The sequence below is a fragment of the Gymnoscopelus braueri genome (genome assembly GCF_963280865.1).
Source record: "Gymnoscopelus braueri genome assembly, chromosome: 22".
NCBI lineage: Eukaryota > Metazoa > Chordata > Actinopteri > Myctophiformes > Myctophidae > Gymnoscopelus > Gymnoscopelus braueri.
In genome coordinates, this window is record NC_137624.1 from 21,571,640 (window position 1) to 21,633,123 (window position 61,484).

At 41.3% G+C, this 61,484-nt stretch overlaps 5 protein-coding genes across 10 annotated transcripts in view; 2 read left to right on the forward strand and 3 right to left on the reverse strand.

Moving 5' to 3' along the window:
- rai14 (retinoic acid induced 14) overlaps positions 1 to 7,074 on the reverse strand; it is a 62,906-nt gene extending 55,832 nt beyond the window's left edge. For 4 of the 6 annotated variants that reach the window (XM_080418749.1, XM_080418747.1, XM_080418748.1 and 1 more), the window contains exons 1-2: positions 5,990 to 6,377; positions 2,972 to 3,051 (exon numbers count right to left, since the gene is read on the reverse strand). In XM_080418749.1, coding sequence (XP_080274875.1) covers positions 2,972 to 3,007 — 36 coding nt within the window. In that variant the 5' untranslated portion in view covers positions 3,008 to 3,051; positions 5,990 to 6,377. Of the gene's footprint in view, positions 1 to 2,971; positions 3,052 to 4,347; positions 4,369 to 5,989; positions 6,378 to 6,801 lie in introns of those variants that run through there. The other 2 variants (XM_080418745.1, XM_080418746.1) reach the window with 2 other exon arrangements.
- A 12,768-nt stretch (positions 7,075 to 19,842) lies between these two features.
- LOC308078891 (glucose-6-phosphatase catalytic subunit 1-like) lies at positions 19,843 to 20,949 on the forward strand (the record flags this gene model as incomplete). The annotated part of the gene is made up of 1 exon (XM_080420234.1): positions 19,843 to 20,949. One exon carries the CDS (start codon positions 19,843 to 19,845, stop codon positions 20,947 to 20,949), a length of 1,107 nt encoding a protein of 368 aa, XP_080276360.1.
- A 6,667-nt stretch (positions 20,950 to 27,616) lies between these two features.
- Positions 27,617 to 28,675, reverse strand: LOC308078211 (globoside alpha-1,3-N-acetylgalactosaminyltransferase 1-like; the record flags this gene model as incomplete). Its single annotated transcript, XM_080419335.1, has 1 exon — positions 27,617 to 28,675. The coding sequence occupies one exon, from the start codon at positions 28,673 to 28,675 to the stop codon at positions 27,617 to 27,619; it is 1,059 nt and encodes a 352-aa protein (XP_080275461.1).
- Positions 28,676 to 32,885: 4,210 nt separating this feature from the next.
- scarb2c (scavenger receptor class B, member 2c) lies at positions 32,886 to 45,287 on the reverse strand. The gene is made up of 12 exons (XM_080418614.1): positions 45,071 to 45,287; positions 44,128 to 44,285; positions 40,221 to 40,365; positions 39,650 to 39,844; positions 39,175 to 39,266; positions 38,351 to 38,470; positions 36,614 to 36,792; positions 35,796 to 35,914; positions 34,467 to 34,540; positions 34,265 to 34,316; positions 33,585 to 33,737; positions 32,886 to 33,023 (listed from the first exon to the last, which is right to left on the reverse strand). Exons 1-12 carry the CDS (start codon positions 45,191 to 45,193, stop codon positions 32,970 to 32,972), a joined length of 1,464 nt encoding a protein of 487 aa, XP_080274740.1. The 5' UTR covers positions 45,194 to 45,287; the 3' UTR covers positions 32,886 to 32,969.
- Positions 45,288 to 51,695: 6,408 nt separating this feature from the next.
- Positions 51,696 to 60,286, forward strand: LOC308078212 (AP-4 complex accessory subunit RUSC2; the record flags this gene model as incomplete). The annotated part of the gene is made up of 9 exons (XM_080419336.1): positions 51,696 to 53,027; positions 53,673 to 53,961; positions 54,481 to 55,455; positions 56,967 to 57,043; positions 57,279 to 57,453; positions 57,622 to 57,727; positions 58,384 to 58,430; positions 58,547 to 59,231; positions 60,175 to 60,286. 9 exons carry the CDS (start codon positions 51,696 to 51,698, stop codon positions 60,284 to 60,286), a joined length of 3,798 nt encoding a protein of 1,265 aa, XP_080275462.1.
- Between the last annotated feature and the right edge of the window lie 1,198 nt (positions 60,287 to 61,484).

The window sequence follows — 61,484 nt, forward strand, 5'->3', positions numbered from 1 at the left end:
GTCGTGGGAAAGTTAAATGTCAAATGGATGTGAAACTAGGACAATTAGCTGACCCCAAGTTCATTATCGGGTGAGTACAAGCAAGCGTTACAACTTTTAATGTAGTCAGCACGAGTCACGACTGCTTTGCTTCCTTTTTGTTGTTGTTGTTGTTGTCGAGAGAGAGAGAGTTGAGAGAGAGAGAGGAGTGGAGAAGCCAAACAGGTAACTTTAGTTTAGCTGTGTGCATTATTGTTTAGCCTACATCATAACGTTGACCATGTGGTCCTTAAAACTACCCGGTAATAGCCTATAATAGTTGGTCAAATAGACGGTAACAGGGTAGGTGGGCACCAAGGAAGAGTGGGCACCTTGGTGATAAATTGGCTATTTTTTCCAAAATGTAAAAAAAAGAGGAAATGTTTGGAAAGGTTAATTAAAAGGTTAATTAAAGGTTAATTAAAGGTATATTAAAATATGATTAGAACATGCTTAAACATTCGACAAATTAAAGGTCAAATGTTTCTACAATTGCTACCAAACCTGTATATCTAGTCATTTTGGGGCATAAACAATGAGTTGAAGGATAAAATTAAGTCAGATAATGATGTGCCGTGCATGTTCACATGGATTTTCTTTTGGACAAAAGCGCCAATTTTACATGGAGGTGCCCAGATGTCCACAGTGCCTTCCTATCCTGTATCCAAATAGACTATTAGCCCTCCCCATTCTCTGCCTATGGTTTCTGGTAATATTATTGACCACTTATTTTGTATGTCTGTGGCAAAAATCTAATTTTGAGAAAATGTCCACCAGAAGCTGGCATGGTGCTGACCCCTACTATCAGTCTTATCTGATTATTCTGCCTAAAATTTAGGTAATTCAGTTGGGATAACAATTGTTATACCCATTATCACTTTTATGAAAAGGACATTGTATGACCAAAGATGCATATACAAAGTACTGTGAGTGCATAGTTGAGTATTAATAGTGCATCAGCCTACTGCTGATTTTATAATCTCAGAAAACAGTAAGCCTCAACATTCCCTGCAACAGCACAATTCCACACTGGTTTCTGACTGAACCTAAAATCAATACATATTATGCCATGACACACATACAGTGAAGGAGGGCATGGCGTTATTGACTTATATAATCAGCAAGAGAATTCTGATTTAAAAAGCAGCAATGTATCCATCGCCATTTTTTGTAAATAAGCACAAGAGAGTTTTCAACTGCAATCCCAGTGTCTGGGTTTGTAGTTTCGTATTTGATCATTTACATTACATTGTACATCTGAAATAAACATTGTACATTTGTGTCTGATATGTAAAACCATAATCTATGGTAGGCCTATATTTCCTCACAGATAGATAGCACATAGATCACGGATCAAGGATGTATGGTATGGTAAATCCAACTGAATATCCATTAAGTAAACCCTATATACTTAGTTGACTGGGGTCACCAGGGCTCTACAGTAGATCCACTAGCAATTCCCTCTACGCCAAGTCTCTTCACAGAAAATAGCGGATCCACAAGCTCACAATGTGTCACACAGAGCTTGTCGATCGGCTATTTTCGCCGACTGTTCACCCCTGAATAGGGATGCTAGGCTTCAAAGCGATTGAAAAGGGGAACATATCAAAGAGATCAAAGGTATGACAATGGATGTGGGAGTGAGGCATCTGATGCTACAATATGTATGATTACTAATGGATGCAGTCTTGTTCCTTAGCAACATTCACAGCCATTCTCCACTGCTTTTTCTTTCATCCCACCCACCACTGGCTCTCTTGTATAATGAATGCTTTTTCTGAGTCTGAAATAATATGTGGATTACAACATCACCACGAATTTGCACTGTCAAAAACATGGCGACTCGTTAAAACTAAAGCTTTTATCTTGGTGTTGGGTGGACAATGTTAGTAAAGGTGCGAGACTGAGGGCAGGTTTATTCAGACACAGAAAAGCAACTACGATCTTGCAGCCTACTCCTCCACCTACCAATTTTCTTTCATTCTTGTTCTCTCCCACACACACACACACAGGCCTGTGGCTGTGATATCTAACAAACATGAAGCTTAGACGGTTTAAAACTAACACAATAATAACAGTGAATATCCCAAAACCCCTATGAACAACTTCTGTACCGTTTCCTGGATAGGCCTACCAGATCAAAAATGTAAGGAGGGATGTGCCCAAACACAGTCTTCCTCTCGGTGGCACCATCTATGTCAACAGAGCATAACACTTAACCACAGCTCATCATCCTACCCCACCTAAGCTTGGAGTCTCTTTGAAACTCATGTCTATGCTAACCAAAATATCTCATTTAGCAAGCCCTCTCCACTCCACCTCTCTGGCACACCCTCCATCCTCAAAATGTATACTTTTTTAGCCAACACACCACCAGACTCTTCCTGTCTGGCACTCGCCTCTGTGTCATTATGGTCACCGTGACAACAGATGAGTCACGGTGCTGTGTGCAGGCGCCTCACTTCCTGTGAGGGAATCTTACAACAGTGACTGAACGATCGACTGTCCTAACATGGAAAAATCTCTCCCAAAAGACTGATTCATACTGAACAGGATCAAATCCCTGTCTGGAATAGTTCAGCCAGACTGCTAGAAGGAATTTGTGGCTTTTACATACTGATTCAAAGAGTTCACGCTGATCTGTGTAGAGAGACACCTCCTAAATGACTCAACATGTATAGTGTGTGTGTGTGTGTGTGTGTGTGTGTGTGTGTGTGTGTGTGTGTGTGTGTGTGTGTGTGTGTGTGTGTGTGTGTGTGTGTGTGTGTGTGTGTGTGTGTGTGTGTGTGATTGACAGTACAGTACACAGTATGTGTTTAGGTTCCAGACATCCATATGCATGGACACAAATGTGTGCATGACTGCACGTACACACAGACAGTACACGTGACACACAATCACACACGGCCATAAACATACTGCACTACATTAGACCACAGTATAGTTTACTCACATCGGTTTTCCTAAACTTGGCTTTGAGGCTCTTCATGTTCAGTCTGGTCCATACAGTTTGTCTCACTCTCTCAGAAAGGCCTGGGAGGGAAAATAAAATGCTGGTTAAAGCCCCACACTGCAGTCAAGTCAGCATCACATCCAAACTTACGGTAACCACTTAAGCCTGATATACTTCATCGTACAACAAATAGCGAAAACAGCCACTCTATAAGCTCACAACGCGTCTCTTTGTGACGCACTGTGAGCTTGTACAGTAGCTCTGCTTTTTTTCTGGGAGGAAAAAAATACTTTTAAATTCACCTTACATGCTCAAAATAGGGATGCCAGGTCTAATAAACTTGTTTGTATGGCAGTGTCAATCACAGTAAGTAACTGATATTCAACTGAAAAATGTGCCGCATTGCATTTGATACATGTATACAAAGTGTACATTTTGCTTGACTTTCCAGAAAAGACTGAAAACCTCATTCAGAGTTGTCTCGCCATGAGTTACAATTCCTCAAAGGCAGTCTCATGTGTGCAGCAGGGCATCAAAGTGGGAATCCAATCCACACGTTTCAGAATGGAGTTATTGTTATTTGTTTTCAGTGACTGGCTCTTAAGTGTTAAGACAAATGAATCTGTTGTGAATTCCTGTCCAAATAGACTGTTTATCCATATCATCATTACAACCATATTGTTTGTAATGGGTTGTAATAATGCATGAATACATGCATTTGCACTTTTGAAGTCACAATTAGAATTGAACTGAGGAATGAGTTCTGTGGCTGAAAAGTGTATAGAGACATGGAAAAGCCTGCATTAAGGGTGTGAAATGGTCTCCTACATTCAACTTAAGTGGTTCTCTCAAGGGCTGATGTTTCATACCAGTAAGTAAAGCCATGTTTAAGGTACAATGCAGGCACGGCACAGGTGTTAATTTAACTGAGAGTGATAAAATGGTCCATTTTACTGTGTGTGGGAGGTCTCTTTTTTCCTTTTACCAGTTTGATCCTAGAGAGACTGTCGATGAATTGATTTCATTTGATCCTGCAGCATGCGAGTAATCTGGCCCACGTTCACCATTGTGATAACTGCTTTAGGGAATGTGGGCAACATCTGGATTAATATATTACTTTGATATTCCAATAGAATCACAAGGCACAGGTGTGCACCATGTAGCTTTTGACAGGTTATAATAATTCCATGTCAGCAAAAGACTGCCAGCACTCACAGAAGTGTCCTTCGGGTACTTTGATTTACTTTTATTCAGGCACGGTCAAACCACGAACGCGTTTCGGCCAAAGGCAGCCTTCCTCAGCGAGATTGATCACTCTGAGGAAGGCTTTGGCCGTGCCTGATTGGAATAAAAGTAACAGCTCACTTCAGGAATACCTGGGTACTACTCAGTCTCAGCATTCACTTCCGTGAGTGCTGGTGGGCTTTTGCTGGTCTTGAACTCTTCTGAGCCGTACACCTGGTAAATAAATAGCTGATTACTTGTTGTGCTCGCATTTTTTCTTCTATAATAATTCCATGCCATTGTGATTGTCTAATATTGCTGCCACCTGGACAAATAAGACATAATCCTTGTGAATTAAATCATGTCTACTCACTATGCTAAGAAGTGTGTCAACAGGAGTAGTACGGTAGTCATTTTTAGGCCATTGCTCTACACAGTCAGAATTCTACCGACTTTCATGACACTATATTTCTTAAATAACTCCTATACTTGGTTGACTGCAACCCCACTCTCAAAGGGCTGTAACTAAACCCCACAGCGTGTATTCTCCAAAATAGATCAGTCAGCTTCTCCTGGTATGGTTTTGTAGCCTGACACAAGTCTGTAAAAGCCCAGTTTACTGCAGCAGTGATTCTCAACCTTTCTCATGTCAGAGACCCCCAGTAATATAATATTCATTAGGCCACAGATAACCATTTGATAGATGTGTTATCCCTGGGATGGTGGGACCCCATCCTCAACCCAGATTCAGCACAAACATGGGGTCAAATTCGTTCTACTGCCACCAAAATGTGTAACTCCTAATTACCCTCCTTCAAAACCGCCATAAAAGAGCACCTGTCTGCAATTTGTAAATGGTCCTTGAAAAGCCCTCTAAGCTTAGCACCATTGATTATGTCTTGTTTATCATTGTATATTATTGTAGGTCTTTAAATGTCTTAATGAATTGAATACACAGGACCACAATGGACACAAGCCCCAAGGGCTTTTTGTGTTATCCTTTTAAAAATCATTGTAAACCATACCTCTGTACAATTTGCAAACTGTTAATAAATAACCAATCCTTCACTGTACAATCCTCACTTTTATCTAACTCTGAGCATGTACAAATGGAACTAAATGGACCCATATTAATAATAAGGGTCCATTATTGGATACATTTGTGCACTCTCGGAGAACAGATCAGTATAGGTCCATTAGGTTCCTAAAATCCTTTCGCAGGGGATCCTGCAGAACCCCCTTGAAGACCCCTGGGGGTCCCTGGACGGACCCCACGTAGAGAACCGACCAGCTTGTACAGAACGGGCTATAGTAAAACGTTACCAACACTGAACCCCACTTTCTATCAGAGAGCAGCATTCTTGAGTAACAGAAAACGCCTGTAAATGTGAACAATAAAACAGGGTTTTAAGTAGCCTGAATAGCGAGGCATATTATATTATTATCCCAGAGGGAGCAGCGTTTTGCCAGAAACACACAGTTCTATCAGGCAGCATTTGGAAACAAACTGGTGCGGTTTGACACAAAGTAGCAAATGCGCGCGACATGATGTATCCATGATGTATCATCATCATCCGATGCAGGAGCAGGCGAAAATAGCCGATCTACAAGCTCACATAATGAGACGCGCTGTGAGCTTGTAGATCGAGCACAATCTGTGGTTAAATGAAATCAGGACTCACTGTATCAAACCAACTAAGAGTAGGCTAGCTATGCCAGTTTCCCACACAATGTGAACACACTGGTCTACATGAACTTTCTCGTGTGAATTCACCATTGGAACACTTTACTTACCCTATAAAAGTTGCAGATCGCTGGAAGACTCGACAAGAGAGAGAGAGATAGAGCGACCAGAGAGAGAGGGTAAAAAAAGATTGATTCGGAACCGATCTTCCTTAAACACCATTAAGCCGGTAAAACAACTGACATTAGCCTGACTGGGCAGTCCTCCCGTGTGGAGTGAGTGGAGGAGTGGAGTCGAACAGGGAAAAACAACAGGCATAAAGGAGAACAAAACAGTGCTCCTTGGCTGTACACACACTGGTCTGAGGCGGCCTGAATACATTAAAAAGTTTGAGCTATTCAAGAAGAAGAAGAAGAGCCCTGTTTAGCTCAGGACGGGACGAGGAGCTCCTCTCTCAACGATTGTTGTTACCCATGGTGGGTTGTTACCCGGTTTAGGACGGATGACGTCACTCTTCAAATGCTCCCGTGACCGATCGAGACACAGCTTACACACACACACACACACACACACACACACACACACACACACACACACACACACACACACACACACACACACACACACACAATGTGTGCCCCATTCATGTTTAGATTAAAGGGGTATTCCCCTAAAGTGGTTCTCAAACTTACATTTTATTTCAAGGACCCTCATAACTCAGAGAGTGTGCAAATGGAACCAAAAATGGAGCCTTTACAGGTCCATTTGGTTCCATTTGTACACTCAGAGAGAGTTACAGACCTGTGAGGGTTCTCTCAAGGAAGGAACCCAGTCCCAGAGGGTTCCTGGTCGGACCGCTCTTTGAGAACCACTGCCCTAAAGTGTCTTTAGCATGAGTTCGTTTAATAGAATATAGACATACCTCTTTCTTGTTGCCTTCAGAAGAGAAGAGAAGAGAAGAGAAGAGAAGAGAAGAGAAGAGAAGAGAGTCCAGTGAATTTCTGCCCATCCAAAGCAAGGAAACTAAATAGCCTAGTAGTCAGTTGTCTCCAAGATTTAGTGTTCAAGGCAAGTTATGTTGAAACTGCATGTGTCACAACAGCACATCATAGTGAAGCATAGTGTTGCAGGTAAGAACATGTCTGGGCTGCAGACAGTCCGCTCAGGGTGTAATGCTGATTCACATCTATCATACTGTATCTATCCATTTATCTAGTATATCCATCTATCCATATATTTACATCCATCAGAAAAAAGGTGCCGTATACCATGTGGTCACTGGTCAGGTGCAGGTTATACTGGACCATATCCTCTACCTGGTGTGCATAAACACAAGGATCCAAAGAGCCATAACCATCGGGATAGGGAATGAATGGATTTCTGTACAATATTATAAGAAACAATACATTATTTTTAAACAAAGAGTATAAGCGAGCTTACATTATTAATGCATCCACTCAGGTACAGTGCATGGTACACAGTGTAGGAATCACACGCCGAGATCATAACTTCAGCATGGTACAGGACGTAATATTCCATAAATCATATAAATATAATTTATGAATTATTACAATATATATATTGATATATATTGAAACTTACGTCACTGTAACAGTAACGTGAGTTCTTGTCAGACTTGCAATAAATATCCCAATAGTATTACTGTAAACAGAGAAAAATGAATGACACACGCCTTCTTAATAAAAATAGTCTCAGAAATTTATTAATGAAAATAAATGCACAAAAATGATCAGAAATGCCACTGCATTTCGTTGTACGTCATAACTAGGTGATCTTTCATTCAACGTTTAATGACAGGCTGGTGCTGTCCTCAAAGGTCATGACTTAGACCTATGTAGGTTTCCATCGTAGGCCATATTTTGAGGGAGGCCGGCCTGTAACGCCATGCTCTCCATCAATATATGCTAACTACTAGGGAACCAGTTAAATAACTTAGAACCAAAAGGAATGTATTAGTTCCCCCACTCAAATGAGGGCTTAAATGTTAGTAGATAAAGTAAAACATAGGATATCGTGTGTGGAAAGAAATGAACAGATACTTAAATGACCCAACGCTATCTGGACATGAGAAAAGGGGAAAAGAATGGATCATGGAGCCTTAGGGAGGAAGAGACCGAACCATACATACAGCATATCGTTAGATGTTGCCACAATTCACATGTTCAAGACTCATACGACCTGGTTGGGAGGCTTTTCACGACAGTCCTTTTTTTCAAAGTCCCGAGAGCGGTCAGAGTTCTTCCAGGGTACGGTGGGAGAGATAGAGTGCAAGGGGGCTGCGCCCCTCACCCCTTCTCCCACCCCCCCTTTGGTCCTTTGGGATCAGAGAAGAGAAGAGCTGGTGGTCTGGTGTTCTGGTGCAGGAAGAGGGAGAGAACGGGGGTCTCTCTGTCTTTATAGAAAGGGGGCCGGTCGACCGACGGTGAGGGAGGCGGCCTCCAGTTCTTAGTGTAGATCTCATATTGACACACATCATCCAGTGAATGATATTGACTTATTGTTCGTCCCTTGATGACGCATCGTCACTGAGTCTCTTTGGGCTTCTCATTGTACGTGAAATCAAAAATGCAATTCAGGCATATCTCCGCATCATATACATTTAGGTTAGGTTTGTTAGTAAATGACTCAAAACAGTGTGGGCTCTACTACCCATCCATAGGCGACACACACAACACATTCAATAGTTCCTTTCTTCACCCGACTGGGGCCAGGCCCGCAGGCATTCGATCCAAGGACATAATATTTGCAATACAATGTCTTTGTCCCATTGTCCCAGTGGGAATGAGAGGGAGAGAGAGCGGGGATGTGTGTGTGTGTGTGTGTGTGTGTGTGTGTGTGTGTGTGTGTGTGTGTGAGAGTGTGTGATGTCATCTCTCTCTTTCCTGAGTCCATTTCCTGCATGTCATAAATAACTTTGGGCTCCCCCCCTTCACTTCCAGAGTGGAGGGAAGCTGGAGACAGAGAGAGAGTGGCTTGGTGTGTAATCGGAGCTCAGGCTGGCAAACTGCATTCCTTCTTCATCCTTATCTTTATGGCCCTGCAAGGGCCTCGCCTCAGAGTCCCAGGGGTCGCTGAGGTGACACGGTGGTCAGACGTCCACAGTTACTCTGGCCCTGTGAGCTTGTGGGGAGAAAACCTAATTTGTCTTTAATATCCAAAAATGCACGTATCCGCATAAGTCCAATTTTGGGGGACGGCCTTGCGTTCATATCACTACAGACCCCCCTGTTCATGGTTGATGGATCCTTGATGTCATCAAGGGTTCATCAGTCTATGAAGAAAAAGAAAACAGCAGGGCAAAAACCCAAAAATTGGACACGGCCCAGAGACTTTCCGGCCTCTGTGATCGGTAATCATCTTAACATGTCATTATGGCAACACTACTAAAGCCACACATTCGAGACATACACACCAAGGTTGAAAAGCGCAGAGGTGAAAAGAAAGAGGATGTTTAGACCATAGTATAGGGGTCTCTATACCCATTTCTGGTATACCTTTTTACTTTCTCTATTCAGAGTACAGGCTGCTTTGAGTGGTGAGCAGCTGGTTTAAGGGCCATGATAATAGGGGACACACACAAGGGGTAGCATGCAGTCAGAGTGGCTCTTTGTGAAAGTGAGCCTACTTCTATGAGTTTTTTCCTGAAGGAAAACAAAACAAAAAAAAAAAAAACAAACACAAACAAAACGGCTCTTATCCCATTCCTAATATTGTGTGGGAGAGAGTTTTTGGTTTTTAATACCCTATTGGTATTTGTCTTGGATCTATGTAGAAAAACAGACAAGCAACAAAATAAAACAAAACAAAAGAAACCTTGAAAGTATTATTGAACTCATCAAATGAGTCCTAACACTTGACTTGTCATGCAAGGATGGTCTTCTCTGAATGTCTAAATGATGTTGTTAGTTTCCGATCCGATTAGTGTTCAGCAACCTTTAGTAGCTGTGACTTATATAGCACATTTTCACTTGTTTAGGGAGAGGTCGGAGATTTTGTTTCAGTGTGTTAACTGCAACCCTACCACAGTAAAGAACTACAAACATGGCGACCTCTACTTAGTTACCTAAAGTCAATATGTCTATTTGGGCACCATGCTGTCATGGCTTTTGAGCCTTGGTCCATTGTCAACTAGGTTTAGTTAGACCATAACTTACACGTGTTCTTGGGGTCACCCTGGGGTTACCTCAAGCTATCATTAGATAGGCTGACATGAGCACCTGGTGCCAGCATTCAGCACTGCTGTCCCTGAATTGTGTCAACAGACTTGGTCAACAGTTGGCAATCTTAGGGTGATATCATTGTTTATGACTGACCCCCCTTATGAGGAGTTGAGTAGTCAACAAGGCTTGTCGCAGTGATTGATCAGCGCCGCATTATAATGTCACACCTGAAATTGCCAAGTTTTGTATCACATAAGGGTTGGGGTCTGTGAAGTGGCTTAGCATAGCGAGCCACGAGGTAGACTATATGGGCGGGAAATCGAGTTCCAGCGGTCAGGGTGTCTGTGTAGACATGGTGGGCCCATTGAGGGCCCCAAGTGTAGTTAGTAAAAGCAAATGGCACGGGCTTCAGGAGCCACGTGTCAAATGTGCCTAATCTATCCGAGCTGCAACCATTCATTAAGCTTTTGACCCATAAGGAGAAGAGCTTTATTGACAGGAGCCACAAAAGAAATTATAGTAGCACTAATGCCTGGGTCCAATTTTAATTGGACATAGTAACACTTTGATTACACCTGGTACCTTTAGCATAGGTCGTCAGTATCATTGACAGCGCCTAGTCCTAGGAAAAACAGTTTGTAACAGTGTAAATAGTAGATTATAGGTACGTTTTTAGTTACCATTGATTATGAAAATAAATTCAATCCATTATAAAACTACATAGCCGAGAGTTTCTTACAACCGTCAAACTTAATGTGTCGTTTTAAAGGAGAAAGAAAAACTTTTCAACACCGCATGGGCCTGAAGTTGAATCAAGCAGTTAACTATTAACGCCTATGGGTTTTGGGTGACTACTATATTGGTTTGTATGGGGCGGTTTCATACACGTTCGAAGTGTGCTTTCTCATACCACGCGTGCAAACCATATGCCCGCCCTACAATTACAAGATATAGCAGACCACATAAGTTATTGATTTTTAGGCAGTGCCCAAAAATATATCACACAATTCCAACACTTATAAGTTCCGTCCGGGGACCTATAGACTTGCATAAACCAAAAGGTAATAGGAATTGTTTAAACGACCCCGATGATCATGGTTAGTTCAGCCGCAGTGGTTTACATGAGTTTAAAGAATACGCCTATCATTAAATGACCCAGAGGTGTGTCTTGGTTAGATAGCCATCATGGGGCGGTAGGCTTACGTCACTCCTGTGTGAAAATATAGTACAAGCGTCAACCTCATGTCTGTTGCTATGACTACTAGTCATGCGTCATGGGCAGGACTGGTTTCTGGGAGGGTGCATTGCGCGCCTCACACAGAAACACGGCCCCTACGTCTCATGACATGACATTTTGAAATAGACAAAAATTGTTTAGCACAGGTTGCTTGTAATGCACACAAGATTAAGGGTCCCCCCTACAGCATTTGGCTAGGGTAGGACACAAAACTAGAAGGAGTGGTACATGCAGCAAAAACTGGTGAAGTACTAGTGGAATCGTACTTAGTAGGCCGTGTGAAGATGAGACAAGGTTTCCCTGATAATTATTTTGAGGTGTTTAGCTTTGTTCGAGACCTAAAAATTTAAGAGGGATTATTAGTCCCAGGTTCCTTAGTTTAGTTTATTTTTTTATTTTTTTTAAATAAACGTTTATTTGGTTCGAATAGTAAAGTATCTTTGATTAAGGGGAAAGTCTTAGAAGGTTCCCTTGGGTTTTCCCAAAAATAACCGAGATTAAAAGAGGAAACAAAATTTTTCTTTAAAATTTGGAAAAACTAATCAGAGAGAAGTGAGAAAAAGTATGAAAAAAAAAAAAATTCAATTTGAAAAATTAATTTTTTTTTTTTTTTTTAACTTTAACTAAATTCAATCTCTAAAAATTAATCCAAAAAAAAAATTGTTTTAAATTTTTTTTTTTTCAAATAATTTTATCCATTTATAGAAATTCCAGAATAAACGTGAACAATCTGCAGAGTATCTTTAGAAACCGGAACATTGAAAAATTTCCGGGAATTATAGCCGAAAATACTCTGCAATCGCCAGACTCATTGTGTTTCTTCTTACAAAGGAACAAAAATTAATAATCTGTTTCCAATTCTGAACTAAGATTAACTTTCCGAATTAAGCAGTTAACTTATTAACCCTTTACTTTAAAACGAGCTCAAACTTTAACTCAGAAAATTACTATGGTCCGTTGGGTTTGGATCCACCAGGCTCTGTCTATGAGTTGTCAATCAAATGACCCAGATGAAACTTTTGTCACCCCGGTTTTGTTTGTCAAACTCACAGTGAAACTCTCGCCGATTCGAACGCACCGTTCATAGCTAAACCTCTAAAAACAACACTGGATCCCAGTCTGTCTTCACACAACGTCACGTCACCACCACAGATCTTTATCTCAAGTGAATGTCTCACTGGAGCTCAACTGTAGTGGGGGAAGGAGTTCTTAGCTCCACAAAGCCGTTGCACGTGCTGTGACGTTATAAACGGGAGGGGCGTGTTGACGTAATTCAAAATGGCGCTAACTGAAATGTCACGGAAGGACCAGACCGCAGTCGCCAGGCTGTACGTGCCTGCTGGGTTTGTGTTGAAAACACGGCTTTCCTTCCGGACAGCAATTTTGCACTCAAAGTTAGATTACGGGTCAGTTTGAAGAGGACAGCATTTGGCTAGGGTAGGACGCGCATTGGTTTTCCATGCGGTCTGTCTATCAAACCGTGACGCGACCTTGATTGTGGGGAATCTGACTATACTGCTGTGTAGGGAGGTGCTAAGATACGGTTAGCGCTAACCATATGAGACCTCATACACTCACAAAGTATAGTAGGTCACCGTTATGTAATTTGTAAATTTTGTTGTGATTTTTGGCGGAGACAAAACCCATGTCTATATATATAGCTCCCACAACTGTATCACCATCATCTGTCCGGGGGAAACTAGCAGATCAAAACTGCTCGTCCCCCCCATAGGAAAGCACAGAGGAGACACATGTAGCGTTGGGGCCAGGGTCTGTAGACGCTTTGAAGACATTTGTTTCACTTAAGAGCATGCAACCTTGCAGCTACTCTTTAGTTACTCACAGAGTATCATTCTTGACTGATACACAAACACAGGTAAACTACGTCCCTTGAACTATGGCTGCTTATAAAAATCGCCATACCAACTGTTCTGGCTGTTACAGAGTATAGGGCATGACTCTATTTCTCTTGTGACAGGAGGGGACTTCTTATAGCTCCAGTTGTACAGGTCTGTTGAAGCAACCTGATCTCTACACCTTTTTGAAACGGTGGAGTCATGGCTCTCAACTCAACTCAATACAGCCCACCTAGTCTTTTCTCAGTGCATTAATCACCTCGTGCTGGACAAATGTCTTTGTTTGGGCACTCTCCTTTTTTTTTTTTCGGAGTGGTCACAACAAACAAAATTGATGCCTCAATATATACTGCATGGGCCGGCAATGTAAACACTGTATCACTGAGAGGATACTCTAGTGTATACGGAATTCTATTGAATGATCGTGATACTGTTATTGGATTTTTAACACTTGAGCGCTTGGTGAGTATGACTAGATTGCAAAAATTGCGTACGAGTGGCATACAATCAAATACTTTTAGTTAATTTCAGTATGCAGTAGCAGTGTGCAGTGACATCGTTTTCTCATTTAACTGGGAGTAAACAGGATTGAAGTGAAATGCAATTTCAGTCCAATCTTCCCAGAGAAATCGGAGGCCCGGATTAACCGGAACAAATAGCATGGAACTACTCTCATACACACTTAGGACTATGGGCCTAGTTCCGAATGGTAGTATAAAAGAAACTGGGTTTCTTAGGGAAAAAGGCAAAATGTTCGAGCTTACTCAAAACAAGCACTATTTTGATCAGGATTTTGCCAAACTTTGACCTATACCATTGTTTTGTCCTTAATTTGAATTGAGGCGGAAACATTAAACCAATTATACTTAGGCTCCCATCAAATCATGGTGAAATTAGCAGTGGTCACCTACATTCCTTTCTTTAAAGTCCCTTTTGAACTTGCAAGGCCTCACAGCATGGCACTGGAGGTAAAATAATAGGTGCTGTAATTTCTCAAACCGGGTTACATCCGGTACTTATAGTTATTCTGTCTCTTCTTCGTAATATACCTACATATGGGATAACATATGCCAGTATACCACTTTGAAGATAAGAAAACTGGGCTTACATATGTACCCTCTAGTCATCCTGTCTCCTCTTCGTAATACCCTTACATATGTTATCCCATATGCAAGTACATTACGCTGAAGACAAGAACACTGGGGCCACACACGTAACCTTTAGTTTTAATCGTCTGGTAACAGACTCTCATCATTTAATAGCCTAAGATTGTTTCCTAAATAGACGAACATAACTTTGAAATCATCAGGATAAAAATTTGAGGACTTAAAGTACATTAAAATTTGAATCCTTATTCGAAAAGTTAAAAATGTTAACAGCAATTTAGCATGTAATTGTTTAAAATCTTCAAAAAAAATTATTATCACCATAAAATGATGACTTCACGTTGAAATCCAATTCGATTCAGTCAGAGTTTTGTCATAATTAAACCATCGTATGTAGTTGTTCTCTTAACAATCAACAAATCATGGCTTTGGATCGACAGAATAAGAATCATGAATTCAAAATCAAATTAAGTGAACTCATAGGTAAAATTTGGAATAATCAAACAATCACACCAAGTCTTTGCATGTCGTTCATTTCAGAATTTTGGCTCATTTGAAAGCCAGGTAGCCACAGTAGGCTAGTATAAATCAAAGTTTGCGGCGGAGATTAATTGAGATAAATTGGGAACTTGAATAGAATTTATTCAATAAAAGTTCCTATGCTTGTCTTAATTTTAGGAGTAAGTCAACAACATTTAAATTGATCGGTACACCTCTCAGTCCTAGTACTCTACAAACAAGTATCACAGTATCACAATATTCAACAGACATGTTTATGTTGAGCCCAAGCAGGGAGGAGGAGGAGGGGTGATTTCTTGTCATTCTGTCCACGCCTGGATAAACATTTGGGTTGGAAGCTACAAAGCTGAGTGGCAGGGCCCTCACATGAAGGTTGTAAAACTTCCCCCCCAATCCATGTTGGATTCAGTTAGAAAAACACCAGAGCAAGACATTTGGAGTGTGACAACAAACACCCACTACCTCCAAAAATAGTAGCCTAATGCTACCCAAATGCACTTTGCTGGAAAATATCTCATGACGGAGGGAGCCTTTTAATTCCCTTAGGTTAAAAGAGGGGACCTCCCTCACCGTCCAACGTGCTTACGTCACTGGGGGCTTACCTATTAGTCCATAAAATTCAAGAGGGCTGTTTACTCTTTGTCTTGAACTTTTATGAATGAATAGGTGTTTTATTGGAGCCATGTGACAGTGTCTGAGATTTCACTCTGTAGGCTCTTGTTAGCCGGTCAAGATGAAATCTGAGACACGCTCTGCAAGACATAGACAAGCCCAAAACATCTCTAACGTCTCACCTCCTCTCTCTAGTCTCACAGAGCCCTATGGTTTTCAGCTGTCTGGTTTAGTCAGAACCAGGCTACTGTCCTTTTTCTCAGAGAGAGAGGATACACCCCCACCTCCAGTAATCAAGTTACTCAGGGAAACAAAGACCCATAAACTTAGTTTCCTGGTTCAGTGGTCAGAACAGAATTTCCATTCCGCTCTGTGCCACTGGGGTTTGAAATTGGGAATCTGAGGATAGGAATAAAATAAAACCATTCCAAATCAAAAGTTTCAACCTGTTATTTTTTTCAAACACGGTCTGTAAGCTTTTAATGGGATTCTGCGAGGAGGAAGCGTCACAGTTGCTATCCTTTCAGTAATCCCCTCCTTTTAAGACAGTTAAAACTATCTAAAAGGTTTCCTAGAGACCATAACAGCTTTACTAAAGTTATAAATCTCAGTCCAGTTTAGACGTAATTTACACTTGGTTTTGCTTAGATTTTTGTTATCTGATAACTATCTTTCTCTTTTTATTCATAAAAAGGCCATTGTAAATTAGTCAGGATTTAAAAGGGAAAGGCTCTTTCTAAGTAGCTAGTTTAAAAAGAATATTTTTCAACCTTTTGAGTGCCGGACTCACCTTAAAACATTTCTTAATTTGTTTCCCGGGGGGAAGACAAAAACTCTTTTTACTGTGTCTCCTTCGTTCTGCCGAACGCTTTTGAAACAGTTTTAAAAGGGCGGATCAACTTGCATTCAGCGGTTATCAGCAGCAACCCCTTTTATGCTTTTTTTAAACTCAATATTTCCAACAACTGCTTAAAAACAGTTCTTAAAAATCTTGAGGCTCTTACTTCTGCTCTTTACTCACACACTTATGGGCAACAAAAGTGCTACTGTCTATTCAACTCAGCTGTCGTCCGTCCACTGGGGACAGCAGACAGACTTGCTTCAGCACAGATATCCACAGTTATGATCAACTTAATTCACTAAAATTGATTACGAGAAAAAAAAAAAAAGAAAACAACAACAATAATTGGCCTATTATTATTCTTATTTTTACCAGAAAAAAATTTAAATTTTTTTTTTTTTTTTTTTTATCAAAAATATGATTTTTGATATCTCGGTGTTTACAGTACGTACAGTATTGGGATAAGAGTCTGCCGAACGCGGGGCACCACCTGTAGGAATCACACGCCGAGATCATAACTTCAGCATGGTACAGGACGTAATATTCCATAAATCATATAAATATAATTTATGAATTATTACAATATATATATTGATATATATTGAAACTTACGTCACTGTAACAGTAACGTGAGTTCTTGTCAGACTTGCAATAAATATCCCAATAGTATTACTGTAAACAGAGAAAAATGAATGACACACGCCTTCTTAATAAAAATAGTCTCAGAAATTTATTAATGAAAATAAATGCACAAAAATGATCAGAAATGCCACTGCATTTCGTTGTACGTCATAACTAGGTGATCTTTCATTCAACGTTTAATGACAGGCTGGTGCTGTCCTCAAAGGTCATGACTTAGACCTATGTAGGTTTCCATCGTAGGCCATATTTTGAGGGAGGCCGGCCTGTAACGCCATGCTCTCCATCAATATATGCTAACTACTAGGGAACCAGTTAAATAACTTAGAACCAAAAGGAATGTATTAGTTCCCCCACTCAAATGAGGGCTTAAATGTTAGTAGATAAAGTAAAACATAGGATATCGTGTGTGGAAAGAAATGAACAGATACTTAAATGACCCAACGCTATCTGGACATGAGAAAAGGGGAAAAGAATGGATCATGGAGCCTTAGGGAGGAAGAGACCGAACCATACATACAGCATATCGTTAGATGTTGCCACAATTCACATGTTCAAGACTCATACGACCTGGTTGGGAGGCTTTTCACGACAGTCCTTTTTTTCAAAGTCCCGAGAGCGGTCAGAGTTCTTCCAGGGTACGGTGGGAGAGATAGAGTGCAAGGGGGCTGCGCCCCTCACCCCTTCTCCCACCCCCCCTTTGGTCCTTTGGGATCAGAGAAGAGAAGAGCTGGTGGTCTGGTGTTCTGGTGCAGGAAGAGGGAGAGAACGGGGGTCTCTCTGTCTTTATAGAAAGGGGGCCGGTCGACCGACGGTGAGGGAGGCGGCCTCCAGTTCTTAGTGTAGATCTCATATTGACACACATCATCCAGTGAATGATATTGACTTATTGTTCGTCCCTTGATGACGCATCGTCACTGAGTCTCTTTGGGCTTCTCATTGTACGTGAAATCAAAAATGCAATTCAGGCATATCTCCGCATCATATACATTTAGGTTAGGTTTGTTAGTAAATGACTCAAAACAGTGTGGGCTCTACTACCCATCCATAGGCGACACACACAACACATTCAATAGTTCCTTTCTTCACCCGACTGGGGCCAGGCCCGCAGGCATTCGATCCAAGGACATAATATTTGCAATACAATGTCTTTGTCCCATTGTCCCAGTGGGAATGAGAGGGAGAGAGAGCGGGGATGTGTGTGTGTGTGTGTGTGTGTGTGTGTGTGTGTGAGAGTGTGTGATGTCATCTCTCTCTTTCCTGAGTCCATTTCCTGCATGTCATAAATAACTTTGGGCTCCCCCCCTTCACTTCCAGAGTGGAGGGAAGCTGGAGACAGAGAGAGAGTGGCTTGGTGTGTAATCGGAGCTCAGGCTGGCAAACTGCATTCCTTCTTCATCCTTATCTTTATGGCCCTGCAAGGGCCTCGCCTCAGAGTCCCAGGGGTCGCTGAGGTGACACGGTGGTCAGACGTCCACAGTTACTCTGGCCCTGTGAGCTTGTGGGGAGAAAACCTAATTTGTCTTTAATATCCAAAAATGCACGTATCCGCATAAGTCCAATTTTGGGGGACGGCCTTGCGTTCATATCACTACAACAGTGAACAAAGGGCATAACACCTGAGTCTGCTACACCTGGTCCTTAAATAGCCTCCCCCCTTGTGCACTGACAGGTAAATGTCTCAACCCACTGGTCTCAAACTGGTCTCCATCCATCCATCCATCCATCCATCCATCCAAGGTTCAAGGTTGAAGTTTTATTGTTACATCTTGTGTACAGGTACATAAGAGTAAAACTTATTTTTGTTTGGCTTCCTTCAGACAGTGCAGCAGCATAATAACAATAATAATAATACGTAAAGAAAGAAAGAGAAAGAGTTAAAAACAAGAGCAAAAGAGTTGGTAGTTTTAGTTAGCAGTTTAGTTCCATCCATCCCATGCATCCATCTATCTAAAGCATATAATATCTAAAGTGTATCTATCTATCTAGCGACATCTACTGGAGAACTGAGTAAAGTTCCTACATCTGTCTAAAGTTATATGATCCACAGATTCCACAACCATTCAATTGAACTTAACACAACAGACTTTGTGTTCCTAATATAATGTGGTGCATTATTTTATCATCTGTTCAAACTTGGTGTGTGTGTGTGTGTGTGTGTGTGTGTGTGTGTGTGTGTGTGTGTGTGCGTGCGTGCGTGCGTGCGTGTGCATGTGCGTGCATGCGTGCGTACAGTATGTGTCCATCCTATAAATCCACAAATCTCTATATCTCTGTATATGTCTGTATCGTGTCCCTTATATGCCTATATGTGGATATCCCTGTTGTCATCAATATGATGTTATAGACTGGCCTACAAGTAGGCTACTTTGATAATGGGTACAGTGTACTGCACACTAAGTACTCTGACTACGGGTATTGCATAATTGGAAGGGCATGCATCCCACCGGACATTGCCTAGTAGTATCCATATCCCACAAATCCCTGAATGAGTGTATGCCAGACATCATATTTGATGACAGAGGCAGAATCAAATATGACGTCAGTCTTGCCCAAATGTGGAGTTCCACACGGATCCATACTGGCCTCCAAATACTCTTAACGGGTACTGCACCATCAAAGACAGGCTGTCAAACATGTTGCACACTCATTGGCTGATGGCTGAATCTACTCTGGCTGACAATAACTTATCACCAGGGATTTGAGATGGGTGACGTCATCAAAGTTCTTCATGAAGCGTTAGAGTGGTAGATTGTGGAGTATAAAACAGCAGGTCTGTGGGTGGTTTGGATTTTCTGAGCTTTTTTCTCAGCAACACGTCAAAGAAAACGTAGTCTACATCGTTTTCATGGTTATGTAACTTAGTCTTCACCATTGTCATGTTTATGTCTAACACTGTACTGCATATCAGAAGCACAAGGTTGATTGCATAAAGCTAGATAGTGGGCGTGGGGAGCAGAGCAAATGCTAAGATGATGGACAGTATAATGGATCCCATGCGGGGCTTTGGGGTGAGTGCCACACACTACCTGCAGACTTACTACAAGGATGGCTTCTTCCTCTGGGTGTCGTGGGCATCAGACCGCAGGAATACCTTATTTATGTTCTTCCCCCTTTTGTTCCAACTGCGCTCGTCGGAGGGCACAAAGCTAATCTGGGTGGCTGCGATCGGCGACTGGCTTAACTTGGTATTCAAATGGATTCTATTTGAGGGGAGACCTTACTGGTGGGTTCACGAGACACAATACTATGCCAACACCAGTGCTCCTCATATTGAGCAGTACCCTATGACGTGTGAAACTGGACCAGGCAGCCCATCCGGCCACGCTATGGGAACTGCAAGTGTCTATTACACACTAGTGACCTCCATCCTGGCCATTATGACCAACGAGAAACATAAAAACAAAAGATCCACCGGCCAGAGCTGGTACCTGAAGACCATTCTGTGGATGGTGTTCTGGGCTGTCCAGGCATGCGTCTGTCTTTCCAGGGTCTTTATCGCGGCTCACTTCCCCCATCAGGTCATACTCGGAGTCATCATGGGTATGATTGTGGCCGAGGCCTTTAATAGGATCCAGTGGATCTACGATGCCAGCATGAAGAATTACCTCTTCGTCACCCTCTTCTTGACCTCTGTTGCTGTTTGCTTCTACCTGCTGTTCAGGGCTCTGGGTGTGGACCTGCTGTCTACAATGGACAAAGCCCAGAAGTGGTGCGCGAGGCCTGAGTGGATCCAGATGAACACCTCCTCCTTTGCCATCCTGATGCGCAGCATGGGGACCCTGTTTGGCCTGGGCTTGGGCCTGCACTCTCCACTCTACACCGAGTCTAAGAGAAGCAGCACCCTGGTCAAGGCCTTGTGTGTCATCAGCTCCCTGGTCCTGCTGAACCTGATTGACTCCTTCAAGCTGCCCACACACAACGCTGCCCTCTTCTACCTGCTGTACTTTTGCAAGAGTGCCGCCGTGCCTCTGACCACTGTCAGCATCATCCCATACTGTGTCAAAAGCTGTGTTTTATCATGCGTAATATTTATTGTGCTTATTTTAATTATTTCCAGGTACTTCCTTGGCCAGTAGGCCAACGCATTTTCAATAATTGTATGTATATTTTTTTATATTTAACTTTAATTTTATTTAAAAAATGTAAGTGAGAAACCCTGCCAAAATGTTGAGTTGTGCACGATAGATCACGTCATAGACGATCAACATCATAGACTGGCCACATTAAGTCGACGTGTTTGGACACCACTGTTATTTTGTGAAGCCCAGAGTCTTACCCCAATTTAGTTTTATTATACTGCAATGTAATTTATAAATGGTTTAGGATCCTGAAGTATGGGATCAACACATGGGTTGTTGCTAGTGATTCCTTGCAATTTAAATTTTAACCCATTAAAACCAGGAAAGCATCTGTAATTTTTTATGTTAGCTATATAGCAACATAAGTTTTTCAAAAAACTCTTAAGATTTAGTACAGTGGTTCTCAAACATAGCAGATATACAAGCTCACAGCAGGTCACTTTGTGCCTCGCTGCGAGCTTGTACATCTGCTACTTTTGAACGTTTTTGAAAAATCTTGAATCATTTAGATTTTTTTTAACACAAATCTTCTCTTCTGAGGTTCCCTGTCACAAAACAGTTTCAGATGGGGGTCCGCCGCCAAATACATATCATTTTGGGGGTCTTTGACACGAAAAAGTTTGAGAACTATATTGATTTAGAAGGCATTTGTAGAATCGGCCTCAGGTCTTAATGGGTTAAACCTCATTGTGAAGGGAAAGAGAAACTTATTTGCTCAAAGCTTTGACAAGTTATTTCAACTGTATTATTATTTACAAAAATGTAGGGACAACTTTAGATTTTCTTTTAAATTGTATTGATTTTGTAAATATAAAAATGTTCAAGTAAGTAAAAAGTAGAAGAAATCATCTTTAGTACTGCAATACAATATCAGCCCAGTGCGTACACTGCTGTAAAGGAGCTTTTAGGATGGAACCTATGGTCCGAAGCTGACTTCAGGATATGTTCCATGCTTCCATGCTTCCATCCTTCTGCTGGCTATCATTGATAGAGACTGCCTAGAGGCTGAGAATAAGGCTTTGAGAGCTTCCAGCTTTGAGAACATCAAACTCACCAAGGAGCTCATCTCCAAGAATGCACAATATATCCAATACCAGCTGGGTCTTATCAAAGTGCGACAGAAAGATATTCTTTATGGGACAATGAAAAGCAGAATCTCACCAGACCAGATCACCCTGGCTGGAAGAGACCAAGAGGTTGCCGTATGGGAAAGTCAAAACCTGGAAAAGCCTGGAAATAGGAACTTGATCACCGTGAATGTCAATGAGGAAATATCTTAGAGGAGGGAGAGGCAGAAATATAGGTGGCTAAAAGAGCAAAAAAACAAGTTGAACACTGTCACCTTCAGTAAGCAGCGGTACATCACAGAGGAGAGAATGCACATCTCAGATTCCAGCTGGGTCTCATCAACAACAAATTGCAATGGAAAGAGAATCTTTGGGGCATTGAAAAACGGAAAGAGGAAATTGATCAGCTGGATCCCATCAAGATGGATGCAATGAAGTAGAGCTTTAATGAGTTGCAGTTGCGATACTGAAAGGAGAAGAGGAGTCTGTGGAAAAGAAGGCTGTAAGAAATAGAGGGGTGGGCGATAATCATGATCAGATCAAGTCATTGTGTCGCCTGAGGCTAGATAGGAGGCTAGCCATCTTGAAGAGGGACTGTGTGTGTGTTTCACATTTTTTACTCACATTATATTGTTTTGAAATATATAGGCCTAACTTTCACTTTATAATGGAAGTGAATGGTCAGATCATGCTGAACCTTGCTCAAAGGTTAACAATGCGTTGAGTTGAAGACTAGATGAAGTATTTATCTCTAATAAAATAAATGTATCCAAATGGACCCTTCCATTTGGTTCCATTTGTACAAGCTCAGAGTTACAGACTCATAAGGGTCCATTTAGACCCCTGGTGGTCCCGGGAGCCGGGACCACACGTTGACAACCAGTGAGGGAGAGGACTTTGCCCTCTGGGGCACATGGTGTGTGTGGGCATTCTACTCATCTGGGAAGAAGAGAGCCGTGTGGAGACAAACACTCCAGACCAGGTGACCCTCACACAGGGGCAACAGAGCCTCCAGGGCAGCGTCTGCCTCCGGTTATTGTTCTTTATTTGTATTGGGAGAGTGAAGACATTATGGGGACTGCATCTCGTTTAGTTGCAGGATGTACCCCTCTTCCTTTTCCCCATGTGAGTTGAGTTGGTGTGTGTTGGCATGTGATTTGGAGAATAAAGAGTGATTCCTATACAAAAAGCTATTGCCATGGCTCCTTCTGGTGAGCAAACCACCGATCATTACAGTTAATGCTAACCTGGTGTCAGGTGGGACACCTGCAGTGGTCACTTGAAAACTTCAGACTTTTCTAGCCAGGAATAAGGGGAGATTACATTATGTTGTTGCACAGCTACAGTACAAGACAGACTGAGCGAAGTGCATGAAATGAGCCGGAAAGCATCCGCTGAAGTTTCAAGCTAGCCAGAATGATGACTCCTGTTGTGTGGGAGAGGACGTTGTGTCAGCGGCCTGAGTGTGGGTGGTTAGATCCCTTCCGGAAAGAAGACTTCTCACCAAAGCTTTGTGCAAAATGGACTGGACCATGTACTGTATAGCTTACTGTGTGATGGCCCAGTTGTCAGATGTGGCGTACATGGTATAGCTGATAGGGGCCGTAAGGTTGGACCTTACTGGTCCCTCACCACAGAATATCAGGTGGAGGCAGAGAGACACTCCCCAGGGACTTTAGTGCCGAGTTAGTTTGGTATGTGCTTGACAGCCACAAATCTGATGAAAAACATGCTATCCTATATTGATTTTCATGTATTGGCCATTAGGCTACCATAATAGCATGACATAGCAGTGTAATGATACTTACTTTGTGGTAAGCCTATTTACTAATGATACTAAGGCTCTGTTACCGTAGGACAGCCTTTCCAGTGAGCCAAGTTCAGCAAACATGCACTATTAAGTAAAAAAAATCACACCCAGTGTGAAGTGGGCGGTGTGGTCACAGTGGTCATCACAGTGATGGAAGTTCACTTAAAGAAAAGTAATATTGTGGACCAACCATTGTATACCCCTAACTTTAAAAAAAAAAAAAAAGTGTTTTTTTTAAGTGCATAGTCCTATTTATAGGGCTATGCACATGTGTCATGTTTCACTAGCCAATCACAGTCCTGAATAGACTGTGATTGGCCAATCACGGTGCAGGGTTAGGGGGGTACACTGGTGGCCAATCACAGCGCAGGGTTGGGGGGGTGCAATGGGTGGGGGGGTACAATGTAGGCCAATCACAGTGCAGCGAATGTCGATGTCCAAACCTCACATATAGGGGCGGTTTCACCGCCCAAAAATAAAAGAAAATGTATGGAGTGTCACCAGGCAGGTCATGTCATTTGTTAATGAGGTAATCAAACGTGCACTGCACTGTCTATGACGACATTAGAGACTATGGATGATGATGGAGCTGTTGTTCCCCAAATGGAAGGAACGTTTTAAGCCTAGCCTGCTCTTAAACTAACAGTGTCTGCCTCCTGGACCAAACCTCGAAGATGGCTTCAACAGGAGAGCAGCCTGATAGTTGAAAGTTCTCTCTAGGTTGAGATTCTAGGAGCCACAAAGTAAGCCTTCATAGCCTACTGGGAATGCAGGGACGCAGACGTGTGCACTCACACTCACACACGCACACACACGCAATCTTTAAATACACACTACAAGGATTATGAGAAAATAGTCGTCAAGAAAACTATCAACAAGTATAGTAAAAAGACAAATATAGATGTAATCTGAGCATTGTTGGCTCAGTTTTAAAAATGCTCAAAATAGAGTCAAGATATGCTTAAGAATACCAATTTTAATACATTCCTCGAGTCCAAATTGTATGGAATATGTGTTTGTTTGTATGTTGTATACTAGATATTTGCTATGTTTCCCTTTTTGGGTGTAACATAGGGTTAAAAATTAACCCTGTGGGACATTATTTCAGTCTGGTACATGGCAGAATTTTAAATACACACGTCAAGGATTAAGAAAATGCAGTTGGTAAGAACTATTTAGTAAAAACAGAAATATATGATATGAACATTTTCAGCTCAGTTTTTTTTCGTGCTGTTTTTGTCCTGTAGAGTCAAGATGTGCTTGAATCCTAACTCATTCACTGCCAGAACTTTTTTTTTTTTGCGTTTGCCCACTGCCAGAGATTTTTCAATGAAAAAAAAAGTACTCAGGAGCCAAGATACAAAATGTTTAAGTTTTAAGATAACAAGGAAGTGGATGGGAGTCTAGATCTTCAAAAAATCATATCTCCTTGGTCTTTGGGTTAAAAAAGAAATAAATAAATAAGAAAAAAAAAAAAAAAAAGATTTTTTTTTTGGAAAAAATTAAAAGTCGTTTTAGTCGTTCTTGGCAGAGGGGGTTAAAGGACAGAAGTCGTTTTAGTCGTTCTAGGTAGGGAATGAGACTGTTCAACAATATGTTGTTGTTTTTTTGCCAACACTTTTTTCCGCCTCTCCAAACTGCCGCTCTAGCCTCTAGGGCGGTCGCCTAGGTCGCCTGTATGGACTCGCCGGCCCTGCTGATGACTTCCAGTGCCACTGGACGTCTAAAACGTCCGTTGTGATATAAGCCCTGTGCCACTGGAAAAGAAAAAAAAATCAGAACCCAAGATATGATGATTTGAAAATGTTCTGCTCCATTCACTTCTTGTTTAACTTCTTACTGAAAAAGGCTGTATCTCGGCTCCTAAGCACTTTTTTTTTTACAATGAATTTTGGCTGTGGCACTGAATGGCACTTTTTTTTTTTACAATGAATTTTGGCCAGTGGCACTGAATGAGTTGACTTAATCCTCTTCGTCCCAAGTGGGACATAAGGCTTCGACGATCTGCCTCCATCGGGACCTGTCTTGTGCTGCATGTTGTGCCTCGCCCCACGTAAGGTTCATCTCCTGAAGCTCAGCTGTCACGGTTCGTCGCCAGGTGGTTTTGGGTCGACCTTGACTCCGTGCCTCGCCCCACGTAAGGTTCATCTCCTGAAGCTCAGCTGTCACGGTTCGTCGCCAGGTGGTTTTGGGTCGACCTTGACTCCTTTTCCCTACTGGGGTCCATCTCAGTGCAACCTTTGGGATTCGCTCCTGGGCCATTGGGAGCACATGTCCCAGCCATCGTAGACGGCGGCGTTTGAGTTCTGACACGACACTAGAGTCATTCTGTGCAGCTCTTTATTTGAAATCTTCTCAGGCCAGAAGATGCGGCAGATTTTACGGAGGCATCCATTGTGGAAGGCATTGATCTTGTTCACGCCAGCATTCCGACTCAGAGCCATACAGCAGCACTGATTTTACGTTACTGTTGTACAGTCGGACCTTTGTTTTTAGGCTGTACTGCTTCGACTTTCAGATAGGATGGAGCCTTACAAAAACACAGTGAGCCTTCCCTAGCCTTGCTCTGGTCTCCTTTTTTGTTGCGTTGTCCTTGCTGACAAGACTTCCCAGGTAGGTGAAATCTTCGACAAAGTCGAGGGTTTTCCCATTCACAATGATTGGTGCATCTGGAGTGGCATTAATGCACATCACTTGTGTTTTGGAACCATTGATGTTCAACCCTGTTTGTTTTGCATACTGGTTTAGTCTGTCAGTTTTCTCCTGCAAGTGGATATATTTGGAGGAGAGAACAGCAAGGTCATCGGCAAAGTCTAGGTCTTCGAGTTGGGAGAACAAAGTCCACTGGATGCCCCTTGGTTTATCGGCCGTGGTCATCCTCATCACCCAGTCAATGGCCATCAGGAAGAGAATGGGAGACATGGTGCACCCTTGCCGCACACCAGACTCTAAGTTGAAGCGCTCAGATGGTTTTCCATTGACAATGACACTACATTCAAAGTGACGGTAGAACAACCCTATCAGCGAGACCATTTTTGGAGGAATTCCATATGCTCTTGCGATCTTCCATAGGGTGTCACGATGCAGGCTGTCAAAGGCTTTCCGAAAGTCTATGAAATTGATGTGCAGTGGGGCGTTCCATTCTACACACTGCTCGAGGATGTTCTTCAGAGCAAAGATCTGGTCTGTGCAGCCCCTCCCTCTCCTGAATCCTGCCTTTTCCTGTCCCAGGTTTTAGTCGACGGCGGCTTCAATTCTGCCGAGTAGAATCCTACAAAAGACTTTAGATGGTATTGACAGCAGTGTGATCCCTGCCAGTTGTCACAGTTTTGGAGGTTGCCTTTTTTGGGCAGTTTAACAATCAGGCCCTTGTCCCAGTCTTCAGGTATTATTTCCTCTTCTCAGATGTTTCTGAAGAGTTCCGTGAGCACCTTTGTTGAAGTGGTAAGGTCAGCTTTCAGCATCTCGGCATGGATGGAATCTAGGCCGGCAGCTTTCCCACCCTTCATGGCTTGGATAGCACGCTTTACCTCTTCATGAGTTGGTGAGACTGGTGTCGATGTTGGGGACATCCTCTGCTGGTGGAGGGTTAGCAGGGTCATCTGGCTCTGGACAGTTGAGTACTTCGCTGAAATGTTGTACCCATCTTGCGGCCTGTTCGTGCTCTGTCCTGAAGATGGTGCCATCCTTGTCTCTGACAGGGGTTGACTGGCTGGTGTACTTTCCGCTGAGTTTCTTCTTGATGTTGTAGATCTTACTTGCTGATGACCTGCTGATGACTCTCTTCCTAATAATCCGCGTCGCCAGTCCATCCTGGCCGTACCTTACGGTAGTCCTTAATGATTGAAGAGAATCTGATTGTTTTGATCTCTGGCTTTCTGGCGTGGACATCATGCCACAGATACTCTGGAGACAGAACCTTGGTGGGTTTGTGTAGCCAGAGATAAAAGTTCATATGTGACTCTTCCTGCCACACTGCCTCGATGCCCTGCTGGGCGTCCAGCTCAAAGTTGCACGTCGACAGCATGTGACGGACGGCCTCCGGCTCCCCTCCGAATGCGCCTGCGGGGTAGTAGAAGTCGCCCTCGTTGGCAGACATGAATGCTTTAGACTCCGGCCTCCGTTCGTAGTTTAACTGGCTGCGCTCTTGGGCAAAGTGAATAAAGTGCAACACGGCAACCAGCTTACCTAGAGTTTCAGATCCCCAGCGGTCATGGAACTTCGAATCGACGTCGAAACAGAAGATGTAGTCGGCGCCATCGCGCAGCTCCGTTTCGATAAAATTGGCAATGATTTTGAACCTGCCGGCTCCGATGTCCTGCCAGCGTTTTGAGTTTGGCGCCGGCCTGACGAACAACTCCCGTCCTGCAGCCATCTTAACGGAGGGGACTTGCTCTGGCCTATCCGTAAAGACGTAATAACGGACTTTAAATCCCACGAAGAAGTGCCTCTCTGCGGTTTCCAGGAAATCCTTGAGGAATTGGATGTATTCACCAACTGCAAAAACTGTCACTGCTACGGTTATGTCGCAGGGTTTGTAAATTCCGTCCAGCAGCGCGGGTTCGAATGTTGATTGCCAAACTATGGGAGCCAACCAGGGCGTCACCGCGACAACGTCGGTGCGTCCAGTCAGGGCGCTGGGTTTGTCGTAGCGCAGATGGTCGGGTGCAATCGCTCTTCTCTGACACGGAGTGTCAGATCCGGAGCATCCACCGATCTTCCAATTCGAAGATCGGTGGATTAGTAAAACCGCGGCGGCGGCCAGCATTCCCACGACTGTCCCAAGACAAATGATGGTCCTTCTTTTATCTGGTTGCCAGAACCAGCTAGTTCGAGGGCGAGCCATCCTGGATCTCTGTCAAGCGAATAGTCTCCTTAGTAGTCGAAGAGTGAATTACAAATAATTATTTTCTCGGACGCGGCTCATATGTGTTCACCATTTATATAGTGCTTGGCTGGATGGATGCTTGTGACATCTCACTGATGATGTCAATGTGCCCATATGTGGATATCTCTGTGTCTGTCTGTCTGTCTGTCTGTCTGTCTGTGTCCCTTTTGTGCCCATATATGGATATCTCTGTCTGTCTGTCTGTGTTCCTTTTGTGCCCATATATGGATATCTCTGTCTGTCTGTCTGTGTTCCTTTTGTGCCCATATATGGATATCTCTGTCTGTTTGTCTGTGTTCCTTTTGTGCCCATGTATGGATATCTCTGTTTGTCTGTCTGTGTTCCTTTTGTGCCCATATATGGAGATCTCTGTATCTGTCTGTCTGCCTGTCCCTTTTATGCCCATATATGGAGTTCCCTGATGCTATCAGTGTGGCCATATATGGGTAGTGGTGGAAAAAGTACTCAAATGTTTTACTTAAGTAAACGTACCAATACTGCAATGTAGAAATACTCTGTTACAAAAAGTCCGGAATTAAAAATGTACTTGAGTAAAAGTGCAAAAGTATTGGTATCAAAATATACTCATTATGCAGAATGTCCCATCTCACAAGTTTTTAAATGTATAAAATGTATTAAAATAAAAATCACACCCTGTGTGAAGTGGGCGGTGTCTTGCTAGCTAATCACAATACTGAATGGAGTCAACCAATCATGTACAAAAAATAAATACATTTATTGAAACACTCTTTATGAAAGTCATATTCCGACTTTCTATTTTCTTCTCAATATCGGTTTTCCCTTTTCTCATTTCAGCCATAGTGATCTTTGAGTTCTTCTTTACTGTTCTCACGAAATGGACAGTATCTAAGTAATATACTAGTGTCACATCACAGTGGTTTTAGATTAGTTTCTGTATGTCTTAGTTTATGTATCACTAGCCAATCACAGCATATGTCTTGCTAGCTAATCACAATACTGAATACTGAAAGTTATGGTTTCTTATATAGGGCTATGCACATGTGTCATGTGACACTGGCCAATCACAGTCCTGAATAGATTGTGATTGGCCAATCACGGTGCAGGGTTAGGCGGGGTACATTTTTGGCCAATCACAGCGCAGGATAATTGTACAAATTTCCAAACCTCACTTATAGGGGCGGTTTCACCGCCCAATATTTCAAAAGATATATATCCTACACAATGGGGAGTTTAGCATAAACTATATTTTTTGACATTTTATCGTTTAAATTAAACTTATTTACTGAACAGTACTGAAATGTGGAGATGGAGTCAACTCAAGAATCTTTAGTTGGTCTTGACTCATGAGCATCTAGTTCTACTTCAAGGCTACAATAAAGGACATGTCCGTTAACACTTTAACATTTATTGACTCATAAAATAAAGGGTGGGAGTAATTACAGGAAGATACGTTTGTAAGAGGGGACAGATGAATCTCCGCTAACAGCATGGAAGTAAGAGTGTCTCTCCAAAACAAATCAATAAGACATAGGTTATTTAATATAGTCGGTAAAGGTAACACCATCATTGTTGAAGTCAACTGTTGTTTTACTCTTGGATGATTGACTGTAGTTGTCGTCGTAGAGTGTTAAACTATGCAGTGAGGTATGTTGAAACGTAATTGTTTTCACCTGGTTGGTTGATTGACATAATCCTATCAGTGATGGGCTACTATAGCAGTGATATATCACACAATATTAAACAATATGCACAGTGCAAGAGGACGTGGTGTGCGTCTTAATGTTAATAGTTTGCACCTTGATGGTGATGGATCTTTAGTTGGAAAAAAGAAAAGTGAATAAAACCTGACAGATAACACACAAAATGTTAAATCTTAATAAATGATTTATATTTGTTTAATTTGGCATAACAGGTTGTTAATGTCATTGTCACAATACAGTATATATGGTGATTTTAAATCTTTCATCCAAATAGACAATAGTAGAGGTCATACAAGAAATAAGTAATTGGTAAATAATTATTTATGGAAAAAGAATGAAAAAAGATAATCTGGACAAAAATATAATCTGTCCATCCATGTAGATAGCAACTGTTTTAAGATGTAAGTTACTATGCCATCATTGATGTGGTATTCCACCCCTATGGAAACTTTCCCTTTGTATTGCAACTTCTAGTTTTGTTAGCAAGTCCCTTGACAGTACAGACCTGACTAAACAGTGAGAACCTTTTTTAAATGTGTTTGTTTTTTAATAATATAAACTTTTATGAAGTAATACTCCTAACTACAACAATGGACAATCAAATGTAAAACTGTTGGACATTGTTATTTCTATAACCTCATTATTGCAAAATCTTAAAGTCAGTACACGGTGAAACCGTTATTATTGCTACAAACTATGAGATTAACGTACAAACAATATCCCTGCTTTTACAAATAATCTGTTGCTAAATTTGTTGAGAAAATAGGATGACTGAAATAATGTTCTGCAGTATAAACCCAAAATTTCCCCGGAAAAAAAGAAAAACTCTTTATTTGACAATATAGTAGACAAAAGCAACATTCTAATCACATAGCGGATAAATCCCCTGAATTAAAAAATACAACATTGCAGCAGCAGTTACATCTCATTGCACAAATCATTCCTCAAGCCAGTTGGGACGGCATTTACAAAAATATAAAACGTTGGTTTACATACTAAAGGCATTTCCCTTGTGTCTACAGTCTACACTGAATTGCCATATCTTCGCTGTCGGGTGGAAACCTTGTATGTCTAAATCCGTTCCTTTATTCAATTATTATTTTAAAATAAAATGACAAAAGCCAATCTACAAGCCCCCAACGCGTTGCATCTTGATGCGTTGTGAGTTTGCAGATCTGCAATTTTCGCTACTTTGTGCGACACTCTTGTATGATGACGTAGGGTATTAATTTATAAAGAAAAACATACGTTGAAATATGGAGATATGAGGTTTCTACCCAACAGTGAAGATATCACGTAAGTTATCATAAACATGAGATGTCTGGAAAGTCTGACTAAATAAAGTCTGGATTATAGTTCAAAGCGGTTTGCTGTATTTTTCATGAAACACAGATAAAACCTTCAGTTAGAGATAAATGTGACCAAGATTAAACATGATCATATTTATGTTAATAGTGCAATTATATCAACAGTGTATTACTGTTCTGCTGATTTTGACAGCTACCCAAAAGTCAACTCCTCTCTGTCTCAACTCACACAAATGTATCGCTCATACTGTAGCTAAAAAACAAAATTACAATACAACTAAAAAAACACATGTAGTTCCTAAAAGTAAGTAGAGCAAAAGGACCATCCTTTATGGAAAGAGATTTGTTTGAAAAATATTTACCAATAATATGAAGATGCACAAATATTCCACAATTTACAAATGTGTTTTGCAATCTGCAAACAATTATTTACTTGAATAGTGACATTTGTAAATCTAAAATGTGTAAAAAAATTAAATTATATTAGTGTGTGCAAATAACAAAAAATAATTTGTGTCTGCAGATTACAAAACACATTTGTAAATTGTGGATTATTTGTGCATCTTGGTATTAGATTTACAAATAATTCACAAATAATTTACTCATGACGTTTGTAAATCTATAATTTGTCATTTGTAAAAAGAAATTATACTTGTGTGTGCATTTATCATAAAATATCATTTGTGTTTGCAGGAATATTGTGGAATATTTGTGCATCTTGGTATTGGATTTACAAAATAAATTAATAATAATCCTTCAAAAATGGAACTAATTCAGAAACCTCATCGCACAAACAGAATTTCTAACAGTAAAGGTCCTTGCACACTGGTGCGTCTTTTCGTTGCGTTTTTTTTACAACAATGAAAAAAATTGAAAAAACAATGAAAAAAAAAAAAACGCAACGAAAAGACGCACCAGTGTGCAAGGACCTTAAAGCTGTTTTATACTCATGTCCGTTGACAGTTTCGGCCAACAAGAATAACAGATTCTCAACACTTTTCATTTCAGAATATGTAATATTTGTTGTCAACTATTGTCTTACGAGTAAAAAACAGCTATAGAAATATAATGCTGCTGTACATCAGTAAAGTGTTAACCCTAAGTAACAGCTCTGCTCAATTAAATAGGGTTAAGCCAGTGCCACGATAAAGTGTGTAGATGTGCGCATAGGATAGTAAACTGGTACTTGGAGTTGATGAGACACTGAGCCCTAGACACACAGAAATCGTCACGATGCATGCAGTGATATCTTCCTGTAATGTCTCATGGTGTTTGGCAGTGTGATCCAAGCAGGGGCTGTCGCTCAGCAGCTGTGTACTGAAAAGTGAAACCAAACAAGAAAGAAGGCTCACATTAAACTCAAAGTACCTTCAAACAACGATGTCTTGAGGTTAGAGCTAGATCTAACCATAAAATCAAGGCACTATTTAAGCTGCAATCCAGAACGTATTTTAGTGAATAAAACATTATTTGACCAATCTGTGTGGTAGAGCATGTTAATACAATATAACTATAGTAGCACATCTGCAGTGGTTGGAAGTGGTCTCTCTGGTCTTCGAGAAATTTAGACCCTGTGTCAAACACTACTGGATGTTATTGGCCGAAGCTCAAAGTGCAATGTTCCCCTGACCAAGTGGGCACTGCGTCTTCGCTATTTTGTCTCACATGCAAGAGACATGGGTTAGCTTTAACTTTGTTGCTCAGTTTGTTGCCTACAACAGCCAGCAATAAACAAATGTACTGATTCTGATACTTTTACATTTGGGCATGTATTTTTTAATTACTTTTCCATTCTCTATAACCTCATGTTAAATATGCAGTTTTCAGATTTCATTTTGCCATGATTTTCATGACCAAAGCAATTGTGCAAGTTCTCACCTGTGGTTCCTTCTGCCGACACATGAGAATCATAAAGATTGCTCCCAGGAGAATGCCTAGACCAATGAGCATGAATGGAATGTTGACGATTATGTTCTCCTCAGCAACAATCACAAGCACCTTCTTGGCTGACTGCTCATCAATGACAACACTCTGGAGAGAGGATAGGAAAGGTTAGCACTATAACAGAGAGTTTGGGCATGACAAATGAACAGCATTATTTTTCTGCTTTGATTTTGGGCAGAAGGCTTCTTCTTGTTTGAATCGCAGGTGCTTTGGCGAGTTTGTTGTCTGTGTTCTGGAAGTTACTCTCTAGAGTAACTTCTCTAGAATATCGTCACTGTTGGGTGGAAACCTTGTATGTCCATAACCGTTATTTTTCAGGAAATGAAAAAAAAAATTGCATTCAAATGGACCCACTGCAGTTATTATTTAGTCACAAGCTCTTGTTAATACTTTTTATTGGTTACATAATTTATAAAACCCACAAACAAGACTTAACATTTTTGTGCCAAAGTAGTTAATTAATTTACAAACAAAAAACATAAAAAGTTGGAGATACAATGTGCTGGCTCAACAGAAATTAAGATTGACTCAACAGAAAATAAAAAAGTTTGTGAACGCATGCAACATGCGTGTGTGTGTGTGTGTGTGTGTGTGATGAGACTGGCTTACATTACCTCATTGAGATAAACCACAGGTAACACCACTGTTCTCACGTTGCCTGTTTGGCTAAAAGGAAAATAAATGATTGTTACTGTTGTGTGTATTAATGATTTGTACAGTAGCAAACTGCTGATGAAGCATTAGAAATTTCCCAGCATGGCAGTGACTCAGAAGCGCTTAAATAAGCAACAGATTATTATTATATGCACTGCATACCTAAAGTGAGGGATTTTCTCCAAGTAGACGTTGACCTGGAGCCTCTTGGCTGCCTGCAGTATGATGCCTGTAAGCTGTGGTACACAAATACATCTTGGTTATCATCTAGGACTATCAACAGTGCCTTGTGACCAATATGATTCCTGTGAGCCACAAAGAGAACATTATAGAATTGGCCTATAATATTTGGGGTAAAATGTCTCACTTGAATAGCACACGCCATGCATTTTGATCAATTCATTTTCAAACTTATGTGCCAAATCTATTTATTGTGGTTTCAGCACTCAGTTTATCTCACCTCAATGGGTTTACCTCAGTAATGCAATAATTATTACATTTTAAGCTGGTCAGTGTAAATCTTTAATATGGAAGGGAAATGCTGCCCCCATTGGTATCTTATTTAGAAACAGTAGTTCTGAATCAGGGTAAACCAGGCCAGCAAAGTGACAATGAAACCTCTGTTCCTGGTATTGTTCTACCCAAAAACATTACAAAAAGCTATGATTCATACAAATATGAAAAGGGGAAAGAAAACAACAACAACAACAAAACTATACACGTTACCGGAATGAGTAGATAACTAATACAATAACTTCTCTATTGTGAGCCTGAAATGTCTTGGTGTTCCCAAGATTATGTTAGATATGTTAACCAATATCTTTGGTTATCTGCACTGGGTAACACCCAACACACAAGCTACAGTAGAAGTAAAAAGATTATAAGATGCATGAGGAAACAACCTTTCAATGTTGGGATACTACTCCATCTAGTGGTAAAAGTTCATGCTGGCAAAGTTGCCTCACTCAAAATGTTAATGCTCTATATTCCCATAGTAATCGCTAATTGCTACGAGTCTGTGTTCAGTAACAGGGGTTTCCCCATCTCTCCAGCTCATCTTCAGGTCAGGATAACAATGTTATAGTTTACATTTTATAGTGTCCTGTCCCGATTCAAAAGATGTCAGCTTATTTTTTATTTCATCACTTCCAATTTCACTTGTTTATCCTGTATCCTGTATGAGTTTTCTCTCCTGATTAGATATAATTGGTAAGAGCTGGAGAGATGGGGAGATTCCTGTGACTGAACAAACACTCTACAACAATGATTACCATCGGAATATAGAGCTATTTAACACTTATTTAACAACAACATTTGAATTACACCCCCTTTAAGGCCCTATATTTCTCTAGAATAAGTTGCAGCAACGTACAGTACATTTGAGATGCAGTTTAAGGTGCAGAACGGACTCAATATTCGATCTGAGGCTGCCATTCTTTCTAACGCGACCTGCATACATCTCAGCTCAAGGTCAAAGACGCTAAAGCCTACCGGGTTGATGTCAATGGTAGTCTGGTGCTGGTCCTTGTTGGGATCCATCCCAAATACATCCTCTGCAAATTTCTCATCTGCCTGGTAGAAATGTGGTGAGGACATAATGATAGGAGCACCTAAAGAGATAACAAAGAAGATTTCCATATTTAATGATCTGGAAACACAACAGACATGTACATATACACTTAAAGAATACGACCGTTTTTCTTTTTTGACATTTGGTTCCACCAATGCAAATTGCTCAAATGTCAATACGCGGGGAAAGTAAAAATGTACAAAACAATACTTTATACAGTAACAGCTATAAGGACAAATAATGCACAGCATTAAAGTAGACATTTCCGTGTCATCAGACTAGTATCAATGTGTCATCTTCACACTTTGTCAAGTTTCTCAATACCAAATTATGATTCTAGTCTGACAACATGTGAATATATACTTGTCATACTACAAATAGAGAAAATAGACACTCTACAAGCTCACAAAACATCGCATATTTGGGCGTAGCTACGATGGGAACTCCTTATATGGTTATTAGTCATAGTGACATGAGTGTGACGACGTGATGCACCGCCCAGTCCTCCCATTAGACAATTGTAATATAGGAATATACTGTAGGATTATTTTGTATTGTACTTTGTCCACAATTTGACAATGATAAAAAACTAAAAGAAAGGGTTGTGCAGCTTCTTTTTTCGTAAAAAAAAAGAAAGAAGAGCAAGTAGTGAGGAGAAAAACTGTGGGTCATGATGCTGCTATTACCTCACAGTTGAACATCATTTTAACAACAATATATTCCATTTAAAACTGCCCACCTTGTTTACATGCACTGACATTGAGCAAGCCAGAGCCCAGGCAGTTCCCTGCAGGGACACAGAAACCAGCATTATCTGGGTTTACTGTACGGTTGGCAAACACCTTGCTTGGTGGTACGAAGCGGTATCCAGGGATCCCTTTCACACTCACATCCTCTGTGTACAGCGCGTACATAGACCTTGGGAAAATAATAGGATTTTGATTAGCCACATTAACGCTGATGCCCCTATGTTCGTTATAGGCAAAACATTTCAAAAAATGTAAATGTATTTATTGTCATAAATAGCATATCTACGTACAAGCTCACTACGGGTTGCGAGCTTGTAGATCAGCCATTCCTTCTATAAATTACATTCTATCGGAATCAGTGTTACCGCCAATCAAATGGAAAACATTAGATACAAGCAAATGTTTTTTGCTTTTTAGAAAGACATTCATCAGGCCAAAGTAATGCATTCTTAATTATTTCCATTACATTTTGGAATCACTACGAGTGCCCACTTTTCAAGATTAGCAAAATTTTATGGTGATACCTCTGATTTAATTACTTTAATTACTTCTCATATAGTCCAAGGTTGGTACAGATCGATTTACAGTATATATGTACAGGACTTCACGGTTTAGTAGGATAAACCACACTAAAGAAACCCTTTTAACCTCATCAAGCTCTTCACTACCTAATTCTGTATTTAGTTGGTATTTAAGCAGTGCATTGTCTGGTCTCTGTATGAGCAATCAGAAAGACCAGTATGTTTACTGTATTAATCCTCAAGCAGTGCTGAGCTGACACTGACCTCATTCAAGAGGCAAACTCTAGCCAGCAATGCTTCCAGCTAGGCTAAATCTGTGTCCTTAATCTTATAGCCAGACCTGGATAATACAGAAGGATATTACCGATGGTTGGGGGAACAGCAGTAACACTAGGCAACTCAAATAATAAGACTAGGCCAAAGATAGGCCAAAGTTCAGCAAAAAAGAGGAAGGCACACCAAACTGAAACATTCCTATGGGCATAACAAGAATGAATAACCTCAAAATCAAACAAGAAAGAAAACCACTCAATTTCTTGCAGGATTCAAAATATTTGTTATAAATAGTATCTTGTTAATTAATGTAATTGCTTCAATATTTTCTTGTCTCAGAATTTAGAATTATTTGAAGCATAATGGAACGACAACTGGGTGGCTCAAAAATCTACATAATCGGCATGGATGTCAAATCTTACACATTCACTCTTTTAAAAGCATAGAAATAAAGAGATAAAATAACAGACTTAAACAATAATGTAATGGTTATTCATCAAGAGGATGGTATTGTGCAAGGGCATTTTATAGTTGCTTTATAGTTGATTTCTACTTCACATAAACACAATATTCCATAGAAACCACCAAACACACCTTAAAATTCAACCTTGTTATGCATCAAAAAATAAACATTTAAGTTTTTATCCTGGAATTAAAAGTAGTCCAAGTTGGCGCAAGCCTCTGTTCTTCAGGAAATTTGTTCCAAATATGTGTGGCATAATACACTAAACACTGCCTCACCGTGTTTAGTTTTAAATCTGAGAACAGTTACAGTAGTAGTTCAATACACCTTAACAGCTTTTTATTTCCATGCGTTGGTTGACACCTTTTTATTTCCATGCGTTGGTTGACACCTTTTTATTTTCATGCAATGTGGTTCCAGACCCTGCCAACAACAACAACAACAACAACAACAACCCCAAGAACCCTTACCTGCAGAGATCAGAAGAGAATATGAAGAGTGTCTCGTTCTTGGTGATGATTGGATGGAACGAGGCCCCATTTGTTCCACTAATCATGTTACACTCATCCGTGGTCCACCAATTCAGGTCGCTGCAACAATACAATAGAACGTTTGTTTTGCTTATATATAAAATGAGTTATGTTATGGAACAAAAAGGAATGTGTAATAAATAGCCTGCACTCTAACGTTAAATAATTTTGAGAGGCTTGTTCATATTTGATTTGCAATACCTAGTTTGACAAATGGAAACATTATTATGTCAGCAGTGGCTCAGGGTTAAAGCGGCTGCCTGGGAACCGGAAGGTTCCTAGTTCGATCCCTGGCTACTCCTGTCTGCATGTCAAAGCGTCCTTGAGCAAGACACTGAATGCCTAAATGCACCCGATGAGCAGGTTGGTGCCTTGCATGGTGACATGGTTGTGCTTTACAATGTAAAGTACATTGTAAATCACATTTTGAGTGGTTGGAAGACTAGAAAAAGTGCTATACAAATGCAGTTCATAGTTTGTGATTCGAGTAGGCTAAATAGGCCACAGTAAAGTCATCATTCTAATTCTGTTCACAGCGGTGTGAGGTAAACAGAGGTTATGCTAGAATCGCCTCACGTTCAAAATACATTCCCATTTTCTTTGCCATCATGAATAGTTAGCGTTGTACTGGGTCTGTACAGTTGGTGATGGTTTGTTGCTGTTGATGTTTATTATTTGCTTGTTCTTTTAAGCGTTATTTATTACAGAGTATCAATTTGGTATCAGTTGGTGTTGGTAGGGAGAAATATTTTCAAATAATTTACCTTTTACCATTCCATGTGTCCACTCGGGCAAAGTCCTTGTAGTTCTGCTGACCAGTGAAAAACACATAATCTCCATCATTTGAAGCATTGGCCTAAAAAAGAAAGAAAGAAAGGAAAAGAAAGAAATATTGCTATGAAGCACATTGAACAGATATTTCATCTGTGGTTGAGTTCTTCATATAATGAATCAGATACTTCTGTTTTAATCCATTTCATATATAGCTTCAGTATGATTATAATAATATGAAAAAAAATAATATAATGTAATTAATATAACATAAGAGCTGTGAAGAGAATTTAGGCTATAACCCCCAAATAAGTACATTTACACAATCTACTTTTACAGCAAAACCCCAGACTTGTGAAATATAATGAAGCCTTGTAATTACAAATTAGTATTTTTTTCTCTTGAGGAATGGTTTGGACAAGCAAAGTCCATTCTGTAGACAGTACAATGTGTATGCTTGAAGCAAACCTTATAGAAGAGTCCAAAGACAGAATCCAAATCAGGTTGGAAAGCTTTTAAGTCTTTAAGGAGTGCATCCTCATATCCCCACAGTAGCTCTCCGACTGTACGAGTAGTGAAGAGGCCCTCATTAAGAGACTTCATTAAAGCAGAGATCACCCCAGCCTCAATTGGTAGCTTGAACTTGAATCTCTCCATCACCGTCTATAAAGAGAGCAATGAAACAATGTCTGAACAAAAGATTGTGAAAAGTAACCACTCACATAACTTATCAATATGAGTACCATCTTGTCTCATATTGATTGTTCATAAAGACTACATTTTGCTATGCTTTTTCATGCTGAGCTCCCAGGATTTGAACATGACTACTTTCAACATGACGTCCCTATTTTAGCATTAAAAGGCGAAAATGTTCATTTTTTTTTTACAAACAGCTTAAGTAGCAGATCTACAAGCTTACAATGCTCGGCTATCTTAGCTAGCACGAAGTATACAGGGCTTAAGTTGTTAAAGATCACACTGTGTATTTTGTTACAGTATCTATAATACAGACTGTCTATGAATTTATTCCAGTGCACACCATGGCAGGGATGTTAGCAGTCCTGATGAGGTCACTCTCTGGGCCTGTGGACATGTCGGGCTGGAATATGTAGGTCTTAGTGTTGACTGCTGCTACTTTAGTACCATTATCCAGGAAGTCCACCTGCTCCATTGGACGGTATTCCCTGTATAAGAAGCCATGACAGTAATTGAGATGTTAAAAACTTCAAAGAGCTCAGATATGGGTATAAAACGGACACAGGCAGACAGACAGACATACAAACAACAGACAGATACAGAGATCTCCATATGGGCACAAAAGAGACACAGACAGACAATGGGTACGACAGATATTGCATAACCAGAGGGGCGGGCAGGCGTTCTAAACCGGCATCACAGTCACATATGGAAGTCAAAGGGCATTAGTGACGTCGTCAGATAATTGTCTAAGGAAGTTAAAGGCAGTGGAGTCAGGCTGAAATCTTGCCCAAATATGGAGTCATACGTTATAGAAGGTAAAATTAATAATTCAAGTAAATTGAACATGTCACCTACTATTCCCAAAAAAATATCTCTATGGTTGTTGTGAAATGCTATAAATTGTGTACAATTTATTAGTATTTCTTAAAGCATTAATTTTCATTCTTGCTCTAGAGTCAAGACAGAAAATAGTCTAGGGGCTAGAGACCATCCCCAAGGAGGGACTTAAAAACAGCTTATGTCCACACATTTGGGTTTGTTGGGGCCTAAAATGTAGAAGAGCAGTCTTGTGACAGGAAGGTCACTACAGTATGATTCAAATGACTGTTTGTGAAAGTATTTTTGACTCTCTTCCTAAAATACATAAGAGTTTGGTTGAACCGATTCCGGGGCGTCCTATAGTAGCAGGAACTCAGTCTTTGACTGAACCTATGTCCAAATATATAGATCTACATATTAAACAGTTGGTTGCCAAGCTTCCTTCTTTTGTTAAAGACACTACAGACTTTTTAAATAAATTAGATTCGGTTCAGAACACTCTTAACTCAGATCTCCTGTGTACTATGGCTGTGTCTAGCCTGTACACTAATGTTCCTCATAAAGAGGCTCGAGGCCCTGACTTACTTTTTGAACCAGAGAGAGGCTAAAACTCCCCCTACTGATTTTCTCACTGATATGACTCGACTTGTGTTAAGCAAGAATTATTTCAAATTTGAGAACTCTTATTATTTACAGTGTCAAGGGGTGAGCATGGGAAGTCCCTGCTCCCCAAATTATGCCAATTTATTTATGGGAAAATTTGAGTGTGACTTTGTGTACAATAACAATCCTTTTTCTTCTTGGTTAAAATGTTGGTTTAGATATATTGATGAATTTTTTTTCATTTTCTCTGGGTCAGTGGAACAGTTGGAGGTTTATATTAATTCTAGAATGCCATCGATATCCTTCACTTTAGAGTTTAGTAGAGAATCAGTGTCATTCTTGGATGTATTAGTACAGAGAGAGGTAGATAAGATTTCTACTTGTGTCTACAGAAAACAAACTGATAGAAACAATTATTTAAATTTTTCTAGTTATCACCCGTCAGGGTTAAAGAGAAGCTTACCTTACAGTCAACTATTGAGGACGAAAAGAATCTGAAGTACTGACAGTGCTTTCGAAAGACAAGCAAAGGACTTGTGCGATCGTTTCAAAACTAAAGGTTATAGTGATAAAGTGCTGAGTGTTAATGTACAGAGAGCTCGAGAGAAAGAGAGGTCTAGCTTGTTAACTCCAAAACCTGCTCGTGCAGGGGAGTCTAAGATAGTTTTGTCCACAACCTATTCCCCTTTGTGCATTGATATTAAGAATTCTGTTAAAAAATACTGGTATGTGTTATCGAGTGATCCTAATGTGGGTCATGTTTTCAAGGAGCCCCCCATCTTTGCACACAAACGTGCCAAAAATGTGAGGGACTCTCTAGTGAGGGCAGACTGTCATGTTCCACCGCAACATTTTATGTCCGATTTGCCTACGGGCAACTTTCCGTGTTATAACGGTGTTCATTGCAATGCAATGATCAGAGGGAATCATGTATTACATCCACATTCAGGAAAAAAGATTGATGTTAAAAGCATCATCACCTGTAAAACTAAGTTTGTGGTCTATCTGCTAAAATGCCCTTGTGGCCTTTGTTATGTGGGTAAAACCAAAAGAGAACTTAAAGTTCGAATTTCAGAACATAAAAGTAATATTAGAAACAAGGATGAAAAATCGCTTGTGGCTAGACATTTTAATGCGGTGGGATGTTTCAGGGTATTGAGGCAGTACTGCCCTTAAAAAGAGGTGGGGATCGTGAAAAACTTCTATTGCAACGAGAGGCATGGTGGATACACTCTCTCCAAACAGAACACCCTAAAGGTCTAAATGAAGAACTTTTACTAGGTTGTTTCTTATAGTATTTATTGTGTTTAAAACAGACAGAGTATACCACTTTAGAGTGAAATGAGTTTATTTTTTAGAGCAATGAATTGATGATGAGACAAATGAGTGATTAATGCCTCTTTTTCGAGTGACACTGTGTATACTTCGGTATTTAAAAATGTGTTTTGCAGTTTTTACAAATGTGAAATCTGAGTCTGTCTTTATGAAGGAGTACTGAGGGACTCGCACAGACAAAGGTTTTAAAACTGGTGCTTTACTGCTAAAAAAATGAAGGTGTTGTTCTATGTCATTTTCTTTTTCTTTACATGCATTTTCTGTTTTATGGTGACCCTCTTGTTAAAAAAAGTGTCTTATTTTGTTGTTACCCAGACCGCTCTGTGCGTGGCACCAAGGTCCCTTTATAAAAGTGACACAAAAAGAGTGTGTTGTCATTGTACGCTGAAGAAGGCCTCTGGGCCGAAACGTCTGGTTTGACGCTGCTGCTGGGGAGCTATGACTTAAATAAATAAGAGCCTAAAAGGACTTAAGTGAGTGCTGGTATTCCTTTCTATGAACTTTATCCGCCTGAACCGTGCACCCTGTACATTGGTACTTCGAAAACTCGTCTCGTGAGTGCTTGCTTCCTTCTTTTTCAAGTTCATTGTTTGTGAAAGTAGCCCACGTAGACCATGACCATGACGTGACCAAGATTGAGTAACCCCCCTAAATGGAACTTACCAAAGGCCATGAGACATTTGCATTCATGAACTACATTTGCTTAATCTAAAAGGCTGGTGTCACTGCTTCGATGTTTTTTGTGCGCTTGCTTTTGTATAGCAACATTGTAGCAACATTGCCACCAGAACACGTATTTTGAACAGAATCTCAGCTCCAATTGTAGCCTGATTTGTACTATGTCATACAACACAGTCGCACACCGAAAATATCTGTCATCTCTATTATGTCAAATTCAATCACATGATATGACACCAATTTGGGAGCATTCGGGGACTTCTATAGTGGCCATCGCTGAGTGGTTAGTGAGCCCACCTGGGCAGCCAGAGGCCCTGGTTGTCCCAGGTGCGATTCCAGACCAGGCCAGCAATGTGTCGATGTGTGTCCCTGAGCAAGACTCTTAATCCCTAATTGCTCCCCGAGTGCCGTACAATGGCTGCTCACTGCTCCTAGTATTTATAAGATGGGTAAATGGACAAATTTCACGCATGTGCAAATATACAGTGACAAAAAAAACACCCCAAAAAGTGGTGACTAATCTATCCATCTATCCTCTATTCTTCCGTATATGGGCATAAAAGGGACACAGACCGACACAGAGATTCCAGGACTTATTATATCCAAGTTGTTTTTGTTTTTCTTGAGAAGAGAACTCCCTTTTGTTGAGGCTATGCAATGCAATGTTAATGTCTGAGTGATCGTGATGCAAAATGGGGATTGTTTGTGCATAGTACTATACATAAACTCTCTGGTGAGTGTTTTTTGTTGCTCATTTTGTGTACAGACACACAGCCACAAAACACAAAACACCACCACCCTGCTCTCCTCACCTGTACGTGTAGGGTCCGATCTCTATCACAGCTGGTCGGTCTCCATCCAGGACCTCCAAAGGATTGGTCAGATTGAAGAAATAAAACTGCATGTAGACGGGTGGGGGAGGATTCTCCCAGGCCTCAAATGAATCTGTGCCATTTTTCAACACCACCTCCTATGTGGGAGAAAGGCCATTCCTTCAGTTAAATGACACTGTCCATTATGTGGCTGAAACGGATACAAGAAGAGTGGGCACTAAGAAAGAGTGGGCACCTCGATGTAAAATGTTCTATTTTGTCCAAAATGTTTTTAAAAATATATCTGAAAAATGGTCTTAAGTAATGTAAAATATACATGATTTGAAATATTAGATCTTATTTATGAAAGGTTCAATCGTGTTCTAATAGCCTACTTTGACCGTTTTCCTTTTTATTCTTTTTTTTTTTTTTTTACATTTTGGACTAACATCGAGGTGCCCACTCTTCCGTAGTGCCCACTCTTCCTGTTTGCGGCTGAAACTGTAAACGTGCCTCACATGACATGATCACATCATCACACACACCAACGCTCCCAACTGCTAAAGAGTGTTAAATGTTGCTTACTAGTACACTTAAGTCGCAATCTATACTGAAGTCAAGCTATAATCACACAATATAGTCACTCATTGATGTAAATAGGTATTGTGTGTGACTGTGATTATAGCTTGACTTCAGTATAGATTGATAGAGTTGGACTGTAGCATTTCCCCCCCGATATACTTTAATAATTAATCGATCAATGTGTCACCATGCACTCGTGACCTGACCTCCCTTTGCCAAGCTAGCTAAACAGCGAACGCTCATTAACAGTCAAGTAAGAAGTTTGTTTTCTCCTGATTTTAAGTATTGTGTCAAATACATCAACTATGTCCAAATCACCAGCCACACACTACCTCATCTTGCTGCCAGCATATGTACTCACCTTTTTTACAAGTGAATGCAGGATATTTGGAAACACATCGGACAAGATTAAGGAAATACCCGCAATTAAAACAAGAATAGAAGACACCCCAATGCTGTAGATGCAACATGATTTCAACAGCATGTTGGCGACGAAGACAGAATATGAATGTTAGCAGCTAACTTGTGTTGGAGTAGCTAGCTATCTCGAGGAGTGCTGTGTTTTTGTTTTGACCAGGTTTGACAGATCAGGAACCTAGAAAGATACCAAGGATGAGTCTGTGACGTAACGCGAAGTCTAGCACCATGGGGCCGGCCCATAGGCGGCGCAGTTGTGCGGTTGGAGTCGGATGGAGTTCTTGATCACAGACATGGTTTCTTGATGAGCTGATCTACAAGCTCACCATGCGTAGCGAAAGCGAGGTAGGCCTACGTGAGATCTGCTATAATTGTAGCCTCGATATCCAGGCTTTTATTGTTTAGTTTTGGTAAAAAATAAACTATAATTGGGACTCCCAATTATGCTCCGTCGGCAGGCACGCATACGATGACATCACCGACGTGTCCTTTATTGTAGCCTAGAAGTAGAACCATGCTCATCATGAGTCATGATGACCAACTAAAAAATATTTTGTTGACTCCATCTCCACATTTCAGTAAATAAGTGTTTAATTTAAACGATGATAAAATGTCAAAAATTAAATAGTTCACAAATGTTAATTATGCTAAACTCCTCATTATGTATATAGGCCTACAGTGTACATCTTTTGAAATATTTAACTTTATAGTGCATGTTGGCTCACTGGAAAGGCTGTCCTATAAAGACTGTTAGTATCAATAGTAATATCAATGATTCCACGAAGGAAGTATTACACTGCTATTTCATGCTATTATGGCTGCAGTGGAAAGGGTAGCCTATGGCCAATTATGAACATTTTCATCAGATTTGTGGCTGTCAAGCACATTAGTAAACCAACTCAGCACTAATGTCCCTGGGGAGGGACTCTCTGCCTCCACCTGATCTTCTGTGGTGAGAGGGGACCATTGGTTCTTAAAGTGGGGTCCGGGACCCCCAGGGGTCCTTGGGGGGGTTCCAGGGGTCCCCAGCAAAAGTGGTTAATATAGCATCACAATAAAAAAAAATTCACACGTTATCCATTTGTATGTTGGCTATTCAAAAATAGCAGATCTACAAGCTCAGAGCTTGTACATCTGCTATTTGTTTTTAAAACAAATCTAATATTCTCTTCTGGGGGTCCTTGGCACAAAACCTTAGAATATATATACATTTGGGGGTCCTTGACTTGAAAAAGTTTAAGAACCACTGATAGACCCATAGAGGCCATCATACAGTAAGATAGCCTACAGAGATGCAGTCCCCATAATGTCTTCACATTCCCAATACAAATAATACAAATAAATAACAGGATAAAGGTGCGCACCTTTATCTTTTTAATGTTTTGAGCTATGTTTGCCATCGCTGAGCTTGACACGGGCTTTGCGATCATCACATTGGTTAAAGCCATCGTGACGCAATAACTCCGACAGACCGGTGAGCTCCCTCCAGCAGCATCTCTCATCAACTGTCTAAAGGAGCAACGTGTGTGGACTGTGGACCACTTTATCATCCTCCAGAGTGCAGACGGAATATCGGAGTACTTGTCAATTACACCGTAGCCAGGTAGGCTTTTCATTGTTAGTCAAACCATGCTAGTTTCATCAATCAAATACCCACATGCCAAATAAACATGCATGTCCACATGTCCTATAGGACATGCGTGTTTATTTGCTCGCATGTGGTTTTATTTGATCACTCAGTGTTGTGATGTATTGTAGGCTAATGAACGCAATGAGATAATGATGAAAATGTGGTAGAGGTCGCCGGGTCGGGAATCGCGCTTTGACTTGCAACGCTTTGAAGTAGATTTTTTTTTAAGTCATGTGAATTGTGCTTATTTGTGATGCAGCAAACGTCAGTGCGCTCTTGTACGCTATAGCCATATTATGCGCTCTGAATTAGATATAGGCTATGCAATTATATGTAAAAGGTAGACTAGGCTACTTTGAATTAAGTCTACATTATTATTATGAATACAGATCCATATAGTGTCTGCTGTCACGAATAGCCTATTAGGCAATTTCACGCCAAATTTGGTGTACAATTGGAAGAAATGCTGTGTGTGTGTGTGTGTGTGTGTGTGTGTGTGTGTGTGTGTGTGTGTGTGTGTGTGTGTGTGACTGTGTGTGTGACTGTGTGTGTGTGTGTGTGCGTGTGTGTGTGTGCGTGTGTGTGTGTGTGTGTGTGTGTGTGTGTGTGTGTGTGTGTGTGTGTGTGTGTGTGTGTGTGTGTGTGTGCTTGCTTGCGTGTGTGCGCTTGCTTGCGTGTGTGGTGCTGGTGCCTGCAGTGCGTGGTGCGTGCGTCACGGTGCGTGCGTGTGTGTGTGTGTGTGTGTGCTTGCTTGCGTGCGTGGTGCGTGGTGCGTGTGTGGTGCTGCGTGTGTGTGTGTGTGTGTGTGTGTGTGTGTGTGTGTGTGTCTGTGTGTGTGTGTGTGTGTGTGTGTGTGTGTGTGTGTGTGTGTGTGTGTGTGTGTGTGTGCGTGTGCATGCTTGCGTGCGCGTGTATGCACGAGCGCATGTATGCACCATAGAGAGAAGGAGAGAGATACTTATTTCATTTGACATTGTTCTATTAAGGCACATCTCCAAGGACAATTCTCATCTGCCTAACAAGTTGCCCCTTACAAAAGTATATTTTTATCATAGCATTCACCATGATTGCTTGTACTGTACTGTATGTCACATTTGGCATTTCATTTGGGACATGCATTCTTTGCCCAAATGCATGTCAGATTCCCCATTGCTCTGAATTACTGATGTGCTGTCCCATTGGCCATTAGAGAGAATAGGTTCTAGATGTGGTCATTTACTCGAGTACTGTACTTAACCTACATTGTTGAGTATTTGCAGCCTACTTTACTTGAGTATTTGTGTTTTTGGCCTACTTACTTACTGTATGACTTTAACACCACTATATTTCAAAGACAAATATTGTAGGCTACTCTTGAATCCACAACATTTCTAGGAAAGAAAAAAGTAGACTACATTACAATTAATCTCAACCTGTTTTATACAGCAGTGAGAATGGTATCTACAAGCTTGTAGATATCTGCTATTTTCACCATTATTGATATATCTTTTATCTGGAAAATCTTTGGTCTTTTCCATTTGAATACAGCAATGCATTTAGTATTGCCCTACTTTTAAATGCACATACTTTTGAATACTTATAAAAGCAAGTAACAAGCTAACTCAAAACACATTTGACTGGCCTGATGGTCCAGGCACCCTAGGCTGCAATGCCAGCCTGACGGCGTGTCGCGAGTTCGACTCCCGATCCCGATGACCTGCTGCATGTCACCCACCATCTCTCTCCCCATTTCCTGTCAGCCTACTTTCCCTATCCCTCTCAAAATAAAGGCATAAAAAGCCCCCAAAAAAATCTTAAAAAAAAACACACATTTGACTGAGCAACTTTCACATACTTGAGTAGCATTTGACAGGGAGTATCTATACTTGTGACTCAAGTACTGGGGTTCGAGTAGCCTACTTTGGCCAGCACAGTTAACAAGCACCATGATGATCTGAGAGGGCAGCAGGCAGGATGAACATCGGGCCTGAGAGTCTCATAGTCCCGTTACAGGAATGACCTCTCTCAGACAGGATGGCTGATCTGATCTGACATAAATGTCCACTGATGGTTGATCTGATATGACACAAATGTCCAGTGCAGTTAGATTAATCACAACCCTTTGATTCAGTCTCTGAAGCCTGAGTTATACTTTGTGGTATGGATGGTGTCGCGTGGTTGGTCATCTCTACTCTGACCCAGTTGTTTTGGTGTTGAACTCGCTCACTCTCCTTCAGTACAGAATTTAATTGCATGCCTTTGTTAATACGTAGGTTTATGGTTGGTTCTGATGTTATCTTAACCTCTTTCAACCTGGTGTCCGTATTTTGGGCAAGTAGGGGAGGAAAGAAAATGTCAACATCTTTTAAAAATTACTATTTTTGAAATATGGCTGAAGTGGTTTAACAAATCACCAATAGGCGTAGTAGCTTCATTGCAAAATTGTGTTATATACTTTCCTTTGGTTCTTTTAGTATTAACAAAACCATGAATGTATGTGGATTAATAAACACATATTGTAGCAAGCTCTAATGGATGTGTATATGGTGGTACTGTGGTTGGGTCAGGTCTATGGGGCATGTTGCCGTTATGAAACGTTCTTATTGGAGTGTTGTGAGGAGTTAAGGCTCCCCTGCCTCTTCATAGTCATCTGCAGAAGATGCCACTCCGATTTTTCACCATTTATGCCCGAATAGTGCAGTCTGACAGCCCAGGACTGATGGATAGTTGCATGTAGAAAAAGATACTAAACTTTTGCGGTGCAGAACCTTTGAACAGCCGTTTATTTTGAAATGAGCTACTTCATTAATCAATAACAGACTTATAAGCTAAATCGTGTGTCTACATTCATACTCAGAACACACACACACACACACACACACACACACACACACACACACACACACACACACACACACGCATGCAAGCACAAACACGCGCGCTCGCACACACGCAAGCACGCACACACACACACACGCACGCACGCACGCACGCACGCACGCACACACACACACACACACACACACACACACACACACACACACACACACACACACACACACACACACACACACACACACACACACACACACACACACACACACACACACACACACACACACACACACAATATGTAACTGTAGACTTCAGTTAAACATATTTTCCCATTTGACAAAAAACACATAATAAATTAATATTTGAAGGTACATACATCACATCTTTAATTCATATAGTCTCTACTGCGCCAGTGTGACTGATTTTTATTTATCTATTTAATCAAAATGATATTTTAGATTTTAATATAAAACAAAGATTTCATGAATAGGGAAGAATATTTTGTGTGATTTTTTGTGTTAACTTAATTAAAAGGTTTGCATTAATTAACGCAACGTAGAACACTCAGCTGTGCCAGCAGAGGATCTCTGCAGTGGAGCTGCCCTACATGCAGTGCAGACAGCTGAGTAAAGCCTGATTCGTACATTGTTGTACGACGGTGTCGCACGCCCAAAATAGCTGATCTACAAGCACACAACACGTCGCAAAGCGACGCTTTGTGTGCTTGTAGATCGGCTATTCTTTGCACATGACACCATTAAATGAATTAAGCGTAATTGTGGATGACTGTTGCTGGCCTAGGCAGAGAGAAGAGGGGGGATGCTAATGGTTGAATGTTGGAGGATAGGCTATGCTGAAGTCTGGGTGCAGATAATACTGTAGGACACTCACTCACTAGATGTGTCCTGTGCTGTGGTGGTGGCTATACGTGGGGGAGGCAGACTGACTCACTACTGTTCTGTGCTGCCCTTTTCCCCCAGGATACCATTGTACTTCTGACCGTTAACCATCACTTTAACCCTGGTGTCCCTATTTGGGCATGCGTGTCATTATATAGGTGAAAATGTTGCAGCATTTATGAAACATTTTTCACTACAAGAAACTACAGGCTTGTAGATGTAAGCTCATAGATCAGCTATTTTCGAACAGTCAACGTATAAAATCGCACTCAAATGGTTAACACAGCTGGGTCAATAAAAACTTCACTTAGTCAAATCTATATACGACTAAGTACAGTGGTGTAATGGTGATTTTCTTTTCAGGGGAACGGTATTTTAATGACGTCACATGCACGCGTGCGCACGCTCACCACCACCGGTAAACCTGTTATGCAAAGTAGCCATTTGGGTACTTGGCTTATGCATCTAGGGGGTGAACATTTTCCAGTGGAACGCTGTGGTGTCCCGTGTAGCGACCAAAACACCACTTACTAAGTATAGATATCTTAGATATACTGTATATATGAGAAAACTTGAAGATAAAATGTGATTGGGATGTATACCATGTGACCCGAAGCCTTTTCAAAACACGAGCCTATTCACTTCATTCATATGTTTACTACAAGAAAGCTAAGGTCAGGCACCATACGTCAGCACATGGATACCAGTCCAAACTAGACAACTCATTGCCTCGGCCAACGCACGCTATGCCTGCTGTCCATCTGCTGCAGTCTTAAGATTTCAGTCCCCAGCCTCCTTATAACAACAAACATTTATCTTCTCTTCCCCAACCTGTTCAACAGTCATGAGAACAAAGAACCCATTCCCCTACCCTCTTCACCAAAATATTAGCTCTTTTCAGAGTTTTCACTTGGAATACTATCCTACTGCATTGTCTAGCTAGCTTCAGTATTCACTGGCAACTTAACCACTTGAAACCTACTATAGAATCCCTATTCTCTGGCGAACGCAGCACATTGTGAGCTTGTAAATCTGCTATTTTCGCTGAAGAGATTTGGTGTAGAGAGAGAAAACTGTGGACTAAGTGCAGAGCCAATTCGATCTTGATCTGTGATTGATACTGTGTAATATTTATTGAGCATTGCATTTCTGCCCCATTCAGGTGTTCTCCTAATAAAATCATGAAGACGGCTACCACCATGATGACGTATTGCAAAGTCTAATCAATGATCAGGGCTTCCAGCCTATCAGGGGACACCCTGATAGAATGCCACTTCCCTGTTCAGCTTCCCGCTTGGCAGCTTCCTATCCAGACAGGAAGATGTAGTTCGTCTAAGAAGCCGGGTCGTCTGTGTTCTGTGGTCCTAACCCGTGCTGTCTCTCTCCCAGAGCGAGACTCGCTCCAGAGAGAGCCCGCTTTTTCTAGTGGCCGCAGGCACATTTCCAGCAGCGATGGTAGCCTCAAAGAGGACAGAGCGGAGGAAGAAGGAGCCAGTGACAGTAGTGGGAGAGACGACTTCACTTCCTCACCAGAGGAGGCACCTACACACATCAGCCCCCACAGGAAGAAAGATAGTCTGCGATCGCGCAACCCATTCATACCCTGTACTGAGTTAGACGAGGATGAGGAAGATGATAGCGAGGGAGATAACCTGCACAGATATCACGAGGACTCCTCCTTTGTGCTTCATGGGAACTCTAACTGGGTATTGAGTAATGCTTCCAGTCATTCTAAGACACCTCATGCGGCCAAGGATGGTGTGTGGGTCAAAGAGGTGGGTATGTTGGACCCAGACAGCGGTTGGCTTTCTAACCAAACCAACCAGCTGGGCACGTTACCATCATGCCAGTGCTTTCTTGTCCGTAGATCACATGGCATTTTAATGGACTGTGGAGAGCAGGAACTGAATGAGGAGATGAAGGACCACATGTCCTGCTTCAATAACAGCCAACACAAATGTTGCACAGAGATGTTAAACGGTCACACAGAGTCTGTCAGTGACTCGTCCAGTAACAGCTCCGATGGAGTCCTGGTGAACTTCTGTACCATCTACAACAAGAGCAACAACCCCTCCATCCCTCATGACCTCAGCAGCCCTGCGATGCAGCCCTCCCAGTCAGCAGATGGATCGGTCTTCCTCAACCTCCGGCCTGTTTCCCAGACTCCCAATACAGATGTCCAAAGGGGCGACCGGACTGTCTCCGCTCCCCTAGAAACAGAGGTGCATATGGGGCCCTCTGCGCCCTGCCAGTCTCCCCAGGGTCTCGACACCAACTGTAACCTGTACCCCCCAGGGCCACTGTCCCAGGTTCTGTCCTCTCTAGAGGCATCAGACCTGACTGCGTGTCTCCAGAGCCAGGCCACGCTGGCCTTGGGGACCAATCAGAAGTACTACAAACTTGTGTCGTGTGACCCGCCCTCCCAGTCACCCAGCCCTGCCTGGTCCAGTGTCCCCAGCTGCCCTGATGGACAGCACAGAGGCAGCCCCGGCCGCCTTCCATCTGACTGTTTGTTCTCCAGTCAAAGGAAAGAGGCACCACAAAAGGACGAAGTTAAGGTAATGTGATTGTAAAAACATTGATACACAATCCTTACCATAGGTATTTGATTGATGTTTTTATTGACAAAAATGCATATTCTGTACATGAACATTTTATTTGTCAAAAGGATAAAACACAAAAAAAGCTTTTTTTCCCATGTCCTTTGAGTGCAAATGTGTGTGTTGATGGAGTGGCACATGTTGGCAGCAGGGTAGCAGAGACATACAGAAACAAAAAATATTATTTCCAAAGATAAAACCAACATAAACAAATAATAGTAATAATGATATGGGTACTGTTACTGTAAATCTGCTACAACCTGCTACAACTCAGGTTATAATTAGGTCCAGCTACTATTCAGACAGTTACTAAACCTCTTGATATGAATTTAAACAAGATCCACTCAGGGCTCTGTTGTATCCTGATTGAAAATAAGATACAAAATTAAAGTATTAAAGTAAACAAACATCACACAAGCTGAAAGGATAAAGAAGTAAAGAATGGAAGGCAAAACCAAAATCAACTGCACCATTGTGAATCACTGTAAACAATTTGTAAACAACAGCATGGCACCCATTCAGTTACGGTATTTCTGACCTACTCTGGATATTTGTGTTACTCTGCATGTCTGAATATTTCTGTCTTTCCTCTACTTGCGGCAGGAAAAGGATGAACAACAAAAGGAAAGCCCAGAAACCTCATCAGCACAGAGCAATACTGTGTTTGACTGCACTCAGTGTGATGCCAATGAGACCCAGTTTACCACCCCTGTTGAGAAAGCCTTGTGTAAGAAGGCAGATGCAGGCAGAATCCAGTGCTACTCCCATACTGCAGCCTCTGTGTGCCAGAGTAATGCTGAGATCATTGTATGCCAAGGCCCCAGCTTTGTGTCTAACCAGCCATCTGTAACCTTGGACCAGGATCACTGTGAGAATGAAGCAGAGGAACATGGTAAGGCAATAGGTTAGAGAAGTGGTTACCAAACTTTTCCATGCCATGGACCCCCAAATAGCTATAGCCTCTGGCTGCAGCTCCTATTGTGAAATGGTACCCAAAAAAAAAAAGAAAAGAAAAGAACAAATAGCCCAGTTTATGAACCATGCCCAAAATAGGGATGCCAGGTTGGATGTGGTTAAACTGTAAACTTTGAAACAAACAATAAGGCACGCACGTCCACTAAAAAACAGGTGCTGGGCTGAGGTCAGAATCCAAAAAGAATAAAGTCTGCACACTGGGTCATGCTCCTAAGCGTGTGTTGGTTCCATTACACCATAATAAGACGTGACGTTTCAGGCCTAATGAAGCATGACCCAGTGTGCAGACTTTATTCTTTTTGTCAACTATAAACTTTGACAACTATGGAGGGGACTGAGAAGGAATAGGACATGTACAGTAGAAGAATAGTTTTGTGAGAATATGTATGTTTTATTAATATTTCTCCTTCTTTCACATCCCCTGCTTCCTCACCAGGAACATGGTCGTCGGCTACTCCAGTGGTGCGCTACAGCAAAGCCCAGAGGCCCACTTCACTACCCATCCAGCCCTGTGTGCTGCTAACGCCGCCAGGCAAACCCCAGGCTCAGCAACTAGGCTCTCTTCTTGATCAATATATAAGTCAGAGGGGTAGCAAGCCTAGCAGCAGCCAACTGGGGTCCAAGTGCAAGGGCAAAGGCAGTGGAATCTCTACCTACCTCCAGCCATCGCCTCTGGGCAACCACGGGCCCATCCTGCTGGAGGCCCCATCCAGCTCCGACACCTGTTCAACCTGCGTCTCCAGTCCAGAATGCTCCAGTCACTGGAACACTTGGAGTCACGCAAGTACAGACCAAGGACAGAGCAGCCCGTGTGGATCACAAATGAGCTTAACTTACTCCAGCCCGAAACCAAAAGTGGGTCAGAAGCTTGTGTCCCAGGACAACACAAGCCCACACTCAGGCACAGCTTCAACAGCTTCAGCCCCAAATCAGCCCCGCCTCATGACCGTTGCTACCTGCCAAGACCTTATTAATCTCATCCCTGAAGAGACTCATGCCAGCACAGAACCAAAACATCACACTCCAATACAGATCCGTAGTTCTTCCTACCATGCAGCATTGTCCCAATCACCATCCCCAGCTAGTCACAGCCCTGTTCCAACCCTGCTGGTGTCCCTCTCTCCACCCATAACTCCACAGCCCCAAAATAAGTCCCGACAATGTCCATCAGTAGCACTGACGACGCAGTCTCATTTATTCCATAACCAATTGACAGCCTCCCTGTCCCCAGCAAGCCCTCTTTCCTGCCTGAGATCACGGCAGAGGCAGGACTTTTCGGGGCCCAGTACAGACCAGAGGCAGTGTCAGCAACGTGAGTCTTTAATCCTGAGTGACAGGCCGCCAGTGGAGTTCTGCCTTTCGCCCGATGCTTCTTATGACTCCCTGTCGATCAGCCACCTTCAGAGGAGAGGTGAGAGTCAGCCGATGTCTGCAGGGCTGAATAATGAAGTTGCCAACAGTTCTATCAGAGCTAAAGGGAGTGAGAACAGTTGTGTCGGCTTTCTCTGTATTACAATATTCAGTTTAATCTTTATGTTACTCTCTCAGAATCATGTGTCAAATCGTATGTGTTGTGGTGGTATTAGAGTATGTGCATTGTATGCCATACATACAGTATGTGCAGAATCCATTTCACAATTTAGCGGACGCTCTCATCCAGAGCGATAAGTGCAAAATCAGAATAAGCATGAGCTTGAGTCAATACACACCTAAATCACATTCTTAACATTTGTGGTTGAGACAACAAATGTTAAGAAGAAGAATGACATTTTGATCAAAACGATGAGAGTGTGGAGAGCATTCCACTGTGGCAGTGCACTGCAGTGATGAGATGTTATAAAGAGCCAGCAATAAGAACTCAGAGTACTGTAGCGATGCCTTCAATACCCAGAAGGGTCTTTCTCTCAAACATGACCTATTTTTAACTCTGCCTGAATGTGATTGGCTGAGCCTTCTGCTCTGTAGCCTATGTGAGAGTGCCTGTAAGCTCCAACCACAGAGAGGGTATAGAGGGGGTTGATGGGGGTGGGGGGTGGGGGGGGGTTACGGTATGGGGTACATTGCAATGCAATGCACACAGTGCTCATGATTTATGATATACATAATCATGTTATTTCAGAAAGAGCCATATGGTGGGAAATGAATGAACTAAAGAGTCTATTACTGTGGGCAGTCAGTGATGAGGCGAGCAGCAGTGAGCAGCGGGGTGCAGCAGCACCATAGGCAGCTTCAATATGCATAAAGAATTTACCATGACATTTGCAAAGGGAAGTCGTGTGAGATGGGGAAGGAGAGGTAGGGCATGGCAGTTCATATAGATACACTGCAGCAGCAGAGAACTCTTTCATCTCCATGCCACGGATCATTCACATTTGCATCAAGGAAGATGAAAATTAATCACTTATGCCATATATATTTCATACTTGGTGTTGTGTGGCGACACCAAGTATTAATATTTCTTGAAATGTAATGAAAATGTTTGATTTATTTTTATAAAACATATCAATGTCATTCGATTTATAATGGATATGCGGTACTAACGTTACACAAAGCTCGGCCTCAATGCACACCCCGGGGTCATATCATATGAGACACACACGCCACGTTTGGTCGGACGCTTTCTGAGTTACACCAACCACAGAGTGAAACACATACAGAGATTTGGTCATATTATTTTATATAGATAGATTATGATATTGTTTTAATGCCCCACATATCAGGGACACCAGGTATAACTATGATAGCATTGCATTCTCACATATTTCTATCTTGTGATCACGTATTATGTATCTATGTAAATATGCTGTAGTAAGAAAGATATGGCATGCCAGCCTCATGGGATTTAGGAGACATTGATTACAACTGGAATAGTTCTTCAGTTCACACAACTACCCAAACCTCCTTTCTATCCATTATCTTTAGGCTTGTTGAGATCTGTGAGCATGGCAGTGGATTTGATCATGGCTCATTTTAGCAGCAGCAGAGACCCTGAGGACAAGGTATGACATGGCATGGACCAGCGAGACGCTGGCGCTCATGTGGTTAAGCCCTATTTTATTTTATTTTATTTTTCAAAAATAGCAGAAAATAGCTGCTTAACAAGCTGTAAGCGTACAGTATATATCAGCAAATTCCACTATATATCAAATTAAAAAAAGAGAAAATGTTCGCCTATAATGACATGCCAGGTTGAAAGTGGTTAAACAAAAACACAGTGAACGTATCATCCCACAGATGCGTCTGGGCAACAGCTCTTGGAGTCCCACCATCGCCGGTTTGGTCCTAGAACACTTATGCCCAACAGTCCAGAACATTCTAGAGGACGGACTCAGGGATCACAAGCTGGATGTCATCGTTGGACAGCGTCGTAACCACACTTGGAGCGTAGTGGAAGTCTCTACTCAGACAGGTTTATATAAGATGATTTTGTGTCTACGATTAAGAGGGAATGCTGCAAAGTATACTCTCGAATAAAGTCACTGATCATTGTTCTCTAATACATGACACAGTAGGTTGTTTGGTTTGATACGCTGATACGTTATTGCTTCACATGTCTTTATCTTTGTCCAATCTATAGGTTCATGTGCGCAAGTCCTCAACAGCCTGGTCTCCAAAATCAATCAGTGTTCCCAGCTCACAGACTACTCTATGCGACTAAGAGCCTTTATCATGGGCCTGCTTAAGTGAGTATTAATCAAAATACTAAAAATATAGTAATAATAAATATAAATATTGCAGAGTGTCATGTAAAATAATGTCTACAAAAATGAATTTCAAGTGTTTTAAAAGATAACTTTGTCTTTGCAATGCTATGCTTCTCAGACTGCTCAATACAAAGCCTTATGTTCTGATGGCAAAACTGTATATTATACCATATACATTCAAAACTTGGTTTTGCCATCAGGACCCCAAGGCTTATAATGGGCAGTCTGATAAGCATAGCATTTTTAGCATTAGCATTTTTATAGACATTATTTCGCACGTCAACCTTCATTACCCCCGGTATTATAATTAGTAATGAAGTGTAAAGTGTATCAAGTGTGTAGTGTGTGCAGTGTAAAAAGGTTAAATAACATTAGCTATGTAAAACAAAACAAAAAAACAGTATACACTTCCCTGGGTTACTGAGGTAGGATATATATAATTATGTTGCAGCCGGAGGAAAAGATATAGATATATTAGCATACAGAATATAAATGGGAGAGTAAGAGCTGAATAAGCCTAGTTAAATATGAACAGTAATTTCTTACAATAGAATACTGGATATTCATTTGCTGTGTGTAGAGGCATTGTGACTTGATCATCTATTTACTGTGCATTTCCCTGCTCTCTCTTTTAGCCTGAGAGCTTTAGGATACTGGTTATGTCACCTTCAGAGCCAAAAAGGTATTTGGGTAGTCATTTATATTTCACTATACAATAATAATTATTGTCTCTCTAAATATCACTAGCATATTTTGAATTTTCGCACATAAAGCTTGCACTTCCTTCCCTCTCCCCAGATGTTGTCACAACACACTACCATTCATGGGGTTTCCTACCCATGTCACAGGGGCAAAGCCAGCCATTATTCCAGGAGCTGCTACTTCTGCTGCAGCCGCTTTCAATGTTGCCCTTTGACCTGAACCTGCTGCTAGAGCCCCGACTGTTATACAACAGACAGCTGTGCTCGGAGGAGTATGGTGTCCCTCCACCTTGCTCCACCCTTTTAATGACCAGCTGGCCTCTGCTACAAGCCGACAAAAAGGCTGGAGCTAATGAGAGGACGGTCCGAACTGGGTCACCTCACCAAGTTCAGCATCTCCAAGGGTCATCCCAGAAGCTATGGTGCCACCAGCAGCAAGTGGAGGAGAATCGAGCTACAGTGCCTAACATAAATCTATGGTCAGCTAGTAGTCCCGGATGGTGGCAGAGACAGCCTGCCTTCACGGACGGGGTGGTCGAAGGAGAGGACTGTTGCCAGAATTCTACGGACACACGTCCTTCATTTCAGCGAGGTAAAGATAAGAGACAAGAACAGAGGATTAGTGAGAGGGAGACGGTGACACCATCAGGGGCTGAGGTCCAGGATGAGAGTCCCTCACAGGAAAGACTGCGCTGGGCCAAACTGTTTGGAGCAGCTATGGATCCGTCCACCAGGACACACAGGGTGTCAGGCAGCATCAGTGGGACGCAGCAGCCCAGAAGGTGAGCACTATCATTGACGTACTAACTGAAAACCTAAAACGATTCCATTACATTCTCTTCTCAGATTCTTTACAGACATAATGCTGTGATACGTTTTTATTCAGAAATACTATATATTTACATACTTAGAGGCTAGTTCAGACCAAAGATCTGTGACTAAACAAAGCTGTTTTAAGCCTGATTTATATTTTGTCACACAATGTTGTCGTGGTGGCGAAAATAGCTGATCTACAAGCTCACAATGCGAGCGGTCTGAATGACCCTTTCGTTATATAGCACAGAATATTTTGGTCAATATAGTTGCTGTTATGCCTCATAAAAACACCTATTGGGCCTCAGCTTGGCTCTGAGCTCCCTAGGCTGGCAGGGGGAGTGTAGCGCCCAGGATTACGTAGACAATTGGCACTGGATGAAAAAGGGTTGCAAAATCGTGGGATAAAAACAATTATAATATAAAAACACCTATTCTATATTTTTTCATTTTTTTAATAAAAATGTTATGTTATATTGAATTAAAGTCACAAAGAAGGGTTCGGTGCTCAGACAGTGGGACTAGTTGAATATAAAAAGAAAAATCTTTTGACTCAGACACAAGTCGAAACATCAGTCACCCCAGTAAATTAGTCAAACGTGCAGCCCCAGTCGAGTGATCCAGTATTTTATTGGGGTAGTCTCTTTTGAAGTGCCCAGGTATTTTTCTGTAATATTGAAATATTTTGTTTCTGCTTGGCTGTTTGTTTATTACGACTCACCAAGTGAAATTCCTTCTGTGCAAATATGCTTAATTGTATACATAATTATTAGCTGAATCTGAATCTGTCCAGGTGCTTATTTTTTGTCAGCGTTGTAAGAATATAGAATATAAGTATGCATGGCAAGCAACGCAGGATCAGTATTGTACCTATACTACATATCTTCTCTCTCTCTCTCATGTGGTCTATAGGCGACCATCAGAGTGGCTGCAGTTGAACAGGTCCCAGCTGGGACTGTTGGCCCAATCTGTGTGGTCAGTGATGGAGCTCACTTGGACAGAAATTAAGACCACACCAGCCTGAAAACTCTGTGGACGGAAGATAGAGGACTATACACTTTACCAAAAATGAATACAAAATGTTTTAATTGCACGATCATTAGTCCATGTTACTCTAAAGCACAATGTTGAATCACTGGTCGGAAAGCACAAACGATAGGATTGTCATAAGAACTGCTGAGCATGAGTGGTGAGATGTTGCTGTGTCGTGTATAGCTCTCTGGATGAATAAGGTATAAATGCTTATGTTATGGGTTACTGTCTTCTGCATTTACCCTGTGTACATTTTAATCAAATGATGTCACTGAAAATGCACTTGCCTTAGGACTTCCATACCTTTCTTGTGGTACAAAACAATCCATATCCTGTATCTATAGATCCCGGACCCTCCTCTGCTGTACTTTTCATTTAAAGTGATGTTGAACTTTTGGAAGCTTGGGTTGTATACAGTAGCTACCTGTCCACGAACATTCTCTCACATTTAATGATGAAACAGGTCTCAAAATCACACTTGTAGCATACTACATAAACAAACTAGAATAAAGTAGATTCTGCCAATACAGTATAGAAAAGAAATGGCTCTATTCGTGTTATATTACTGTGATTGTATTCATCACCCTCAAACGTCACAGAATCCAACGGATCACAGATTTAGTTGTTGCACAGGAGCAACTGATAAAGTTGATAGACAATATTTGGACTTATATCAGGGCCAGGTATAAATATATATAACAATACAACACAAGGTTCTACTAAAGATGAACATCACTCTAGCAAGCAAACAATAATTCTTGGTAGTACCAAATTATGCCCTGCACCACCTTCATGTAGCGGACTGTGAGTGAAGTCTACAGTTCTAGCCACCAGTTTTTTTATTCCAGCATGGTTAAATCAATGTATGCGCATGAGTAAATGGAAAACATTGTAGGCGCTAAAGTATTTGCTACAGTAGATGCTTCAATCCACTTTCCAAATTCTTCGTAACACTTTTATGAAAGAATAAAAGTAGACTAGTTGGCTTTTTTTTTGCAGCTGAATAGATGTGTGGAATTGTTAGGAGTGTACAGTATGTCTCTCTGTGAGGTATGTGACGTTGCACAAATATAAGCCATCATGCGGTTGTTTCAGGTATATAGACTGTCAGGTACATTTTGATAGAAGAGTAATAAGCTAGAATGGGGACTGAGAAATTGTCTTGTCTTTCATGCATTTGATGGGGATTT

Bases quoted from the DNA above. Each gene is read 5' to 3' on its own strand.
- scarb2c (XM_080418614.1), bottom strand. From the start codon at position 45,193: ATGCTGTTGAAATCATGTTGCATCTACAGCATTGGGGTGTCTTCTATT. The intron at 39,845-40,220 runs GTGTGCACTGGA...CTCTCTTTATAG, and splicing joins CTGCTAACATCCCTGCCATG to ACGGTGATGGAGAGATTCAA. The intron at 33,024-33,584 runs GTGAGAACTTGC...TTCACTTTTCAG, and splicing joins GTCGGCAGAAGGAACCACAG to TACACAGCTGCTGAGCGACA.